A 72,089-nucleotide genomic window follows, 5' to 3' on the forward strand; every position below is an offset into this window, starting at 1 on the left:
TTTTTCCAAACATCATTTAAAGAAGTTAGAATAAAATCTACAAAACCACGAAGAGGAATACATTAACTTTAACTGTCCATGGCATAGTTTTTCTCCAATCTTGAACTAATTTATATGAGATCATTGTTATCAAGGATTGCTGGCTCTTAGATTATATGCGAAACAATGCGGACTATCGTGAAACCGCATCGCACCTATTTCAATGGGCCTTGTGTTTCTGTACCGAATCGATGGAGACACTGTTTACGTGCAGAAACGAACTGAGCGGAACGTTCGTTAAGTGCAACTATCTGTCACCAGCGGTTTAACCCAGCAGCTACAAGGTAGCAAAGTCAGCTAGCAGGAGGAATGATCGTTGCAGTCAATACCACATTTGAAATTTAGATTGCTACTCATCGTATCTGGAATGATTTTCACCCTCACGACGTCGGGGAAGGTCATCGTTTCTATGCGTAAGATCGCCTCAGATTCACTGAAACTCATCGTGGGCTCAGCTTCCGGGGCAAAATACCTTGCGTGCTACGTGCCTCACCGTAAGAACGCATGTATACCGGTGTGGTCGGCTCCACGCAATAGCAGAAGCTGCAGTTGAACAGCGGGAATTCTCCGCTGGCGGACGGCGCTGCTGGGACTGATTTATTCACTTGCTTCGTGCAGCGCGACCAAAGGGCCATATCCTAGGAAGAGCGCTCTCGTTGGTTGACTCTTGTGTCGGGATGAGCCTTAGATTGAATTATGGTCGACACCCAGGTTGTTGCTCGTGCCAAGCAGCCTTTTGTAGTACGCCGATAGTCGAGTAGCGACTTCGGGATTTAGCCCAAAGCCCATCTTATGCAGGGTGGTGCATGCGTCATTAGCATTCTGGGCGACACGCACGATTAAGGCGGCTTACTTACCTGCCGTGCACAAATGATAACATGTTATCTCACTCGTTCCACGCATTACCCCCAACCATCGACGATCAACCGCCTCCTTTGGGAAATCTGCGAAGTTTTTGCGATTCTTTGGGTCACGCGTGCACATTCCATCTTGTTTCGCCTGAGCTGAGGAATGATCAGAATTTGTTAAACAAATCTCGCTGAAATTAGATTTTCTTAAAGTTTTCAATTCATCCCTTTTGTTTCCCCTTTTTTCTGTTACGTTACCGTTGAAAAAAACTGATGGCTTTGGGCGTATCATTTGCGTCGTTGGTTTCAGTTTAAAACAGTTGGATTATTGAAGGGAATAAAGCAGCCCGTAGACGTCACATATTAATCTGTGCAGATCTTTGACGTCTTCAGATTTCCTTTGTTCTCTCGTACCCATCGTCTGTCAAACATCCCTCCAGATATCCCGAATATCTCGAGGGATGTTGCAAAGAGCTAAGGAAAAGCTGTAGACGTCAAACATTTGTACAGATTAATGTAACGTATACGGCTTGCTTAAAAGGAAAAATTGATCGATTTGTCGGAGATTTAAGCACTTTTTTTAGTTTATACCGGTAAGTTCCTTACCAACAACCCACTAATGAATGAGTGCACAATACCAGTACCAGAATGCTAGTATCATATAGGTTAGCGGGAAACTATAGGGTGATAAAGCTACTCATATCTTATAATGTACATATGTGTATCATCGTTCCGTCACTTATTAAAATAATCCATCGAGTACTTCATGAAACAGCACATGATTTAAGTTAATCAGTGTCCTTCGGCTTTTTATCAGAAAGGCCGTTTTCGCGAAAGCATTATTTTGCATGCAGAAAAAATCATACTATTAATGGTCATGAATTAATATCCGATCTTCCCAATGTGCAGCAAAGTTGACGGTAATATCGGAATCGTTATTCCCGATGCGAAATGAAAGCGCTCTTGATTAAACTCATGAATGTTGCATCCGTCTATACGCTCATTGCGCATCCTTTCCGCCGCCACACACAGCCGGGTCTTTCGGAAGGTGTGGTTTCCTTAAATTGGGTAATAAATTTGATAAATTTATCCCACCTTGCAGGGAGTGTGTTACTTGCGGCCTTAAAGTGTCCTGGCTAATGAAACGAATGGCTTTGATTGAGGAGGAATTTCGGGCATCGAAGTGCTCTTCCGTTGTGCGCAGCAAAAGGGAACAGAAGCCGTAAAAGAGGGAATCGAAACGAGACTCAGACCGTTTGCAGTTGGATCGATGGTTTTAACGACTGGACAAAACTGTAGCAAATCGATTAAACTGTAGGTAAATTTTTCCGGCATGCATTCAATTAAGAAGCTCATTGCAGTTTTATTACTGTATTCTGAAATTAAACACATTGAATAGCCATCGTAAAAGCCGATTATGTAAATATATTTTAAAATGTTTCTTTTTCCAAGATTTCTCTGGCCGAACATTCCTACACAATGCCCTGGAATGCACTTCTGCCGGCCAGGGTACATTTGCGAACAGGACATGAGCTTCAGAATGCACAGCCGCAAAGTGTGCACACGTTCGACGGTTGGTGCGAGAGAGACTTGCAGCAGCAAATAACGTTGTCATTTTGCGTAAAATAATTTAAACTTCAAATTTCTCCTCGCTGGCATCATCTGCTTTTGGGATTGCGAAAATTGAGCCCAAGTAGGGGAAAAAAGCCATACGACCCCTTCATTATCATTATCGCTGCCTGTATCTGCTCATCACATGATCGGCTGTAACGTGAGCAGGAGGAGAAATTAATTATACGTGAAATAATATCCCCTGTCCTGTGCGTGTGTTATTTTGTTAACTTAAAGCGGTAACTCCGCATCCCGAGCCTATAGCCCGTGGCACTGTGTCAGGAAATGATCGTATAGCTTGTAATCAGGGTTCGGTCGCGAGGCGGCGTCCGCACCCGATGCACGCAAACCAGCAGTGTACCAGTTTTTATTTGCATAAAAAATCAATTTGTATGTTTACTGTGTAAACAATGGTGGCGGCACTTATCGATACTTCAACAGATCGCCGAAAAAGAGCAGGTCGCGTCTGCGTGGAACTGCTTTCCATGTGGTGCCTTAGCTTCTCCTAAATCTTTAGACTGTTTCACATTACTAGAAGCTAATAAAAACAAGCCTTTCTTTTTCATTAATATCAACATTTTAAGTTTCAATCTAATATTTGATCATTCATGATCATATCGCATTCAAAACACGTTTGGAACCAATCGGAATCCGTTGAATGCAGAAATTGTATTAAATAGAAGGTACTATGATAAAAACAAATGATGTATCATTCTCAAAAGTTTTAGTATGATTTTGAAAATAATTTTTTTCTGTATTTTTTTTGTTTTAACTGCTTCATACTGATTGAACGTGTTAATTCTCGTCACCTACTTATTTTTAATAAGTCAGCGAAACCTGTTTGCGATTCAAAGACGTTGCAATAATGCCGTTCAAGGATTGGCACTGATACATTATGGGAGGAAACGAAAGAAGAGCCGACGTAAAACTCGTCAGCAGCCAAGGTATAATTAATTTCCAGCCACGGAACGATTCTTTGGTCGCAAACCTGGACAGAACTAAATTATTTCAGGTTGTTGATCATTTATTTGATCAAACAACATGGTACATGGCTTTTGGGATTTTGAGAAACATGGACAGGCTGCGAAGTGGTTGCCGATCTGGGCGAAAAAGGTAGCCAAGTCAAAAACCTGTATCAAGCCGATTTCTGTAGTCAGCGTTTCAACAGTTTCGACACGGTTTCGGAATGCAGTCCGACGAGTGCATCAATTTATCATCATCTTCAGGGTGCGCAGAAGCGATTTCGACCATATCAATATGCGATCTGCATTGAGATCACGCAAACAGTTCCGCAGGAGCTGGTTTTCTGGAACATCTTCGAAAAGCATTCGGTGGCCTGCAAATAAATGGCACGAAAACAAAAGGAAGAGCTCGCTATGACCCAACTTCTTCTCGTAAAGCCACTTCGAAGCTGCAAACGGCTAGAGAAACAAACGCATCGAACCTCATCAAGATGATTTCAATTACGTGATTAAATTGATAAAAAATGATTTTCCACTTATGCTACTGGCACCTCCGTTGGCATCATGTTGATTGGTCCCGTTTCAACGTAGCCCGCGCCGCGGCAATTTCGTAATGTGTGTCTCCGTACACTCAGGCTCGATGGAGAAACCTGACGATTGATTGGTTCGGTGGAAGATCGATTCGATCGATCGACCACTCGTCCGATCGCGGATCATTGCTCGATTTTTTGTCTTGCCGTAAAAAGAACAACCAGTGCCCGCCAGTCCACTCCTCGCGGGAGTCCACGAAGACCCAGCCAGGAGACAAAAATAAAATAAAAAAAAACCCGCCCGCCACGAAAGGAAAGCCGATCAATTGCGATGACGAAGTGCGGCTCGCAACGTAGCGTCGGAAACGAATCAGTCCTGGATAGCAAATGGTCAGAAAACTACTCGGCACGGTGCACACTTTCGATTGATGGAGACAAATTGCTCCAAATTAATAACCACCTTATTATGCGGCAAAATCGACATGTCAGTCCTTGCGGGGCCGCTGGGAGGAACGCGCAAGTTTGAGGGAAACACTGCTTGCATCGGCTGCAACTAAACTGCATAAAGAAAAACGGCTCGGAGCAACATGGGACCGAAAAGAGCAGTGCCGCTTATTTACACCCAAAGGTGGCATTTTGGGCACTTCGTTTTCTCCTGCCACGATAAAATGGCTTGGTTTTTCATTATGGATAGCAACAATACTGTGACAGTTTCCCAAATGAGTAGAATATTATCTTATCACTTCATTTTTTTCACATAAATTAATATGCTTCGGACTAAAATCATACTAAAATTATACTCGTTGCACTTGCACGGGAATAAACAAAGTAATTGTCGTTATGTTGCGATTTAATCCTCCAAGAACCAAAAACATTATTAGTTTTTAGTTCATTAAAGCTATTCATATGTATTTTTGTACAATTTTGCATATCATATGTGTACATCGATCGTATGTACTGAGGAGGAGGACTTGAATCCACGACGTTATCTTTGGCCCCACTAAACTTTTTAATTTATTTATTGTTGTTATTAATACTTCTTGAAAGAAAGAAAAACTTATTCATTTGCAATAATTAGAAACAAAACGCACTAGCCATTTTTTCAGTGAGCTGTGATCAAATCCATTTTTACTTTTTAGCAATACCATTATTTTCAATCAAAATATCCATGTCAAAACCAGACTTGTTTTTTTAATATATATTTAAACTGACAAAATTTTGACAATGTTGTGCTACCGACACCAAAAAAATTAGACCTGACCGGAAAGATTGTCCCGAATGAACGGTGATAGAAATGAAGCAAAAATTTATGATTATTTTATTCCATCTCTGATGATCGCGTAGTATAAATGTTGATAAATATTAAAACAAATTTCAAGCGCGGCTGGTCACCTTTTTCAAGGCCCAGGCGGTTTTGTGATTTTGCTCCACTTTAAACAAATTGACTAAAGTATCGATTTGATTAGACCTAACCACAACCAGGAAAATCGGGCTTCGACGGTCAAAATTCGATCACCATCGATAGCGATAGGAGAGTCTGTCGCGGGAGGCCAAAAGCGCGCAGTCGGTTAAGAGCATTTCGAAATTAGTATTCATGACACCAGAAACGAACACCGGCAAACTAAACAGCTAAAGTTGAGCGGAGCCCACCAAAGCCGCTGTCCGTCGGTGAGTCTTCTTTTTTCTACCCAGAGAGCCACACTTTGCCCCTTTCCGGAGGGCACGACCAGGATTTCCTTGCACTTGCGCATTTTATGAATTCTTCTTCGACTCGCGCGCTCCGATCGGGGAAAGGTAATGTTCCATTTCTTATGGCGGCCGCTCATTAATTATTCATCGGCATCTCCAGAACCGTCGTCTCCTAAGACACATTTTTCATGCTTTTCTTTTCTTGCCGCCCTTGACACTGTCTTGTCAGTGTCATAGAGGAGAGCAAAATTCCTACTCGCTAAAGGACGGACGAACTCTGTCCAACTTCGCGCGGATGGGCATTCTTGGCACCAAGAGCGCTCGATCTGGGCCCGGTTCGACACCTTCATTCATCGTGCATTCTTGCCCGCCGAGCAGTGTTTGAAATATGAACCACAAAAGTCTCATAAATTAAAATACTTTGCGCCCATTTTGAAGTAAAACGAATCAGGCCGAGTTTGTGGTGCTGCGAAGGGAATGTACGCGCTTGAGCGCTGTCACAGTCGCATTCGTACTCCGCGAAAAGAGCGGTAAAATAAACAAAATAATTGTTTCAAACATTCCTCGGCAGAAGACGTTTAACTGCTTCATATTCGACACCCGAACGTCTGCTGAACGCTCGAGATTCGATTGTCAAAAATCTTGCTCCTTTCCACGGTAACCTGACGGCGATAGAAATGAAACGAGCTTGAGGAGGAACATATTTCGAACAATATCATCTAACGATCGCACCTTGAGGAATTGTTGCGTCCCAACGACACTTTGCGCATACTGATGTCTTGTTCTATTTCATTGTGTCAACTTGAAAGGTTGGGTAATTTTTTGCGTTTTTTTGTGTAAGGTATTTTTAAAATTGGATAAAAATGGATCTTTAAAATGTTGGATCTTTAAAATTTGGTTTGTCAGTTTTGTTTATTTTGTTGTCATTGTAATGCCTGGGTTTCTTAAAAGACCCGTTTTTGCTTGATTTTTTTGTTCGCTATTACTCGTAGTTCACATCCCAAAGGAAACATTATGGATATAAAATTAAACTCACATACAGAGTTGCTGGGTAAGGTACATCAGCAAAAACACTCATTTAATAAGAAATGAAATGAAATCAGCGAACGGAGTGCTGATCGCTAGTGCCGTACTTATTAATTGCAGTTGTTTGTACTAAACCGACAGCGATGGGAAGTTATCGCACCACAAACATGGGCAGGGTGTCATTATACTGACAATCTGCACTTCCGTCGTCCATACGGCAAACCACTGCCGCAAGGCACAATCGTTCACCAAGCTGTTCGTTAGCACAAACGCGCTAGGACAAATCAGAAGTTTACTCTTTGTAGCTATTCTACGCCATGGCGTGTCAATCGGGTAGATACCAATATACTTTATTGGCGTAGTGAACCTTTCGCTCCCGTTAGGTCCAAGATGAACAGACAAATCCCCATAACAATGTGAACGATTAAAAAAAGTTAGCCCTTAATGAAATTAATAATTGAGGAACGTTTTTAGTTAAGGTTAAAAACAGTGGTCATTAAATGCTTTATGGCATTATGTAGCCATACTAGTACTCCCCGCAGCTTTCTGTTAACTATCAGACCAGTGTTTCATAATTAGTTTTACGCAATTGAATAAGATTGTTTATTGTACAAAACATTGCCACGTAGTAACTTCAAAACAGCTAATGTAAGATTTGAGCGATTCTTCTTCTTTATTCTTCTTATTAAATGGCATTATATACCACTAGTACGTAGTGGAACAGCTCCAAGGAGAGTTAATGGTACCTAATGATAGATCTGTGGTGAGCCGTCCGTAATACCGGGAAAACTAGCGATTCGTGCGGTCACTTCCACATCTTAGAGTGTGTTTTACGCTTACGTGACCGTTTCACCTTGAGCAATCCTCATTGAACAAATTCAGAGCAATCAAAACAGGAGATAAATTTCAAAAAGGATAACGAGTTGGTATAACTCTAAAAGTAGAAACTATAGCAAAACTGTTGCTGCCGTTTCAAATTAACAAACGCAGATAGATTCCATGTTACGCAGGGAAAGCAAAAGCTGCCGAAATCGAAGTTATTTCCTGACAACTTTTTTAGGGAAAAAAACAAAGAGAGATTTCACTGGGCGTCTTAAGCATCTGTGCATGATCTTATGGTAACTGTCAGCAGTAGATCAGTAGAATGAGGAAGTATGGTATAGCCAAGTGTAAAAGTGCTTTAACATAATCTTAAAATATTCAGGAAAACTTTCAAATACATTCATACGATGATTCCAAACTTTTTCAGGATTGCGGAATAAATAGGCCAAACTATTGCATTAGCTAACAAAGGAAAGCGTATGTTTTGCATATCAACAAAAACAGTATCTTCTGTTTCGATTGCAGAAAGATTGTCAATCAGACGACACTAGGCAAACAGCGTTAAGAAGCTACCATTACTTCATGTGAGCCGACGGCCAGTATGGTACACATAAGAGTAGTATTTTCCTTCCTGTGACGCATATTTTAGCCTGAAGGGATTCAGACAAGGGTGTACCAGTGATATTTATCGCTGTTTTGCGCGCCCGGCTTTAGGAATGTAGGCATAGTCCAATCTTCAGCAGGTGATAAATCAGATAAATTCCATTCCGATGCTGGGCATTCAAATGACCATCACCAAGGTGTCACGGTAGACAGAATGGGATATAGAGTGTGGGTCGCATTCTGCATTTGGACAGACTTTCCTACCAGGGACATCAAAAATCATGCTGGCGTTGATAGACACATAGATCAATGAAAATTTATGCAAACCTAAACAATGAAGTCAACAATAAAACTGCCTTCCATATACAACTTGGCTTTGTTCCAATATCCGAATGCTGGAATCTACAGTGGTTTACTCGGCAAAACATATGCACGAGTGAATTACATTACCTCGTTTCTTTTGCAACTAATACCTTACGTATTGTAATTGTACTTATATAATTTTGAATTTATTCTTTTTTTACTTATTTTGTTAACCTGTAATGCTCTTCGGTCTTGCATAGTTGTACAAATCCCATGTTTATTTCGTACTACACTACGTATACTATACAGTGTATTACACACTGTATATCTGAATTATGCGACCGGTGGTTCCCCTGCGTAACTTTCAACACATATATACTGGTGCAAGAGTTTGCACGATCCTGCGACTTGCTGTTGTCTTTACGACTCAGCCAGCCATCAATCGGACGTATCGGAAAATGGATCTATAGAGCCCGCACAAGAGATAAATCTGCAGTGCAAGAATTTGCATTCATATGTACTCTATTTTAATGTTAAATGGGAAATGGTCACCTCCCGATTAATGACCCTCCATCGGAATGTTTCGCATGCGTACCGCCACATGGTGCGATGACAGCGACTTGCAACCTGGGCAGATCACCAGCAAGATGCAGATCTTCGATCGGTTCCATGAAGACGGAAATTCAATCCCCAAACGCATTCAAATCGATCATCGCTTCGCTTCCCAACCCGACTATCCCGCTTAAGGGGTGGCTATCTTGTCGCTTCAATCTTTTGCTTACCTCACTGTCTCTTTTTCCCGCACTTCTCCCTACTTCCCTCGGCATGGTGAGTGAAATCGATCGACAAAGAAATATGGATACTTTGTCATATTTACGATTTTTCGGATACCTGCACACCGTATCGGAAAGCACCAAGGTTTGGAAATGTATCGCAATGCATTTGCATCGCACCCATTGGCGATGACGTGAACTGCATTGATGTGGAGGGACGGGCGTGTTTCGGGAATGCCTCGAATTTGGTCAACCTACCTAGCCTCCCCTTAAGCCTATCGATTTCGAGATGCTGGATCCGGTCGGTTTCAAGTGTGAACGAGATAGGGCACGGTATTGGAGGGTCAGGACATAAATAAAACCAAGACCTTTTTTCATCATCCTACTGCTGCCCTGCAAGGCAAACAGAGGATGATAAAATGATCCATTTAAATTAATTGAAAACATTTAATCAAGTGTATTAACGAGTTCATTACTTTTAATTGCCCGTGGAATGGGGTAACGCTGGTGAAAATAGAGTATCATGGGAGCTTTCCCGGCCAACCTCTTGGTGAAATGACAATGATAAACGAAAATGTGTATTTTACATCCTGTAGGCGTTGACTGTGAAGATACTTTTAAGATAAATACATATGATTAACGATCGTGGCAAAAGAAGTTTGTTTATATAGTTCGGTGTAGCTTACGTGAACCACAAAATAATGTCACTTTACTGGATAAGAAATAATGTATGATAGATATGATTTTGAACATTTTTTGAAATTTATTTAGATAATGTGCAAAGTGTATCATTCTATTGAAGTTTAGATATAAAACTCATAAAGGAGCGTAATTCATATACGATAAAGGTCTTCGTAAAAATCCATGGTCATATGGCGTCATTTTGCATTATTTTGTGCGAGCCGTATTTGGTTTGCTAAGCCTTAGACTTAGACTCTAAGTGCATGGTTGTCTATATTTTTGTTTACCCATATTTCAATGGTTATGCTTTGCTTCTTGCATATTCTACATTGACAAAAGACTAAATTTTTCCATTTCAGTTTTTTATATATAGTTTTTAAAACAGCTCATTTCAGCTTTATCTAAACTGTTGCTTTATATTAATTTAAACCGCGATCAGAAATGCTACTAAATAGTTACCAAGTAAATGATAAATGGAGCATTTCAGAACAATTTTTATAATGTTAATATAAGCAATTGACAAAGTATGTCAGTTTGAAAACATCCACTAAAAGTATTACAACAGCGCTGGTTTCATTCGGTGGTCAACCAATAATTCTCAAATACATTCACAAAAAACGAGAAAATTTGAGAAAAAACACCTCCATCATTCTCATCCTTGAGGGTCGATGAATACATATTACTCCATTTGCCATCGGAACCGAAAACGACCAGCAGCAATCAAGCGGTTGAATTATCCCACAAATCGTCATGTGGCCCGTGCAGGAGGTTCGTCTTCATGAGTTCGCGCACAGTGGGTGTCTGATGATGGCTATTTGAATCCGAAAATCACCCCAGTTCCAGCCAACCAGCTCCAACGGATCAGTTGAAATTCAGAGAAACCATTCGTCGCTCCCGCTCCTCCTGATCTTGGTTCCCGTCAACCGAAAGATGTACATCTGAGGTTTCTTTGAGAAAGCTACCTTTGACTCACGCGAAAGACGGACACAATAAATTGTCATTTTGTCGTGCATTCATTCCAGCATTAAAAAAACTCGTCTTCCCAGTGTTATGGCGCTTCACCCCAGACGCTTTTTAAGGAAACTCGATATAAGTAGAACACCTGTAGTAAATTGATGGGGGACATCTTCAGCCTGCACAGCAAAGGCGTGGAATCGCTTCGACCGGTGTGCAGTGCAGTATGAAAGAGATCGATTGTTTTCGAAGGATTTACTTTACGCAATCAATTAACCTGAGGTCCGATCATGGTATCCACATGTTTCACCAGGCCACCCGTAGGAGGCCTAACAACGCAACAACGCAGGATACAGTCCCTTTCCGAAACCGGTCAAAAAACGTTAATATAATTATTTTCTCAGTGTGGCTCCCTTTAACATACAAACGGTATTCAAGGCATAAAAGAAAAGAAAATACATTTTACACATTCAAACAAACAAATTTATTATTTCACTACAAATGCATTTATGTTATAAATAGTTCTTACTTCATAAATGAAAACACAATTTCACTAATCAGCTCACTTCTATGTACATCGTGTTCTTAGATTGTATGGAAGAGAGTATACTTCCGAGAAAGCGAATTAATTTGATTGGAACAAGAAAAAATAGTGTTCCTCCTTTCTAAATAGAATGCACTGGATAATGATGCCTATGGAAATGTGGATTGCATAGCTAAAATTACAATAAAAGATCATCTGCTTTCCAATACTATTGTAGCGTGAATTCTAAAACGGCGATAAATAAGTGATGAAAATAAGATTACGATAACAGCTAATGAGAAATTTGTACACATTCATCTGGCACCGAACCCTTTACAAATCCGCAGGCAGCAGTACACTTGGAGTGAACTTCGACTTCTGGCATCAAATAACGGGATTTTTCAAGAAATATATGGTACGTCACTGGTTTACTCAACGTTCGTTGAAGTACAAACTGGCAAAATTGTCCCTTACTGGCCGCATGCCTAGCCACTGGCTGATTGCTTTAGAATCGATAATTTTTTCTCTCCTTATCTTAATGAGACTTGTGCGTGACGAAATGGATACAACTTCTTTTGCGACGATCACATTTCTACTTTGACTTCGCATAATTTTAGAGTTTGCGAGGAATTCTTGCGGTACGCCAAAGTAATGATTTGCAGCCAACGCTTGCACGCCAAAATACGAATGTCATCTAGCGTAGAGGATCACCCCGAGAGGGCTCTGCTTCGCACGAACGTGGATAGATCCAGAGGAACTGGTTTGGGCGCCAGCGAACTCGACGGTGACAGTTTCCCGGTGGGATCACCCGGATCGACCAGCAGTGGCGATTTAGTGTCTATTCGCAGCGGCGACTCCGAGGACGCCGATCGCGACGATGACTTAGACTTCATGGAAAGGTCGATGGGTTCACTTTGCTCGTCGCGATTGCTATGGCTGGAGGAAAGTATCGCCAGCGGTACAGGCGGCAACGAGAACCCCACTGAGAAGAAGGGAGAGCCGTCGGGCCGCAGGTGGACTCCGGGGAGGTAGGGGGACATTCGCTCAAGAAGGAAGGGACGGTAAGTGTCACCGAGCGATTGGAGTGCTGACGACGCCGGGGGCGTACGGGAAATTTTTGGCGGCAACTTCGACAGGCTGATCTCCGATTTTCCCAGTCCATTCAGGTCCGGGCTGGCATCGAGCAGATGGTCCTTAAAGACGGGCCCGACTCCTCCAATGCTCTCGGCACCGCCTCCTACTCCTCTTCCTCCTCCACCTCCTCCTCCACCTCCTTCACCTCCTCCTCCTCCTCCTCCTCCACCAACACCTTCATCTGGATCTGCGGACGAAGCGCCGGAGTCGCTGGGAGTGCTGGCTCGCTTTAGACCTTTTTTCATTGTTTTGCAGCTGTTATTGTTGTTGTTGTTTATGACGCTGTTATTGTTGTTGTTGTTGTTGTTGTTGTTGCAAAGGTTCGACAGGAAGCTGTTCGACATAAATCCGTTGGAGATCGACAAGCCCGGCGAGCTGGTACTATTATCACTGTTTTCAGTGCCGTTGGTGCTGTTGCTCGTCGCAACGGTGATGCTATTGTTGGTAGCATTGTTGTTGCTCGTAAGATTGTTATTGTTGTTGTTACCGGCGCTCTTCTGCTGTTGTTGTTGCTGCTGCTGTTGCTGTTGCTGCTCTTGTAGCAGGCAGTGAATTTTGAACCAGTTCGATCGTCGACCGTACCGCGATCCACTCTTCGACATTCCAACCACGAGACATTTGCGCAGCCGGCACGCCTTGCAGGCGGTTCGGTTTTTCTTGTTGATGATACACTCGCCGTTGTTTTTGCATTCCGATATCGATGACAAATTGTTGTACGTGCGGCCGAAGAACGACTGGAAGAAGAAACACCAAAGAAATAATGTTAACAAAGTCAGCGTCAGATGAGGGGCAGAGCTGCACATAAAAATGTATGATTATGCGCCATCGGAGTGGCACATGTAAATTTGAGTTTATAGAGCGGTTAATTTACTTTTCCAATCTATATCACCCATTCTCTACATATAATTGAAAACACATAATATTCCATATGTAAATTTCGATTTCAATTTCGAATTCCTATATGAGTAATATGCTTAAGAAAGTGTTTTTGTCGAAAATTATTGTCAATCATTAGGTTATAAGTCTCATACAAAGATGTCTGCCAGGGAAACACCGTGTTGGCCGTATAAACATTGTATCGTCCGTCAAGTTCTGACAAAATCATTAAGTGTTTTTCCACGAAGCATTAATCTTATCTGAACTATTTTATCTCGCTATCCCGCTTCGGTGCAATAGACAAGCGGGTCGTATAGCTTTCAACCGACGCTCGGCAGGTCAGCCGGTCAGTTCGATGCGGGTTTGAGGCACAACTAGCAATCCCGGCTCGCGATGGTTCTCAAGGATTCGTCCTTGCGACGTCCACCGGCAGCATGATAAATCTCCCGGTTGCATTAATCTATCGACTAGATGCACAATCACTTGCGCATTCCACATCGCGATGGTGCACTCTCATCCGCTTATTGAGTGCCACCGAACGGATCGTGCCAATCATCGCCCTGGGGGAGCAGTCACGATCTCCTTGGGAGAGGAAAACAAAAACGGTTTACTGACCACTTCATCAATGTCTTATCAACACTCTGACTACCGGACACGGTACGATCGAAGTAGTCGTTTAGTAAGCATACCACTTGCCCAATATTTTCCCGCCGTTAACTGTCAGGAACCTTCGACCACCTCGTCTCCTCCCAAGTCCCGTATATCAATCGGTTTCGATGTACAATTCGTTTGGTATTGGTGGCATCTCTAATGATCACCTTGGTGAGTCATCTGACTAGCCACTAGTTTTTTCCCTAATTTTACTTCTATTTTGCAGCTTTAAAGTTGGATCCTACCGGGCAATGCGATGTAACCGGTAGGCCGGAGATGATAATTAAGTCCCTGTTTCACCCACACATTGATGTAAATTATTAAAGGGAAGTTTAAAGTAGTATCGAGGCATGTATCACTTCTTTTGTTTGTATGTTGAAATTTAGAAACTGATAAACGTAAATTATTTGAACATAGAATAAACGAAATGTTTTTACTCAAATAAAGAAACTTTACTGTCCTTGAATAAATTGGTTCAGTTCTATTGTTAACTTAACCTTTATTTTTTAATAGAATAAATAACAGTAAAACGGACAGACAAGAGGTACAATATTAGTTCTCTTGGAAGCTACTACACTCTAGCTGAACTAAACGGGCATCTCGACGGCAAGCGATTGACATCGTTAAGATCATCCACATCTTCAGTGAGCAACACAAACGGCTGCAAATGCCCACTTACGGAACTGCAACTTAAATCGACCAAGGCTGTTTGCGTTCACTTCCAGTGTATCGTCATCGAGACACGAGAGGCTGCGATCGTAAATATCAACTAATGATCGCGCTAAAGCCTTAGAATCCGCCTTAGCTCGTATCCGCGCGAACGCGTCCCTTTCACGGTTACGGGGTCTTGTCCGTTTGAAAGTGTAGCAGCGACTCCGGATCAGCTTACGTAGGGGATTCGATAAAGTGTGTTGAACGCTGCCATCAGAATCACAGGTGCCGATGGTGATCATAATGATGCCGATGGGAGTTTGTGTGCTAATCGAGCAACGCTGCTTCCTCTAGCTGCGAGGGCAAATGTAATCCGCAAATCTATCCGTAAATCTGGCTCGCAAAATCACGCTCACTGGCTGCGACGAACCTGGGCTGGGATATAATCTCGTGGCGACCGGTTGATCTTCTCCCACCACCTGCCTGGTAGGCAATATCAAGGACGCGTGGAATTAAATACATTTCAATTCATCTAGAACTCACGGTGGCATTGAAGTGAAGCGCGGTACAGGTTCGTGGCACAGTAAGTGAGTGGTCCTGTGCGGTCTCTACGTCACCATCCGCGTTGCAGATGTGCAGTTGCAGATGCTGCACATTCGAATGGTTCCTGAGGCAAGAGCTACAACAGGGCAAATTCGATTTGCAGGTAGAGCTGTGCCAGGTGCTGAGCACCCGGTCTCTGATTTTGGCGCATCCAGTACCTTCGTTTCAATCCCTGCCGCAATGCCATCCAAACAGAAGATGTAGGCTTCGAGCCATTCTGGCGCTTTGCAGAGGGCATCAATAGCTACATCATCATCCGAATACTTGAGAAGGTGAAGTGTCAAAGATTATGAAGATACAATGCTTCACGAAAGATCAAACAAATAAAACACGATCGCGTATGTGCGCTGTAGATGCTGCTTATGGAAATCTGATGTAGTACTTCTCCGCCGTACCCGGGTACCCGAACCGAGAGTGATTCGAACGGGTATGAGTATCTCGACATCCGTTGGGTATCCATCGCTCGAGAAGATGACGCAAGGATGCCCTGGCCATCAGCCGTTCCGTTTCTGGTGGGAAGCACCTACAGTCGCGTGCTACCAGTACCTAAATTGAGCTCACCTTCAGGCCAGGATACATCGCTTAGTTGCCACTGCTTCACTGGACTGCTTCATTTTACGACTTGGCTCCTCTGTGCGATCCGTTTGCATTCCATCACGAATCATAAATCTAGCAAATTGGCCATAAAACACAACCAACGGAGCGGTTGGTTCCTACTTCTTCGTCGTCTTCATGTGTCGGATTTGGCGGAACACAAGTAATGCCTCCCTGCCAGCTCGCTGGCTCCGGTCAACCAGGCAGGAAGAGAACAGTACCAGGAAAAGTTTGGACACTCCGATTTGATTGCCCTAGCGCTGTTGGGGTGTTTTCGAAGCGTGAGAAATTTTGGGAAACACGTCAACCGCTCGATCGCCCGGGGCATAGAAAAGTCTCTTCCCGTCGGTCAAGTGAGGTAGGCCAAATAGGAAAAAAAAAAATACTGCTCTTCGCGACCGGGGAGGCCGAAAACTGATTGAAACATCAGCTTATTATCATCAGTGTCAGCCACTGGTCGTCGAGCCGTACCGTGGCTTTGACTTTTTGGGCGTCGAGCCAAGAGGAACTCGTCAGCTCTCTTGGGTGACAGTTAGACACTTCGACAGCAACACGATTTCCAACTGCTGCTTGACCACTCGATGATGCCTCAGGATGCGTGCGTCCTGCCTCGTCTCTCCCCCAGCAAAGGAATCCGTGGCACTTGGGAGAAGCTGTTTATTTGTATTTTTGCACCTGCGTACAAACATTTTCAAAGGTAGCGTTGTTCGTACCAGCGGGGAACTGAAGATGCTATCCGGAGGAATGCTCTACCAGCTCTTTTTGTGTGTCCATAGGTTGTGTTTCTCTCTCTTTTTACCCATCAAGTCTGGTATGGCTAGCTGGTATCGTCGCACACCATCGGTAGCGCGGTTAGTGAAAGACGACAGGTCGTATGAAATGACTGGTTTTTTGTGTGAAACAGCTCATTTTCCGATCACAATCAAAGATGATGCGGTCAATGCTGCTTCAATCGATTCCATGGGCAGATTTTGTGGATTTTTCAACAATTCTACATGTTGTTGACTGATGGGCAGGTGGAGGTACAGCACTCGAAAAATTTTGCAGAAAGTGAATGTACCGAAAATGGATTGACCGCTCATCGCTGTCAAGCAAAAACCTTCAACGATTTCGGAATAGTGAACGCAAAATAACCAACGCGTCAGCGTTACTTTCACAGCAATGTAAAGAATCAATAAGGTCCCAAGTTACTAGCACAATTCAAGCAGGTCTCAGGGAAGAATCAGTCTATTTGTTATGCTCATTTTTGAAATTTTCAAAACACTTCTTATTATTTTCTTTTAGTTAGAAATTCTCTATCTTCGATCATAGCTTTTATTAAACCTTTACTGTACGGTTCTGAATATTTAGACCAATCAATCAAAGTCACATTCTTGGATGCGATTTGAACTGATGACCCTACTTTTCAGTTCATTTTGGTTTTTAAGATCAAATCGAAGGCTATAAGATCCATTAAATTAATATATTTTTTTGCTTTTATTTTTTTAATGGTATAATGAATCCGTATCGGAATTCATCCAATCATATCATTTTGGTGTGCTGTCAATCCAATTCTACTGGATGTAAACGAACATCAGGTGGAATATAAACAAATTTCACAGGGTGCGTTGCTGTTTGTTCGTAAACTCGAATAAAGAAAGCAAAGAATGATTTAACAAGGTGGCTAGAAACGGAGGAACTGGGGTTCACAAGAGGTCCGAGAGATCTGCAACATTGATATCCCGCGAACATACTACACATGCTCACCGCCAAATAAGCGATTTCATAGATTAATTTACTCGTGTACACGGACAAAAATAGGTCAATGAGGAAAGATTTACCTAAAAACGATATATTATAATCAGAGTGAATACACAAGAACTTAATAAATATTCACTACTTAAAGGTGTTGATATGGAAGAAAGGTAATGACCGGCATCTTTTAAATCATGTATAGAGGAAGTGAAATACGAAACCGAGCCTTTTTTCGCCCATTTATTATCTGGCACATATCGGCCCAAGATTTTCGGGGGAACAGATTAATTGAAATCCGCATCGAATTGAAGCGTTCCGCTCTGATGAGCACATAAAAGACATCTGGCAACGGCCATGTGCCGAACAAATCGGTTTACCAAATGATAGCATGAGTTGATTTTGAAAAGTTACAGGCAAAGTTGGCGCAGGTGAAGAAAAGAAAATACTATCACAATCTCATTCAAGCTGGAAGAAATCATTCGATAGCGTGTCCTAAAGTCTTCTTTTTATGGCATTTAATCGAATTTCACGCTACATTAACGGCATGGTGCAGGTATCAAAAATCAACTATTTGGTCTTCAGGCCGCGGCGTGCCATTTGCCTAGCCGTGTTTTGGCTTCGTCTATCCTCCGGAACATGGATAATGATCTCGTTCGACAGGTTACTCTAGCGATGCGATAGACCACACCTCGCGTCCCTCAGAGCAATGAAGCGCTGAATGAAAGTGACTGATTCAGAAGATCACCCCAGGCCAAATAAACTAGGCATCAATATTTTCAACAATAAAATGCCTGAACGAATGAAAGTGGTGGTGACAGGTAGAGGAATTCGACCACCAACTGTTCAAAACGACGCTGGTACACGTCCAGTTGACTAGTCTTAGTCGAAGGACCGCGCGTTTGATTGGACTGTTAATATTGACCACGGTTTTCACGACTCCCCGAAGGGTCGGTCAAAGCTGGCCATTATAACACCGCGATGCAACTAACTTTTGCCGCCCGGGGTACTGCGGCTAATGACTAACCTGTGTCGAGTCAGGCTACACGTGCAGATTACCTTGAGAATTGCACATGTTCAGCTCACAGAAGCCGTTTAACAGGAGCTGCAAGGTTTACAACCTCCCGCAAGGGTTTTTAGAATAGAAATGTTACCATAAAGTGGAAACTTTCTTTCGCATCAGGAAAGTTGGTCTTCATGTAAGAAGTTTTCCATTATCGCGTATTGAGGCCTAAATTTTGTCCAAAGCAGTGTAAGTAGACGTAGCTCATGAAGTTAAAAACTTGGAAATTAGGAAATCGAAATGAAAGAACATTTCGCTATTTTATGGTATTCTCTATAACAAGTGACTAAATAATAAAATCTAATTAGTGACATATTAGATTGATCAGCTTTTTTACTCTTGTGTTTTATGTTACACAATAAAGGCAACAGGACGTAAGCGCCCTTAGGCATTTTGAAGATTTTTGTGTTAAAAATTGTTTAATTGTAATAGATAGAAGTATTTGTCTTCTTTTTTCATGTTCAATGCTCTTTTATTAGATAGTAAATGGGAGGCATAAGTGGATACACAGTTTTGGCAAAATTTGGAACTCACGTCGTCAGAGCCTCATTTCAGTGCTGAATCATCAAGTTCGAACCGGTATAGGTGCTACTTAACTATCCTGGTAGCATACTTTGTTCGTTTTTTACATCGTATCATGAACATGATTTCGTTTTTAAAAGTCTCAACCAAGCAGCAGAAAAAACAGCAAACTAAATCCAGCGATGTCAAAGCCGTTCCGTAACAATGTTTGCCATAAAACCCGCTTTAAGTGTGTTGTTTGTGACAGTTTAAGCCAATTCAATTCCCAACGTTCGCGTTCCGTTGAATCGGCGGCAGGGGACACGGATCGAAGTTGATGCATTCGATTAGCGTAATTGGTGCAATTTGCTACAAACTGTGAATCAAACATAATGCCACACGGTGAACGATGCATCGCTGGAACTCGTATCCTTCCCCGATAACGAACAGGTTTTGCATTGCAAGATATCGAAACGGACGTTCGCCAAACGTCCCCATGAGGCGCACGATGATGATGACGATTGCACTTCCATGGCGCGGAAGACCCGACTCGAATTGCAGGTGATTCGGGCTTATTTTCGTTTCCCGATGCCCAATCGGTGGGAAAACAGATCTCGCCGAAGATAAAATTCGCACTTGTGCACCATGCCCCGAGGAAGGGAGGGGGGACCTACTCCTCGCCTTTACCAGCATTGAGATCACTGTGGTCGTGGTCGACCCGAAGAGTCGCCAAGCAACGAATGAATACGGACAGGGCTCGCGAAACTGGGAAGTGCGACACAGAAGCATTAGCATGAGGCAGCACAATTAAGCAGCATGATTTTGGTTTTCCGGCGTTCTCCCCTGCCAACTCTTTCCTCCCTTGCCTACCATGTTGCACAGTGCAGATCTCATTTAGTCGTGGAGCATCTCCCTCCCGGCGGACTCCGGGCGGCCCATTTCGGTGAATGAGAATCGGTTTTTAAGAGTGCTCTCAATTGGATCGTAAAAATTTCAATTTCAGCATCCGTCTGCCATGGGGATCCATTCGGGCGCGATGTCTTTGCCGATTCTCCCTCTTTGACTTGACTTTTTTTTACTTTTGGGCGATCGTCTTTTGAATCGGATTGGTACTGCGCGCGGACCCTCATCACACCGCGTGCTCTCTTGATCCCGAACTTAAATTTATTCAACGAACGCAAACTTCTTTGTCCACCGAAGGGTCTCAGTCAACGTTGGTTTCCTTGGTTCACGTGTATTTTTTTTATACAGCTGTAGTGTTTTCTGTTATTTCAAACGTATCCGTTCACCCGCTTCGGATCCGTTGGAACGGCCATTCCGAGTGATGATGCGGTGGGCACTAATTTTCGATAATCTTTAAGCTTAATGGTGGCTCGTAAAATTTAAAATGCCACACAGGCGATAAGCGAAGGTCAGCTTGAGCGTCCCGATAAGTGAAGCGTCCGGCGGTCGATGCCAAGATTGTAAAATGGGTGAAAGGAAAAGGGCTACCTTCCTTTCTCGTTCCGGCGGTGCTGGCAGGAACGAGGTTAACCGTCGGGTGGTGTAAAGTAAAATCAGGTGAAAAGCAATACTAGCATGGAGATAATTGCAACAGTTTTAAATAGAGCAAATATTTTTAAATTTTGGCTCTCAATACAATTTTTCCTACAAAATCAATTTGAAAACATTACATTCATTGTTTGCTCTAAGGCGTCGTCTTTTAATTATTATAGTAGAGTAGAATTGTTTGTGTAAAGTCAAATCAATTAAATCATTAAATTGCCGTTCCTTTCGAAACCTGAGACCCTGAGAACCAAGCACAGCTTCGGACATCAAGTAGGCCGATCCGTAGCAGTGGCCCCGGTTAGCCCCAGCTTAACGCGACCTGGTGATCGACCGTATGTCAGCCCGGTTGCACTCCTTGCAAAATCCGGTACTGTCACAGGGCGGTGAATCCCATAAAGCGCATAAGGCTTGTTAACTAGACTATTAATTTAAAAGCGAAATCGTATATCGTTAAGGAGTAGCAGAGAAGGAAAGTTAAACGAAAAAAGTTAAAACATTCGCCCGTGACCAGAGCAGCGGCGCATCTTCGGACGTTCTGCACCGGTGCACCGGTCCTGTAGACGATTACGAACAATTATCTTTCTGTCTAGTGTTGTGTAGTGAGCAGATGAGCTACCTGAGCCGCTCTGCTCACCTCACTGAGCAGAGAGCTACCTCTCTGAAACAAAAACTGAGGTGGCTCACCAACTGAGCTTGCTCACCTACTGAGGTGGCTCACCTACTGAGGTGGCTCACCTACTGAGGTGGCTCACCTACTGAGGTGGCTCACCTACTGGTGGCTCATCAAACTCAGTTGTGCGGTGGCTCAGTAAACTCAGTTGTGCTGGTGGCTCAGCAAACTCAATTGTGCGGTGGCTCATCAAACTCAATTGTACTGGTGGCTCTTCAAACTCATTTGTACCGGTGGCTCAGTAAACACAGTATGTTTTATGTCCATGAACCGACAGTTGAGTAACATTGTAAAACTGATAAGCCTGCAAACGGCCTGCAAAAAATAACGGGTCCAATAGACCCGTGCACAATCACACATACGCGCATGCAATCCGTGCAAGTGCGACAAAGAGAATAAAAGCAAAAGAAAGAACATAACCCAAACGCGCCGCGATATCCGCACCTCGCTCAGAGCAAACAGCCTGCAAAAACGAAGGACGAGACAAGAAGTAGGGCACGAAGGGGAAAATCGTACCCTTCCACTTTGCCTAAGACCGTATGTCGCTATCTCTTTCACTGGCGGACCGACACCGGTGGACCGACGCCGGCGGACTGACACCGGCGGACCGACACTGGCGGACCGACACTGGCGGACCGACACCGGTGGACCGACACCGGCGGACTGACACTGGCGGACCGACACCGGTGGACCGACACTGGCGGACCGACACGACTCATAGATTTGTCAGTCCCAAGGGACCGACGTGACGTGAACGAAAACTTCACCCAACGGAAACGGTCAGTCCCCAGGGACTGACATGGCGGTTAACGTGTTACCAACCGCATTAAACGAACATGTTTGACCATCTAACTTATCAGTTTTACAATGTTACTCAACTGTCGGTTCATGGACATAAAACATACTGTGTTTACTGAGCCACCGGTACAAATGAGTTTGAAGAGCCACCAGTACAATTGAGTTTGCTGAGCCACCAGCACAACTGAGTTTACTGAGCCACCGCACAACTGAGTTTGATGAGCCACCAGCACAACTGAGTTTACTGAGCCACCGCACAACTGAGTTTGATGAGCCACCAGTAGGTGAGCCACCTCAGTAGGTGAGCCACCTCAGTAGGTGAGCCACCTCAGTAGGTGAGCCACCTCAGTAGGTGAGCAAGCTCAGTTGGTGAGCCACCTCAGTAGGTGAGCCACCTCAGTAGGTGAGCAAGCTCAGTTGGTGAGCCACCTCAGCAGGTGAGCCACCTCAGTAACAACAGCTCAGCTCAGTAGCAAGCTGAGCAGCTGAGCTAGGTGGCTCGCTCTGCTCATCTAATTGAGCGAGCAGGCTCTGCTCTGCTCAATGAAAAGAGCTACTTGACACAACACTATTTCTGTCAACAGGCACGAATAAGAGAGCTCGCGGACGAAGTCAACCTGCCTCGCAAATAGTGCGCATCTTCCACGAGGACACATTCGAGTGAACTTGGCGAAAGGCCATTGTAAAATAGGCCGAACGTCGGATGAGTATGGTAGAAAAAAGAAGCGGTACCTTACCGACGCCGTCCCACGGAAGACGATTCGATCATACAGTGTACCACAGTGCGACCTGTATCGGGCGCTCTATGCGCGCGATGCGAACAGCAAAGCAGATCAATTAAATTAAGAGTTTCTTTTATTGCCCTTCGACTGCAGTCAGGTCTGCGTGAAGTTAGTTCGCAGACGCACCGAACAGGAAGGTTACATGTGCAATAAAACTGGTATAATCGATAAAATTAAAAACAGTACCGCAACGTTGTGCCTCATAGGTTCCGATCGCTCCGGCGAGAGGAACCTACGCGCTCCTAGGGGATGGAACAAACGATCGTTAGTTGCTGGTGAACGATTTTTAGTGCAGCTACCCTACCTGTTCACAGGCCGTCGTGTGGACGCATTTCCCGTTGGCTTCGGTCAACTAAGTTACTCTTATTTGCGAGTACACAACTCCTGCAGCGAGGACTCCCTGCACTGGTTACACTTCTGCACAAGCGCACCCAGACCTGACCACCATTGATTGGTTTTATTTGTCCCAGTGATCATGCATAAAATCCCAAAGGTAAGTACACATTTTACGGCACAATAAAAAATTATTTATAAACATCCATTCCCTACCGCTGATTAGCTGGCGGGCGGTTCTGTCCCAAAACTAGATAACTGGCTCTAACTAGCCCCACCATGGAGGCGAGTGACCGGCCTAGGAAAAGTGTAAATGTGTGCTTCAAAACACATTGTAATACCGTTCGACGCATATAAGGTATGGATGGAACCTGACCGATCCTCGCTTCAGCACTGAATTGACCGAAGCAGGCGTGATTTATGGCCTGTCACGGACACGAACACGGTCCAGAGCCTTACAGGTATGGCTTCATCTCGCTGGGGGCTGCAATCCCGCTTTCTGTTCGCACCCGGACAAAGAAGTTCGCGCAAAGGTTAATTGACCCAGCGTCTCCAAGGCGCTGACACTTGTTGTGCAAATGCTCACTAACGCACCTCCCGATGCATCCGTATTTGTTGGTAATTTTTGTAACGATTGCAGCTGCAACGTTTCTCCAACAACCTCGGTACATTCAAGTATCTATGTGTGTGTATATAAAAACCGAAATGGCATCATGTAATTTACGAGTTGGTAAACAAAGGTTATTAAGCAACTTTTTATATCTTTTGCACTTTCTAAATCAACTTATTCAACAAATTAACTCGATGTGTACACGTTCCCAACGCATTTATTTTTAATGGTTGGGAAATAAATGGTTAAGCAGAGTTAGCATTTTTATAAAACTTTTTTCGCCCAAATAATATGCTCCGGAAATAAAGGGTTAAGGGCTGTTTCTCAAAGAATTTACACCAAACACAAAGCATTTCCCAGTATCAATCTATTTTTCTACAAAAAAGTACTGGAAGTATGGAACATAGCATCAATATCTTATGTCGACGAAGAGATTCAAAAGCACACTGAGCAACATCCGTACGACTGAACTACGTCGCAGAGCCTATCTCTGACACGATCTTTAATCGGTAAACTACGCTTAGCCGTTGGGTTTGGCCGTAAGTGATGATACACCTATGGCCAGGGATCCATGTGTTGTGATCCACTTTCATCCTATCGCGCCCCGATATCAGCTATCAATTTGTTTAAACAAGAGTGCGAACAACTTCTTTGCCGATTGATTTACGCCGCAGGGCCGGGCGGCAGCTGTGCACAATTTATCCTCGTTAAGTGCACCAGATAACACCACCAGATCTCGCAGGACGTCGAGTAGCTTGACACTAGACCAAGAGAGTGCTACGCTGCAGGTGGGAAGCTGAAGTCGTTCCATTAGCATTTCTCAGCGGTACTCCACACAACGGCGACGCGCCTTTTCCTGCGATCGTTCAGCCGACGATTATGCTTTGGTACTGTCTTCTCGTGCTCCGGCACGCAAACATCTGTGGCAGTAGCTTTAGCATAGCTGATGACCAGGGTGCCTAGGAAATCCGTGTGCGTTGTAGCATACATTATGTACCTGTTGCAGATTACAACTGAACGATAGTGTTAAAAGATATTAATTTATTATTCAATTAACTGTTTCGCCGCCAACGATCGTGAGCCCACAGACCCACGTTAGTTCCCGTTTGTCAGCGTGTGTGCTTTGAAATTGCTTCGCTCCATAGAATTGCTCGAACAACCGTCGAATGCGAATGACTTTCAGTTTCATCTGAAGTATGAGGTGGGGTCGCACCGTAACTGTTCTACGTAGAATTTGTTGATACAACACAAACACCACCTTAAACACAGCTGGTACAAATACTGGATAGTATGAGTTCAATTGTAGACAATCAATGTACTAGTTTTAAATAATTCTTTTTATTGGTGTATATAGCAAGTATTTTTAAAGTTTGGCGCTATTATTTATATCGTTTATTCTACTTATATAAAATAATTTTATCATATTTGCGCAATTATTTCAACTGAAAGAGCTAACTCGTTACTCGTCAAATTGTAATGGTTTTCTAAGGTTCTCTTGAATGGCACATTAGGAATAACTGAACATTGCACTGCAATAATAAAAAAACTAAAATTCACCAAGCCCTCTTGAGTCCGTAATATATGCCTGTTTTTTGTGGAACCTCAATGAAAATTGGTTGCTTATTTGGTCGCTTAGATTTTGCTTTAATTGCAGTTTGTATTAACTTTTACTTTTGCAAAATACTTACAGTTATATGTATATAGCGCGATTTCTAAAAATGGTTTATGAAATGTTCGTGACTACAATGTATTCGCATCGTTTCTTTTCAACTAGATCTTCGTTACGCATCGTTAATCTGAAACAATTATAATTAGCTACCTCACGAGGTTACCTATGTTTGTATTGGCAATCCCCAGTTGCCGTTTGCACTTTAGGGGTTCAGTTGTCCGGAGCGGCATGCTAATGCCCGGTGACTCAAACCCACGGAAACGGTTGCCATAACTTTCGTTGCAATAGCTCCCAAACGTTTGCACAAGTATCTAACCTTCACTATGTGCGTAAACCAGTTCCAATGAGTACCGGCGTTGGATTGGCAAGTGCCATGAAGAGTCATATACTTTTACTCTTACTACAAGCACACTCATCACAAATAGAGCCGGCGAAGCTGTTTGAAACCCACCGGGATGCGTATTCCTAGGCTCATCGCACCGTGCACACTCGTGCACCTCCACATGCACAGCGCGATGATTAATGAGATTTGGTCTTCGTCTAATTTAATTTGTAGCTTCGTGCCGATCGCCAATCCTCCTCTTTTGCACCTCCCAGTTCGATGAAAAGTGCTCACTGCTCAATTGATGCACACGGGTGGAAGAAATTTGAAGATTGTATTAACCTAAATTTTGATAAATTACAGATGCTTTTATTTTTCATCTAAAAACTGAAGCAAATGCAATTTCAATCGCACTCGGCTGGCTGGCATATACCGTCCCACGGAGCCAACACATAAGAGAGCGTTTTCCTTTCGGGTTAGACCATTTCAAGGGCTTTGGAAAGCGATGCTCTTGCCCCAGGAAGCTCGAGCTACAGCAGACAGCCCCATGGCGAGGGCTTAATAAAGCTCTGGCGGGCATGGAATTTGGTGCGCAGTCGATGAGGAAAGCTAAAAAGTCGGTAGCTATTGCTTCCAGCGCGATCATTCATCCAACCGGATTGGATCATCACAGGTAGCTCATGTTGCGACACTTTCCTGCAGCGCCTACAGCCACCGAAAATCAAACATAATCGTGTTCCAAACTCATTTTTGATGCCTAGAGTACATACTTACTAAATGGAACGCTTTTTACACACACACATGTACACACACACACATACACACATACGCAAACACATATTGGAGCCCGTCAAATGTAGCTAAATCAGCGTGGTAACTGTGGAACAATGCCGGGTGGTGGTGAGTTGGTCAATTTTACACGCAGAACACGCAGTAGAAACTGCAATCAAAAGTGAAATTAACGTTAACCTCATCAATAATGATCATTACTCTAATTTTACCCATTATTCAACAATTACCGATACGATTCGGTTGAGCTGGGCCGAGAGCGAAACTGGCGCTCTCTCCAGGCATAAGACGGGTTTATTGGTGCATCCGGTGGCGTCCAAATTGTATCAGTTTGAATTGTTCCAATCCCCCGGCCAGTGTTCGACGCCGCGCAGTGCGTGCAGCTGTAGCAGCAGTGGCATGAAATTGGTGATCCAGAATATTTTTGCGAACCGAAGCCGGATCCCGCTGCAAAGCTGTTTTTCGACCGGCCTGTAGACGGGAAGCGCGCGTCTCGTGAAATTTAAATACCGTCGACAACGGAGGCAATTTTCTATTTCTCGGATATACTGTTACGGTTCATTTTCCCATAAACCTAGCTATTCCGTTTACAATATTTCCTGGTGTATGCAAGTTACGGTAGCATTGTTTATCTGTTCTGCTCGAGTCTGCTTTCTATAATTTTCACCCAACCTGCATTATTAAACAACTGTTAGTTATAATCATTATTTGTCAGTTGCTATTCATTTGAAGAAAATACCATCAAACTCAAAGATGAAAACCAACGTGTAGTAAAGCGATAGGAATGCGCTACTTTTTAAACATTAGTAACAAAGGATTTTGACAAATTTACCATCAAAAGTCTTCAAAATTACCATTTATTTCAATTAGTAAAAATTAGTGTCCTTGAGTTTTTTTACTTTAACAATTAAGTTTACGCGGTAATCACACCTCAAAAGTTACTTGATTATTTATGTTGACGGCGTTCTAATTTGAAATAAATGAAATCCATCAAGAAGGATCCGTTTGGCTATCAAAACTGCAAAACGTGTTTAATGAAACTGTTTAAATAGACCTTCGGAAACAATGGGGACGGATGTTGTGTAACGTTGAATGCGATTTATTTCTCGGCAACCCTCGGAGCTGCCCCAGCTTTAAGCAATGTCATAAAAACATACTAACCTTTTCAAATCAGAACACTTGCATCGAACGACCGACGTCGCCGCGAAGATCACCATCATCATCGCAAGCATACCAGATCGGTAAATCAGCTCAAGAGCAAGGTTCTCACGTCAATTTGCGATCGAATTGAAGTACTAAATCGACACAACAACCGATCGTCAGCGACGGAAATAGACAAGGTAGTCGGATGGGAGGAAAGACGAGCTACCAACGCGGCAAGCAGACGTACGGTTTGACTTCGGTACGCCGTGATTTGACTTCGGTACACCCTCTGTCCCTCACCTTATTCCGACCGAAAGACAACCCGTATATACATGCAGTGATCGACCAAACAAGATCACGAAAGCCACTCATTTCCTCTTCAGCGTTTCAAGAGCCTTTGACTCAATTCTCCACCTGCGCTATAGCGATGCCCTCTATAGCCGAGGCTTCAAGTGGAGAGCGCCTAACGAATGGTCGATCCAACGCGCGATCGCACGAAAGATCACCAGATTCGACATGGTAGTCGCAGTTGTGGGACTTTAATCGCGCATCAAACTTCATTCAAAACGAGATCGATCGATCAGTGAGCAATCATAGGGAGATCGACGGTGTGTTGCCTAGATTGGTACACGGTTTCTCCATGGATCCACTCACGGACATCACCATCGTCATCGTCCTCACCGTAATCACAATCATCATCAAAATCAACTACACCTTTGTCATCGTCTCAAGGTTTGAACGAACCGCTTCCAGTCAATTACTTCCTGGTTTTGGTTGAAATCAAACATTTGTCAACATCTTGTCGAGTTATCTAGAGTGACATTTACCTCTAATTGTCTGAGTAGTGTGAAATTTCTAATCCCTTTGTTGAGTTAAGACATATCTTTCCTCTCTGCTACCTCATTTAAATTGATTAGCAATCGGCTAGATATTTATCTAACAATCAGTTTTGTCTTCTTTTTGAAATATAGAAATATGTTCAATCAATCAATCAATGATTACTTTACTTTGAAATACTATTTCTAATCGATGACTGTTTACTAGTTCAAATAAAAGAAAAGATGTTGTGGATTTTATAGGCCTGTCGTACTCTAGTTTTTTATTCGATGTTTATGTTTTTCGTGTTTTCGAATACACTCAATAAAATGGAATCTCCCAACGATTTAGTTTTGTATACTTACAACTAGGAAAAAAGAACGTAGGGCTCCAAATACCTTCAAACCACTGCTGTTAGTTCAATTACTCAACCAGATCCAACAAGTATCCATCCCGGAATGCATGTAGCGACATTGTATGACAATTAGCCGAAAAGCAAGGATAGACCACTTATGCAGAACTCTTCGTGGATTGTTAGCTATTATCCCCACGTTTCTTCTCTCACTTCTATCATTGTAACGGTGTATTTGGTTGATCATTAATCTCAAAGTCGAACGGAAAACGATAATTATGACTGTAAGCCAAAGCAAACATCATCTTCACAGCTCAAAATGAACTGCCGGCAAAAGAAGTACCTCAAGCCAATGCGGTAGCCTTCCGATTAGTTAATTTGATGATCTACCGCTTTGTGTACCAACGGTGGGGAAACTATAGGTGCTCGTCAATCACTCCTCAAAAAAGAAAAAAAAATGCACAGCCTGCAATGCTACCGTTGTTCATTTGCTGTAACGATCCCCGTCAAGGTCCGGATAGTCAAACGGTTCATGTCTAATTAGGAGCACTCGGTGAGCTTCAAACTTTTGATGTGCATTCCTGGGGTCCTCAAACAAAGTAATGTTTTGGATAAAATCGTTTGTGATTCTTGATTTTGTAGATGTTTTACTTAATTTTTGCACACCTTTAATTAGAACATATGAACCCGTAGGAATTAGTACAAGTAAGCTTGTTCATCTACTTTCTATTTTGTACCAAGTCAGCTTATTGTAGGATATATGTCCGGGCCCATCCCAACCGATCAATCGGTAGGGCCGCTCCATTTAATGACCAGCCTGTTCACACAAATTTGGTCAATACTATAAAAAAAAACCGGCGGGTCAGTATGCTGCGTCACGCCACCATTGCGGAAACTTAAGTACGCCCCGCTACCGCCCGAGGAGCAAACCGGCTTACCGCGACCCGTTTTTGCCATCCACCGGCTCGACGGTCCACTCCTCTGGCACGGTGAACTTCTTGCACGGTCGTCTTCCCGTCGTCGACAGCCGCGTGGTCAAAGAGTAATTTGTTCGACCATAAATTGGATCAAAAACATCATCAATCAAACAGTTTCGGGGCAGTAACGCGGTTTCACAGCGAGTTCACACTAGTGCCTATGCAAATCGGTGCCACACAGGGACGCCAATTTCGGAGGTCTCTTGCTGGTGTGTATAATTTTACGAGTCCACCAATCGTCGCTTCGTTCGGATGCCGCAGCTATATTGGTCAAATCACGGTGTTTTTTGTGTTGTTCCTTCGGCAATACTGACCACCTCGGTGCAGAAGGTGACCGTTGGTGTTTACCTTGAGACGATACTTTGGTTCCTTGAAGGTTACGCTGGACGTGTGTGCACGGTCAGCTTGTGCCGCAACTCTTAAAACTCCTCAAGCGGCGCTGCTTAAAAAATTAGGGAAGCGCCACAAGTGGTGTTCGATCGGCTAAATCAGATCGGACATATCACCACCACCTGTGTCCGAATTGCTGTCTAATTGAGCAATTACGCTACTGTCTGGATAATGAAGGGTTCGACGCTGTCAGCAACCGGAATGGCGGAAGCCATTGGGTACTAACTGAAGCTGTTCTTAATGCAACAAGAACTCTCCTGATCTCTCAAATTCAATTGCTACACTTTGAGTGGGGTAAGCAACACACGTTTGTTTATATCCGCATAGAGCGTACATTTTGATGGTCACCTCCTTATTGTGCTGATGTGAATGCTGAGGTTTATCGATTTATCGATTCATGGGGATATCGCAACGTAGCTGACTTTCAAGGGGAAGTTAAAAATGGTAGACGCCTAACGACGCACCTACAAAATACTGCCTTAAACTTTTCGTGTGTAGAAGATGGCTTCAAGATTCCGAGAGTATGAAGTCCTGCATGTAATATTATAACTGCACAAAAAAAACAGTAAAATTTAATTAAACACTTTCATGACTCAGTACTGACTGCATGATGCATAAATGAAGCCATTTCATTGAATGCCGTGCTTGATCTTGGCCACGATCAGGGTGAACAAAATGAACCGCTGTGAACCGAACTATTTGCGCGACCTGAAGACAAAGGTGGAGCATGAAGAGCAGAAACGGAAATCATACTTACCGTCGCATTTCAACGTCCAGCGTCACACGGTAACCACCGTTCCAAAATATCACGGAAAGCTACGGCAACCGGACACAGGATGGGCCTACGATGGATCCAAATGGCGATTGGAACATACCGGCCTCACAGTATCGCGGGCTGGCACACTAGACCCGTAACCAGCATCACGTGAAAGTCTTCCATAACTATAAAATTATTTCACCTTCGGTGCGGCTCACACGGCCAGGGGCCCTAGCGGCCGGAACGAGGTCTCTCTAATGATTGTTCATAAAAAGTGATGGCATTATTATTATTAAACTGGCACGTTTCGGGAAGCAGTGGATGTTGACCCACGGTGGACCAACTTCTTCAGTTTTTGGGCTTGCCTGCTACCTCTTGTCGACTTTCTTGCAGAGCCACAGGATACCCCGTGTTGATATGGTGTCGATATGAAGGCTCTCTTTAAAAGTTTATTAAATTATCGAAAGGCGGGTGCATTGGACAAAGCGTTGCCATTTGCCGTTACTTGTACCTATATTTGTCGCCATGCACCGTGCGCTATAATTTGGTAACATATTGATCGAAATATTGTTTGGTTTACTCGACACTGTTTGTTAAGAGCACTGGCTTTTTCGCATCTTACCGGTGAGGTGCTGTTTGCTTCTTTCTTGTTTAAGGTTATCTGTGGCGATCGATTCCTTTTTGTGGTAATGTTTCCTGTCACATCTGTCGGTATATAGTGTGCTAGTGGAAACTCGATCATTTCCACCTCTTGTTGTCGAGACAGTCACCTAAAAAAACAAAAACATATCACCACGACCCGGTTTTCGATTCTCACCATTGCTTTTGCTCAAAATCATCTTTATGCTGATTATCGGGAGCAGCCATGACCTGAGTGTTCCAACTACCTGATCGCACCCGACGATGATGACGACGATGATCGACCTGCGCCAGGCCTCGAGCGTCTCGCCAATCACCACCCATATCCCCAGTCGGTCGGGACGCTCTGGAAGGTGCGTCACAGAAAGGTGAAAAGGGTGGCACCTCCGGGAGGAAGTGCTGGATGGATACCCCAAATAGTGGACCCACCATTTAGTGGCAAAGGTTTCGCAGCGAAGGTGCTCGAACCCGACGAACCGTGCCATAAAAAGGTTATAAATCCTTATAAAGTTATATTTTCGAGTAAACATAAAAATTTATAACTTTATTACGAGATTTGCGCTTCGGTCGCGGCCTTTCCGTGGTTTGCCAACATCCCTGCTTGCACACTCCCCTGAAACGTTCTGCGAGGCGTTCCGGTCGCTGCGCAATTTTTCCGCGCGCGATTTCAGATGCAATTCACGCGATCGCCCGATTCGCCCAGCAGAGAGGGTTTAAAGAAAATTTGGATCTTGACGAGACATATTTGGGAATGCAGTTTTATTTCGGGAGTTTTGTTTTGTTAACTTTTTTATACCGACGCGCAGGGCCTGTTTTTACGACGCCCCATACACGTGATTGAACCAATTTCGGGGATTGATTATACGTGGTGCAGCTTGAACCATGCCTCGCTCATCATACCAGGACGATAGTACAGGCCGATGTTTATCGGATTTTATCGCCCTCCTCGCCAGCTGATTGATGTTGCCGGTGGTGTTAAGAAGGAAAGTGAAGAACTAAGGAATGGTTTCGAAACGGTCGATAATTGCCCACCGACTAAGATTAAGGTGATTGTAATTTTGATTTGGTTCATCGTTTACCAAAACGCCCCTTACAAAAGTTGTGCAGCGGAATGGTAGCGGTGTAGCCGTAGCTAAGTAAACATGAAAGGTTTTTTCAATGTTCGAAAATCATGCATCAACAGGTGCATCGGAAAGAATTTTTTTCCACAAAGTTTGTATAATAACGCGAAGACGTATATGTTGCTTGTAGGAAAAAGTTTGATGAAAAATGCCCACATTACATTTCTTTGCAATAAATAATAAAAGGAATTGTTGATTTTTTTTTTAATAATTACCTTGCATCCTTCACAGGTAAAAGCTCCAAAATGAAAACCTGCCGCTGGTTCCCCGCATACTTTACATTGTTGATTCATCTATGGGAAACAAAAATAAAATAAATTTGAGTTGTTGATTTCATAAGTATTTCCAATCAGTATTGAAGACAATATATTGCGGGCAAATATAAAACTACGCATTGGATGTAGCAAATTGCAAGCTACTAAAGGTGTTTTGGATAACTTATGATAAATACATTGCCTATTGATTTCATTACTTATAGCATAACACATCAACATCCATAGTTAGACGGCTCAAACCTGAACGATAGGAAATGATGTTTCCTAAAGAAATTTAGAGTCACTGTACGAAATTTGTAAAAGATTGTTCAGAGATGGATCTACAAAACAAATGGCTAGCAATAAACAATTTTCAGTCGGAACACACATTTTGTGCTTGTTATTGGTGTTTCTTCTATTTAAAAGTATAAATTTAAGGGTTTTCATTGCATCCTACATAATGCTTCTGTTACAAGTCGAGGTTTTGCGAGTATCTATAAAAATTAATTTTTCTCCGAAGCTCATCAGTCACGGAATTATTAAAATTCAGTTAACCTAATCTTCTCACTTTGTTTCTCGAGCATAGGATAGGGAGGCTGACAATAACTAATGATCGCGTTTATCTTCATTTACGAAAGTCGTTTTCTTTGTTTTGAATAACTAAGGAGTGGTTTTTGTGTTGCTTACCCTGAACTAGATCTTTGATTTTAAGCACACTTTTAGTCAAGTGTTATCTGCCCCTGATGTGATAGAAATAGTTTTTATGAAGTTTTTATTGTATTGTTTAACTCAGTCTGTAAAACTTTATACATAAGAATGATATTCATAAAATACACAAATTGGGGATGAAAAATATTTTTTGAAAAATATCACTTTTCAGATTCTGCCGTCTTTAAAGCGAACAGAAAATCACGATTGTAACCCTTTCTCATTCCACGATATGCTTTCCTCAATCTGTCACAGGAACGAGAACGATCAGTGTCTTTCACGCGTCCTCAAAAGAATAATAATTATTCCACACTTCGGTCGGAATAATAGTAGAGCCCGTCAGCGTGAGCACAAGCGCAGCTCGCCTGTCAACTATTTGCGACATTGCGCGCAAAATCATTACAACCTCATTACCATTCATGAGAGCACGCGGTTGTAACCAGTGATGCGCATTTGTCAGCATTCGTCGGTACATTCGAGCATTCGCCATTGCACTACCATTGATTGGAATGCGACTGCATGACAGTTTTTTCTTCGTTAGTTTGCTATCTGTGCGCAGTCGAAGAGAGCTGGAAACTCTCCTGGGGGGCATCATTTCCGTGTATTTTTTTGCCGCTTTGTAACAAATTAGATTATTGTCGGTACGCAGGCAGCTCGCCGTCAGTCAAAAGCCCGCCGACGAAGCTGGCTCCAGTGCGCTATTGCCTATGGATGAGTTACGTTCCAACATTCACTTCCAGATCATTTTTTGTATACCAGTGTGTGTGATGGAATAAACATAAAATGCTTATTTGCTTTAGCATAAACAATTGTATTTTCAAAACGGTTTTTGAAACGATTTATTTATAAAACATATAACTTTTCAATACTTTTCGCATATGATTGAAAAATTCTGCCAATCAACCGATGATGGTTTTCTTTGAAGAATTAAAGCACCAAAGACTTTTGATTGTATTTCCGTGTTTGTACTCTTTTAGAACAGAATGAACGTTTAGGTAAAGCTAATAAACCAACCTGTTTTGTATTTTTGAACCTTAAAGTATTGAACATAAAGTTCAGATTTGAAAAGGGTTTATTTCATGCTTTCAGTGTTAGAAGAAATCGAATTAAGGGTCACACTAAGCCGAAGGACAGCAAAAGGTCTGTCAATGGTCCATAAACAACGCATGCGTAATCACGATGGCAAGCGGCAGCCTTCATTGTAAGCACGTACTGCCTTGTACCATGAAATGAGCGGCAAGTGTACCCCGTTAGGATCACTGGGGCTTCGAATTTGCTCTTGTTTTACCCTCGATCATCTTGGCGACGATCTGTTAGCACTTTTATAATGCAATTTATGGGAGCCTGCACCGCCGTGTGTGCGGCACAATAGCTTGCACTTGGCTACGATCGGTGCCGTAGGCCACGCAGGAGAGACGAAAGTCGGGCAGCACTTCGCAGTCTAGTCTTGTTTTATTCAGCTCTACTTGCAAGGGCCCGCTTCCACACCAGGCGAGCGATCGCACACGGTTTGATAAACTCTCCTTACACGATCGTAAAGCAATTTGTATTGAAGACTCCATAAAAGGTCCGACAGAGGAAATGGTAACTGACCGCCGTCGTGGCCCTGCTGCGTAACGATATTCCTATGCTCGGGCTGGCTGCTCGTGTTAACCGACAGCCTCACCGGTGGCCAATTTTACTCGCGATCGAACTGTCATTCGACTTCAAGACGGATGCACTGGAGATCTCGCTCAAGGAACGCACTTTGCTACTTCGCTGGTAAGCATTTGGCTGATGGCTGGCATATCAATTTTTGTTTTTCCTTCCTGTTTCGAAAGGAACGTCTGAGATATTTGTCACCGTTAGTTCCTCTCACTTGGCGTCAGCTAATTTCCTGCCATTCCAAGCACCAAACAACCGCAAGTGATCCAACGCATGGTTGATCGCTGTGAAAATAACTCCATTTAAAGTTCAGTGAGCTTTACAGTGGGTGTGAAAAGTCATGGGTCATATGTTTTGGGCATATAATGGATTAAATTTTAATTTGATCAATTTACTCATATGAAACATATTTGTTAAGAAATAGTACGTATCCATGGAGAATACAACATTAAATGATAATAACCTAAAATAACTTTAATAAACATATAAGATTGTGGTGTCCGACATTGCTTTCATTTTTAAGCGGGGAGCTCAGTTTTTGTTTTCGTGGTGTGTTCTGTTTTCACCGGTATCGAACTGGTGGAATTCGTTGAAACGACAGCAACGAATTGATCACGCCTTGCTGCGACCTATTAGAAAAACTGGTTTCAGTTCCTTCCATAATCAAACGATCGGTGATGGCCGATTTTCGAGGCAGAAAATCTCGCCACAGATATCGCGCGGTGAAAACCGTAACATAAGCCACTATGGACAGCTATAATAAAAGATATCATAGTCTATTTTTAAACTTATGCCTGCGAAGAGATGTACACGAATTTGAATATTGTAAGATTCCAAAAGAGTGTAGCAAAATCAACACATTTTTATTCAAACGACAATAAAAGGAAGTTTTAGCTTCAGTTTTTCAACTTCAAAGTCTATGAATTTTATATAAATGTTACAAACTTCATTACTTCATTGCTTACTGGTGATATATACACAACGCATTCTCTGAAAAATATTAACAACTAAGTGCAATCGCAATTGCGCTTGAAAAATAACCTAGGGCAGTACACGAAGTGAAAAATCATGCAACACCCGAGAGCAACAGAAATCAATCGAGATCGTGTTAAAATTTTCTCAACTACACATGTCACACGTTGTTGTTTCACCGTCCCTTCATGACATCCTCCTGCTCATTTGCATTTAGCTTCGATTCGTCGGTGCAATTTCTTCCGACGCAACACGGTGTCCTAGCATCATGATCGATCAATTTCGCCGCAATCTGCTTGGGCAATTACGTTTGGCCAGAGAAGTCGAATCCGGTCGCGTTTATTCGATCGACACCGGCACTAAATTTGCATACAATTACGATGTAAATGAAGAAATATGATGTTCGTTTAAAATTCAATAATTTGCACTCGCCGCAATGTGACCTCGTTCACGCATGCATCTTCGAAATTTGTCAAACCGGTACGCAACACCGTGGCGGATCCTGGCCCCGAAGTCAATCGAGTGCACGGACAAAGCGCAAGCGAAAAACGATGACCCAAGACAAGCGGTGCTCTGGATGATGGTGCCAATTTGTTCCAATCAGCGACGACATTCAGAGTGGTAAATAAATTGTATCAAATTTAGCCGGTACCATCGCGGTGGGTTCGCTGTTATAGATATTTAATGATACGATTATTATTCATTCCGCAGGACGTTCGCTTGCTGGTTGCCAGTCCACCTGGGCCATCCAAAGGCCCTGCTATGAGCCGCACACTGATGCACTGGAAGGATTTTGGCCGTTTATGAGCATTTAACACCCCTTGAGGTTCAGAGGTGCAGAAAAACAGAAACGAAAGCAAAACGAAGGCCACCAACCCGTTCCCACCGAAACTAGTTGAACGGGTACGCTCTGGCCAATCCCGGCCGAACGGGGCTGATCGAAGAAGTTGTAAATCTAATTTAAACCGATGGAAATCTCCCGTGTCTGTGGCAGGCTTGACTTTAACCATGTCTTTATAATTAATTAGTCCGTCAACGATGCCATTCCCTGGTGCCTGTTACAGCGAGCCCCGCAGCAATAAACGACTAAAGCTGTCAGTCATTCGGCCCTCCGCATGGCCGGACGAATCGATACCCAAACTGAGGGTACACAGTAGCTGTCAACACTAACCCGTGAGAAATCAATTAGCCGGCCATGGTGCGAGAGCGTAAAGGAAATGACAAAATAACAAATCATCGTTGAGCGCTGAAGTTCGCCATGTTATGAACCGTGGCTGGAAATGTGATACGTTTAATGGCAGTCTAGTTTTCGTAAATTAAGTGAGGGTCAGTAAAATCTGATTAAAGCTACATCTCACAGCCTGATATTCGCGAAACTGAATGAAGCACAAAAAATAATTATAACCAAAATACCCATCTTCAATGGCTCAACGATTTTTTTCGCAAAACCAAAGACTTGGCCATAAGCAACGAACCTGGAAGAAAAGAGACACTTCACACACTTTCACAGCTTACCGCTGTTAATCAATATCGAATGGACTGTGAATACAAACTAAATTCGTGTAAAGCTATTTATCTTTGGTTTGCGTTATTTATGTTTTGTTTCCTAAATTAACATTTATAGACAAATAACAAAGTTAAAACACGATATTTTAGAATACTTGAATTAAAAAAAAAAAAACAGAATCCACGACTCCGGTTGAGGTGTGTGTTCAGGCCATGTGCACCCCTCATTTATATGCTTTTACTAATAAAATTAACTTTCGCTGGCGAGAGCGGGGTTTTCTCGTATGTCACAATCATACTTACAATATAATTAAACTAATTATTTAACTGAAATGAGTGCTTACATAAAATTTGGTGTTCATGCAAGGAATTATTTTCTTAATATATGTTGCCATTATATATGTTATTCTTTGTAACACCATTTTTTGTATAATTCCAGCTGAATAGAATACGATCTGAATATTAACTGAATAGAATTACTATTTATAATTAAAATTTAATTAAACATATTGTGTTGTTGTTTATGAATATAAATGAAATAAAATTAAATAAAATAAAATAAAAGTTACACTTATTTAAGATATCGTTAAAGACCAACCAACCAAATTTCATTCAAACTAACTGTAAAAGCTCTCTTTAAAAATAAAAATGAATAATGATCAAGTACCTCAATATTCAAGATCCAATTACACTACCACGTTGGAAATCAACGTATCAGACGCATCTCTTCTTACACTTTCCAAACCATCGTGCAAACAATAACAAATTGAAATTCTATTGATTTTGAATTGGCAGCAAAACATGGGCGTCGATCGCGCATGACCATTCCGATGAACCAGAAGTGCGAATACAAGGGGCAAAGATGTAAAAGAATGATGAATAAATTTTAAATTTAAGTGGAGCAAAACTCCACCACGAACCGGTTTCGGGAATCGAGAAGCTCTGTCTTGAAAAGCCTTAGCCGTCGGAGTATACCGTGCGGTGACAACGACCAACGGATTCGATTCAACCTGACCCGAAGTTCCGAACGATGCCGCCAAAATCGGCAGGTTCTCTTTTTGCGGGAGCTTGATAAATGACTTTATTAAAAAATTTAACATTTTCTCCAAACTGAATTATTTCTTCGCAGCGGCTGAAATCAGGTAGCACAATTCGTCCTCGTTAAGCTTCCCTACACGTGTCACGCTGAAACCGAGCTACTTTCCACATTCCTTGGAGGAATATATTTGTGAAGCAAAACGAAATCAAGAATATCAAAAATATTCAAGTTATTCGTAACGATGCGTTAATATCTGCATAAGCAGTTGGAAATGTAAGAATAAACAACAGACTTGTTGTTTACGAAAAACGAAGAAATGCATATCGAGTGGCGGCAGATTGAAGCTGAGCCAAAGATATATGTTCACTTACATTTCGTACGTATTTATGATTACACCTGAGCAGTATTTTTGTTCAATTTCAAAGGCTCCAAAAGTCGCTGCCCCCTTGTTTCCCCGTAAAGGGCGAAGGCGTACAGGTCATTCAACGATTGTGCTGGTGGCATGCGTGATGTAGAAACAAATCCTTTCTTGCCTTTTCAACACGCGCGAAGACAAATTATTTCCGATTGAGACACCGGTCGTCGAATTTTGGAGGTGAGCGACTATCTCGGACTCGTAAATTGGCTTAATTTGTATTTCGAGCGCATGAAGACATAATTTATTTTATCTGTAGGTGGAGTTAATCCCATCAAACAGGATTGACCATTCCACAGAGACTTTAACATGAATATTTTTTTAATAGCTGTCCAAGGTATTCTAAGTAAGATACAAACATTAAAGTAGTTAATATTTACAAAAAGAGATTAATTTTTTGTATCAACCATTAAAGTAACTAAATTTGAACTGCCACCTGATCTATTATATTTTCATGCAAAAGCCCCAAAGTTGTTCTACTAACGCGATTGGGTTCAGTCGATCAGATCAATAAAGAAAAATTGGAGAATAAAGAAGGCTTTCGAGAAGCTGGTTAACACAACGCCATTAATAAATGTCCAAGTACTAATGGTAAGTCTTGAGGGTACCGATTTGCACCTCGATTATTGGTGCTGTCAGTTAGGCAGCCGCTAATCCCAGCGACTCTGACCGTGCGAGGATACACCATCGTACCAAAATCGTAAATCCATCGACGTGGACTCACGCGCCCGTAACTACCGCCATGGACGTTGTAATCTTCGTACCGGATTAAGCCCAATCACTTATTAGGAGCTCGCTGCCTCAATTCGGTGAGAAAACGCTGTGAACAACGTTGGCCCCCAGCCAGGTTTGCACTGGTTGCACGAGGACCGATCATAAGTCAAGGGGCACAGCAGATCTCATGCGAGGTACTTCATCGTGTCGGATGGTACTTAGCGGGCCCACATCTTCACGGCTGATTTGTGAAACACACGCGCACCAGAGCAATCACCCCGAATGCTGTGTATCGCAATTCAATTTTGTACATCTTACCATTAGCGGCGAGAAAACAAACAATACCGAGTTCAATGCTATTCCTTGCTGCACGAATGCCACGAGATCGTGTGGACGATTTAACCGAAATCAATGTTCAACCTGTCGGTGGGGAAAAGTGTTACGCTTGATTATGTTATCCTGCAGTCAATCTCAATCACATAATCACAATTAGAAGCCGCTCATCGCTGTGCAAAAGTAGACGGCATTCCGGAGACCAAAGATGATGATGCCGAAATGTTATTTTGCAACCATCTCAAAGGAAACACAAGAGGAAAGAGGGTTCGAATTGATAGAATACCGGTAGTGTACCCACAAAGAAAATGGTCACGATCACCCTCTGGAAAATAACAAATTCTCCGTTGAAGGATGTCCAATAATATGATTTTCAGACTGCTCGATCGATCATGCTCGATTAATAGTCATTCACTTAACAAGAGTCATTGCATTTTTATTCTACGCACAAAGAAGGTGATAATCAAAACAAAAATGTGAGCTTATTGCATCACAAGTGCACAAGAAAACTAATTTTACTAATATCCACTTAACCCACCAGGTACATTTAAATCAAGTTTTCCGTGTACTCATTCGCCACGAACTACCCAAAACTGCGCTGAAAAGCAATTTTCTGATTGAAATCTTTGCTCCCGGCACATCATCAAGAGTCCCTGCGCCATTTTTTGCCAGGCTCCCAGGATAAATTTACAGCAGATGCGAAGGATCCCTCATAACAAATAATTAAAACAATATTACAACGTTGGCCAACGTTCCGTCTCATGCTACCTCTTCAGAAGCCCACACTGCCAGCGACAAGGTTGACGAGTTAGGGACCATCCTGGGGATGTTTCCCGAGACCTACGCTGCCCACCCGTCCTCTTGAGAGGCTTGGTAGCAATTCCTCCCGTTTGTCCAGCTCGTCACTGAGTCAGTAGGTTGAAAACATTAATTGGTTAACGCCCTGGGTTTCTTGGCATCCACAACCAGTTTTTTTTTGTTGACCAAACCGGCCCTCCATCAACGAGCGGGTGGTGCGCGAACGAGGACGATGCGAATCGATGGAGGCAACAAGATTTGTTCTGCTTCTTAAGATGATTCGTTTTCTTCGGAACCAGCACCCTGCTCGGTCATTCGCTTCTGTGTGTGTTTTTATTCTGCATTACGAAGGGATTTTTTTTATTTATTGTTTGCCTGTTTCACTTTTCGTGCCTAAAGCCACCCTTTTACTCTCCTTTGGAGAAGTGCTAGAAGAACAACGCTTTGACTAAAACTGAAAAATACATTAACAGAAACGTATTGTCAACCACATTGCCAAACACCTGATTTGTTATGCTAGCATACAACTGTTGTTTGTTATAAAACGTTTATAAAGAAATTGACCAAAACCGAACGGATAAGGTTAGTTGCGTATCGTAGTTTTATAAAAATTAATAATCAAAGAAGGAATAATAAAGCTTCCTATAACTCCTCCAGGTTGTTGCGGTCAAAACACACAACACGCACGAGCTTTCTCGACGTCGCTGATGAAATGACCCAGATTAATCGTAACTTATGTAAGGACGTGCTCCTTTCCAACCGGAGGTTCCCAGATTTCTCCAGCTTTTCTTGCCCGATTGCTGTTTTTGTTTTTTTGGCAACAACCGGCCACAACCAGGCCGCTGCTGATCATCTTCCGCCCTTGGCGAGGAGAGCACTTTAATTTCACCGCATGTAGATTCGGGTGCCCGAAAAGATGCCTCGACGAACGGGAAAAAGATGCCGTTCCGACCAGCGGTAGCGTGGTCAGCGACCAAATTAAGTAGGGTCACTACTCGAGATGCCCAACTGTCAAGTGAAGATTGAGCCATGTGAGTACTCCATCAAGATGCAGCAGCACGTTGGTGAGCCCAAACGTCGAAGCGGATCCAGGTGAGCAGTTCCGCGTCGTGGCCAGCCGTGCCATTCCGCATTTCCCCAAGTGCTACGCACGGGGTGGACATGACCGATGAGAGTATGATAAAATTATTTAAATTACGCTGGTCCGACCAATTTTTCTGACTTTGTGGATTCCGGTGGGTGTTTGGTACGAAAGAGCCTGGCCGTAGCCAAACAAGAAAAAATGCTGTAGGAGAACTTCAAAGTGCGTTGATGTAGAGGTGACAAGTTGTTCGGTATTTTTTCGGAATGAGAACACTCAGCTGAAACAAGTTATGAAAAAAACATCTCTGAAAAGGCCATACCTTCTTCCCTGCAAAGGAGGCTATTTATCTTGATTTTGTTGGCGTCTTCAAATACGGCTGCGCGTCAGAAGTGGAAAATTAGTTATTTATCTTTTCACATTTTACGCCCCGGTCTAAGATTGATCTAACTCTTTTGTTAGCCCCGCCACGAACGTTGGACACGTGCGCCGCATAATTTACATGCGGTTTTAAGGGAATGATCGACATTTCATTCCTCCGTATGACGTGCGTTGGAGACGATACCAGCACGCTACCCTTCCGTAAAATCACGATTGAAAAAATTAAAAGTTAACCCAATCGAAATGACACGAACCAAACATCCTCCGCACACCGACTGATCGAGTTTACCAAGAAAAGGAAACCACCGATGGCGTGAATGTGTAACGGTCATTTAAAATCATTTACAGCCATCAACCAGGTCTACTTTGGATTTGATGCGGTTTAATTCGACGCGATGATGGGCAGTTTTTCATTTTTCATTGTATCGCGCCCGAGAATTGCCGGAGGTGGCCTGAGGGCATTTTTCGGCGAACTTTCGGAACCCTGAGCAGCCGTACCCTTTGCGGCTGTACCGGCGGCAACGGATATTTGTACCGCCCGAATATTCGGACTATTAAATTTCATAATGAACAGCTAAATCGATGCGCCGAAAGCGCAACCAATGAGCCTTGCGATGATAAATGATTTTCTGTGTCATGTTTGACTGTCTGACCATGGTGCGAGTTTTGATATTCAATATTTTCTTCCGATTCCGCCACAATTGTCGATCGGTATATTTCTGCTAGCACATTGTAAGTAGTGAAACCAATGCATTTTAAGCAAAACCTTTCATGCAACCTGTCGCCATCTCACTTTTTACAAGATGAGGGGAGGGTGGTAGAGTCAGCGATAATATCATGACGTCAGATCTTATCTGTTGTATTAAAAAAATTGAAAATATATACAATTTCCGCAGAGTACACCTTTCAGCTAGTAAAGAAACTACTTTAACTTAAAATATTGAAAAAACCATCAAACTTTATCAAAACGCTGCAACTTTTGCGTCAATTTTAGTTTCAAGATGAAAGATATAAAAAACCAAATATGTTAACGAAATGAATGAAAATTACATTGCAGTGGGTAACCTAAGAAAACACAATTCTTTTTTAAGTTTTAAGATAACAGAATTCCTTGTTTTAAATCTGTTGATCTATGAAACAACTTTTTTTGTCCATTTTTTTATTGTTTAGTTCATCGCAATTACAACATTTCGTTAAATATATGAAACCAAGTTACATGCGTTCACTAAGAAGCACATAACAATTGGATATTTGCTTAGCCTTAAGCCTTCACCCATATCTGGTTTCAACCTGTGTGATATCTTGTTGCCTGAAATGACCTCAAATTAACTTTATTTAACCGTTGCCTTCGCGGCACACACTTGCTGGCCACCCCGAAAACACAAATCATTCGCCATCTCCACCCCAACAGCGACGATGGCGGCGGGCAATGAGAAAACGAACGAAAACAAAAAATAAAACACCCCACTTGTTTGCCGGTGCCAGACCTGTGCTTGATCCGGATCCCGGTGGGACACGGCAGGAAAGTGCATTTCGAAGCTCAAACTTTTTATTGGCACGCTAAAAATGACACATTCCAGCCATGAAACGCAGCATTCACGCAAATGTTTGGAGCATCTTTGGAGGGCGTAAATGGGCACTGTTTTATAGCGCCTTGCAGCCGTCCCAGCTGGTCGGTGACGGTCGGTTTTGGAGTCAGCGAGTTGACAGCTATAAATCCGTCCGCTTGACGACGACGTCGACGACGGCCATAAAAGTGTACTTCTTCGACGCAGAGCGTTTGGTCCCCAGAACAGGTTGGCAAATGGGTTGGGATTATCCGTTTAGCATTAATGGAGTCCGACCCGACCATAAGCGAGTCAGTCGGTCAGACGTTGGTGCGCCCAACCGATCAGGGTACAGGGCATGTTTTGGCAGTGGGTTCAGCATCCGTCGCTTATTGCAGGTGTGCCTCTGCATGCTGTCCGTGCTGATGCACTTTCAATCTGGCGAAGATGCAAACTTGCGTAACCATTACAGGTACTAAGGTCACCGTTGACTCTGGAGTGCTCTCGAATGGAATCTTTGAAAAAAGCGTGTAAAATCGTCGTAAAGTGTAAAAATCAAGCTACCCCCAACTCATGCGGTTTGCTCTCTCTGTGAAAGAGTGTCGATGTGACGTTGTGTGACGTGGGGTGCCTCGTCCCGACACATGTCGCTCGGGCCATCCCGGAAAAACTCTCCAGATAGCGAAGTGACCGACTTGGGTCTACAATGCAAATGGAACTAATTGACCGCACCGCCACTGCCCAGCGTAGCCATCCTTTGTGTGAATGTGCGCAAAGTGTGCGGCCATAAAGAGAGGTGAGTACACTCCTCACGCAAGCACCGGCAGACCATAGTTCCCGCATACAAAGATCGTCCGGTGGCTTCTTTAATTGCCGCATTGTGTTAATTGAAGTTTGTGGTCGCCGGTGCCGAGGAAGCCGCACTTCCAGCAAGGCCGGAATTGGCAGCTGGACTACGCGGCACGCCGTACTTGGAGTCGCCGTCAGATCGCGCCCCCAGATCGGTGGTAAAAGGCGACTCGATAGGAATTTGTCGCCGCCATCAGGCAAGAGAGCGGGATAGGCTCCAACCCAGACCCCGGTTACCGCGGCACGGTCGGCTAGTGGTCGGCTGGATCGGTAGCCCGCAACGCTCAAACAGAACGCACCACTCAAAGCCCCACGAAAGCGTAGGGAAAACATAGAAAATGCATTTCGAGCCCATTTCTATGAATGGACATTCGTACGTCTGGACTGGACGTTGCTGCGGGCTTAGATTTTAATTGTCTTGCGTGTCGCCTGTGCACATAAGTGTCATAATTGCGCCGCAGCGCGGCGAGTGCATCGCCTTTTGTTGTCGACCGACGACATACCGCACGCTCTCGCACTTTAATGCATTTCGTATGCAAATGTTTCAACATAGATGTCAATAAATCATGCGGGCTCCGACGCATCTCCGGAATCGATGCGTTGGCATGCTGCAGGCGTGCCGTGCGAAAGCAAATCTTACCTTGAAAAGCGTTCCTCCCAGACAACACATGAACGAGGCTCAATTTGTTGAAATCGTTACGCGTACAACCTGGAAAATGTACCATTGATATTTTTTAATAAAGAGATTTTAAGAGTATGTTGAGATCATACAAATAGTATATTTATTGTTTTTACGAACGCGAGTAAATAATTTGGAAACAATGACCAGAGCTTTTCTGTCTGTTAATTTCAAAAGTATTTTCCAGTTTTTTTTTTGTGTAAGAGATTATTATTGACTATTGATTTTGTACTTCATTAATAATATCCTAGGCTATATTTTCAATGCAGCCACCTCACTCTTATTCATTTAGAACTATCTCATTGTTGAGCATACTAATTATAATTGCATTATACCCTGCGGTAAAAAAATAACAAAGTACAGAGAACAGGACCGAAAGCATGTGCCATCGTTCAAAACAACTATCGAAAATCCTTTTTGTTTTCACATCCCACTTCCATATCTGTCATTTCAGCTACCTTCAGATTGAAAAAAATCCGCTGCATTCAGCTCATTTACAGATGTCACCATTACGCCATAATGCATCGTATATAGTTTATTATTCTCACCAAACAACCCAATACGATGCGCGTCTTGTATTGAAACTGCATGCCGCACCGAGTAGCTTCTTCATTAAAATATGCGAGCATCTGAGCGCTAGCATTAAACAACCACATCTGGCACGTTCCCTGCACATTGCTTCCAACGCACATATACTTGTTACCCCTATCCTTCTCCAGTCACCCCTACAAACAGGTAGTCCGAAACCTTTCCAAACCCCCTACTTTTGCCACGGATAATCCAGGTTGAAAAAAAATCCGTTTAAATATTTATCCATCGTCACGATTACGCGATGCTTGACGCGATGGCTTTTTGCGCTTAACAGCATCTAACCTTCATCCATCACTCGGAGTCAATCGTAGCGACAAGCAGATCCCAATGTACACCTAATGATGTCATAAAAAAGGAACAACACTTCCGTGTGTGAAACTTGTTGTTTGTGTGTGGCACGTTCTGGCACGGCTATCCTTGGATAAACCTTAGACGGTCATCTTCTTGAGATTCATCGCTTTCATCAATTTGCTGTGCTTCATTATTTTTTCCCCCGATCTGTTTCTTTTTGTGGTATCCAACCCTTCGAAAATAGGCTTTTTGTTTGCTCCGGTTTCACTTTCAACACCAACGTGGGCATGGGATGAAACGTCTCGACTCGCAGTGCCATAGTTTACCCCTTGTGCAGGGGTTAAACTGATGTTTAGAATAAAGATCGTTTTATGCTAATGTTTACCTTCCTGACGGTCCTTCAACGACATCTAAGAGAATGTAACCGAAACTCCTTATTCGTTGGCCACGTTATGAATAGATGTGTTGCTTACCCAATTTGGTCGAGGGTTTCGTTCCTGACTTCGCAGGTAGCGAATGAGAATTACCGGCAACGAAAGGATTTCTATTATTGCTGCTAAACGGTTTCACCTAAGCATATCTTGTCCAAAGAAAAAAAAAAACACATCGAGAGCAGGATACCGTACTTGAACATAGTAATAAATCACTCAAAATAATTCGATATACTTCCAGATATTAAGCAACGCCACATATTGCGTTTATCGTACCCTTGGTACCGGGAAAGCGGCACATATTTTTCCCACAGATTTCCACATCCTCTTGCAGACAACGACACAAAGCGGTCTCTTCGGGAGTCGGGACGGCGATGGTGTCCCGTTTTCCCTCCAATGCGCAGCGATGGACGAGCGTGTAATGTTTGATCTGTAATTAATTCATTTCAACCTAAACATCGACAACTCTATAACATCGATCGCCGCGAATCGCTGATCTGTCATCCGACTCCGGGCCTTTGCGGGGGACGGAACGGTGGTGTCGTCGACGGCGTGATGAGATGCAGTTCCCAGCATGAATATTCCATCGGGCCGGGAGATAATAAAAGTAATTTCAATCGTTTCACCGTTGAATGCAATTTGATTGGTTTACTTTTCGAGAGATGATGAATGGATGATTTATCTATTGATGTGTCGTCCTTGCGCTGGGTTCGTCCGGTACGGGCTAGTGGTGGGGCCGGTGGGGGAAATGCGTCTAGGTTCGGTTGGTTTGCTCGCCAAAGTGCAGATGGTCGGTTCGCGGAATGACCAGCATGTATCAGCCAGTGATGCCACCGTGGACAAGTGATTTATTTCAATTTCGAAGCGCTACGCTTCGCTAGGCAGACCATTTCGATTTTTTTTCGTTTTGTTGTATTTGTTGCCATCGATGGTAAATATGCCCGAGCACATGCCTGGACCCAACTTGCAGATCTCGCGGCACTAACACACACAAAAAAAAAGAGATTAATGGCCACTGCGATGGCCGGTGCAATCGATGTCATTTATAGCAGGAGACATTTCAATAGTCACAGTTCGATCGATTCCAACGGTGATAGGTCGTGCGTGGAAAGTGCACTTGGCAGATAGTAGCCGCATTAGCCGCGCTAGTCCCATAGGCATGGGAGATAAAACCCGAAAGCAAAGGAAAGAGCAGCAGCAAAAACAACATCCGTACAACATCCATATCGATGAGTTCGTGGTTTAAAATGGACATCCGATACCACACACGTCTGCATCAGAAGTTCATCTGCCGGGTAGGCTATTCTTTGGGAAGTAGGTCTCGCTGATAGACTATCTTTGTGTCAGATCATGAAACACCGGATTTGGTACACGATCCTATCCGACGCTCGATGCAACGTAGGCATTAGATGCATGGAATTAATACGGGGCAAAACCTTAACAGTACACTCTTAATACAGGCACCTCCATTTTGACGCACGCCTCAGAATTATGCTGCTGTGTTTGTCACGCAAACACTCATTTGGCAAAGAATGGTTTTCTCCTTAAGATCGGTAGGATTGCCACTGCTTCCAGCAGGTTGCCGAATAGGATCAACTGATTACAGGCCATCACCGAGGTATTACATGGAATTTTACGCACCTTGAGCACCAGCTTACCAAACAACGGACCCGCGTATCGATTACGGTTTACGTAGGCCGCCATCGGAGACTGCAACTTACTTAAATTAATCGTCACGCGTATCCACGGAACAAATCGGAAAGCTTTTAACTTCCCAACGGTGAGGAGCACGATGTGGAAATGCAGAGAAGTAAACCGAAGAAAACAAAACAACAAACTGACGGAATGGCGGGCACACTTTGCCGGTTCGGTCCATTTCCGATTGCCCGATCCGCCGCCGGCGCGATCCCATAAACTGCACATTTTAAGACTTATTTTGGTCCGCGTCTCTTGAAGGGACGCCTGAACGGCTCTGCTGGTGACTTCATTTCTCGTGCGAGAAGGATTCGAAGCTGCGCGGACCGATCGTCAGTAATGCGGATACTGATGAGATCGACCACCCAAGAACTAATTGAGCCTTGTCACTCCCTCCACAGCCCTCTTTAGCTTCATCCCACCCTGACCACACCTTGGTTGAGGTAATTTTAATAATTTTAAATCGACAGGCAACGGCCGGGCTTTTAGAGTACGCTTGTATAATAACATGCTCTGGTGGTGATGGTTTTTTGTTCTTCATTTATTTCGGTTGATTTTGTTCGGTTTGTTTAAGAGAAAGCGATTTCAAACCGAAGAGAATCACCCTGTATTGCCGTTGCTGCACAGTTTCCTCAAAATCTAGCCAAATTAATTGCTAATGACAAATTAAATGTATATATTTTAAATTTAAACAATGTATATATGTTTACCAAACCAAAATACAAACCAGCTTTGTTGTAAGGAACAATTGTTTATTCAAACGTTTGCAATTTCCTAAATTCTTAATCTTAAACTTTCCATAAACATGCAATAAATATGAAAACCTTCTGTTTCATTCTTTTCTTACAAAACTGATAAAAGAGTAAATGAGTTTTTGTTCACCACTTATGAAAGGTTATTAATTGAAGATGTTCTGCTCGAAAAACATCTTTCGAAGGTTCAACTTATTGCATGTATGAGCCGAAATTTAGTTTTAAACTTTTTTACATATGAACAGGAACTGATCGAAACACTTGCATAATTAAATAAAAGCATCGTTAATCTAAGCTATTGATGGTATCGACATACTTTGGCAACTCATTTATTTAGGTTCGAAATGGTGTGCGACCATTGGTTGTGAAAAATTGCACACCATTTCCCGCAATCACAACCAACGTTTAATCAAAGATGAGTGTACACTCGTTGGTACGAAATAACCAGTTCGGTTGTGTGTCGACCATTTAAAAATAATGCCTCCGATTTGATAAATCTTTCCACTCATAAGCGACAGGTTTTCCAATTCATGTAATGAATTTTTCCTCATCATCTGCAAAAGAGCCCTGGTTGCACCTCACGTTTGCGCACGATACAGGTTATCCAGTGTCGCTGAACGCGGTGCCAAGGATGGCCTTTGTTGGCAAACATACCCAGCGCCGTTTCGGTCCAGAAACCTCCCAAAAACCCTGCGTTTAACCGCCCACTGTGCCGAAATCGGTATAAATCGGAATCAACATGCGATATCGCTTGTAGGGTAATTTAAAAACAATTTGCTGATTTTTATGTTCATAATTAATTAATTTCAATTTTTCCTGACACGACACTCGGCCGAAATTGGAAGAAATTTTACGATCGTATCCATGCCTCGGCCTTCGCGCACTCACCGCTACGGGATTCGACGATGATCTTCCCCTTTCCGCGGGGTAAACTCGAACTGGTTCAGCTGTGTATATCATCTGGTTTTCGGACCACACTAGGGGTCAGGGCGTGTGGGGAAATGTCTGTTAAATAATGATCAACTTTCGTGACAGGGCCACGAGATGAGTATTTTGGAAAATGCGCTAAGATGTGCAAAGATCAGAGTGCGCGAGGAAGAAGCTTTGCCCAAACATGGTCACTTGCGAAAAAACAAAAAAGAGTGCCCCACGTTTCGAAACCAAGGCTCACCCCAAACAGTTCACTTCCGGCTATCTGCGGCTTGTTATCGAAGATGCACCATCGTTGTGCAGGGGTCATCACGTTGAACCGGTTCGGTACAGCGGTCCCCGTCGATTAAGGGTGTGTTCGAATATTTGGAGATCTTCTGCCCGGATTTGGCCTGGTAGACGAGGGAAGAAGCGCCCCATGATCGGCGAAGGATGCTTCAAAAGAAAGTGCGTCCTGGTGGAAGGGAAAAGTCCAGTAAGGTGGAGAAAAGACGAGAAAGAGGAAAGAGCAAGAGGGCGTGTGTGTGAAGAGAGCACCAAATGATGATACCACGCCACACCACAACCCAAACTTGTGCAGCATTATGGAGCACATTCATTAATCACTACCAGAAGAGGCTTTGATTACAGTACGCTTTCGCAGCATCCCCTTGCTAGCGAGGACACAACAAGCCATCGGAGGACTTATTTGTACCCATCTATCCGGCTTGCCCTGATTCAGCTTCCGATCCTTAAAGGCCTTCACTTCCAAGGAACAACTGCAGCAAAAAGCGCATCGGGGAAACCCTCTTACAACCATGGAATCCTTTTGTATGTGAGGACTTCATTCCACTGCAGCGGTTGTGCACACCAATCAGGTTAAAAAGATGAAGAAAACTTTTTACAGAAGACACATACGTGACGTCATTTTTCATTTGAAAGCGTTCCATAAATCAAGCTTATAATTAAATATCTATCTTCCGCGTTCGACGAGTGTATACCCCCAAAAACGATCGAAGCGCCCTGGCCGACAAGCTCGACTCCGATGCCGAAATCAGATGCCCCAATTGAAGCCCTTGCCAGCCAACGAATTTCTCCAACCGCGTGCTTTAAACGACTGGAACATCGAAGACCAACCATTTCACCCTCACGGTGTTTCAAGGGACGAGTCGCGCTGGAATTCGTTTAATCAGATTTGGTAAATTTCGTATGCAAAGTACGATTCATGGATGCTGCAGAAAGGATGAGTTCTGTCAGAGATCCCGAGGAGTCGGTTCGTGAGGTAGCCGATTCGGTAGTTTCCTTTTTTAGTTCAGTTGTTTCTTTATGTTATGCGACGAGTATGACGAACTAAATAGAACGTCTCGCAACGAAAACAGGAAAAAGGAAGTCCCGAAAAGACCAAAAAAAGAGAAGCCAGAATTCCATAAATGTGTCAAGATGATCATTTTTCGAATATGTCATCTGAAGAATCATTTGTCAAAGTCAAGGATTTTGGTACTGCTTCGCCAAACCGTAAAATCATATCCTCAGTCCATTGAACGAGCTCCGAAGCGTCATCCTTAGACCGCCGGTAGTGGCTTGGCGATACACCGGTATAAACGGTAAACTCGGCCTGTCACAAACGTGTCACCTTTCGAAGCCTCCAGCTTGCAAAGCCGTACCAAGACAAGTTTTGCTACGCCTCAGCTGCTCATTTTGTGCGGAGTATAGTGAGACAGCGTGCAAAATTGCCCCGGGAAAGTCGGTAGACCGACTAGCACCTATCCCAGGACTCTCGCGAGCTAGGATTCAATTACGTTTACGGCATTAAATGGCCAACTAATCGCATCAATTACCTAGTCAACACCTTCGCCCGCTCCATAAATAAGTTCCGAGCACGCAGACTCATTGCGGACAAGTTCAAATCTGTAAGCGCAATCACAAACAACACTGGCAAGAAACACCGTATTTATGTATGTTGGAGGCAGTACGCATTTTGGCTAGCAGAACTAATATTCAATAATTTATTAGCTCTTGATATCTTTTTCATGTTCAATTTCTAATAAAAATTATGTCTTTTCATATTTCCTATGCTGTTCGTCATGTTTGCAGCAGTTTGGGAATATTTTTACAATCGATGCATTGAAAGTTTACATCAAAAAATTAGGTCAAGAAAGTACTATGGTTGTTAAATTAATTTTCATTCATGTTTTATTGGTATCATACATTGATTGAAGCAAATTAATCTCATCCCGTTTAATTTATGTTACTTTTAAACTACCATGCTTTCAAGTCTCACTAGCCTTTGGATTAACTTTTGGATCATAATGCTGGCTCTTTCTCCAAAGCCAGAAATATACTAATTAATAAGCTAAAATACGTCGCCTTGCAACACCCAATTTGTTTATCACATGTAAATATAGTCGTATTATAACCGTCAGAGGTTAATTCTCAAACGAAGTCACGGAAGTGAGGTCTATGAGAAACTGGTTCGTTTCTGTTTTCTTCTGATTGAATGTAATAACCAATGAAAATAAAAATACTGTGTAACTCAAGAATCTAATTTCGAAATTTAAGATTTGACAAGATGAATGGATACCTCCCAGGATAACTATCGCATTCGATTTACATAATGATCGTTCAAAATGAGCTCGTTAAACATGCAGTTTACTACACTAACCGACCCCTGCATGAGTCGGAGCTGGGTGGCTTGATCAATTTTGCGTCTCTGCTTTGTTCGTACATGTTTTGTTTATTTATGTGCCTGCGTTTTTCTCTCTTTCGAATAAGATCGTTTTCTCACCCTCTTTTGTCCATTATGTTTCGTAGGAAGCTACTAATCTTGATTTCCTCTCAATTATGAACCGTCACCATCCACTTTCTCGCTCTCCTATCAAATGTTGCATTTCCGATGCTCTGTGATTTAAAGCTCGTTTTGATCGTAGATTCGTATCTCAAGAAGTGCTGTGATTCGGCGTAAGATTGTATCGGTAACCGTTAATTTAAGAATATATTGTTTCTGGTTCGAATTTCAGTCATGGAATGTAGATCACATGATTTAATTTAATTAAGAGCAAAGCATTGGCACTTCAAGGTGTCCGAAAAAAGTTTCACGCCTAAAAACTGATTCAATTTCCTCAGTTTGATTAAATATCAAAAACACGTTTAGCTTTTGCATCTTTTAATATATTGAAGCGTTTGAAAACCACTGTTAAGTAATTTTTTTTAATATGGTCATACTTTCTTAAGGAAAATATGTTATCCCATGTTACGACATATAGGGTAAATGATCCCATAGCGATCTATGAGACCAATGTCTATGTCATTATCTTGGACATTGATTTATGAACAATATTATCGTTCTGTTTAAAATATACTTCAAAAAAAAATTACAATCGAATTATATTCTGTATTTTCCAAGTTCTCTAAATGACTGTATTTTTATATGAACCATACCACCATTATAATAATAATGTTTCGAACATAATAAGTCTAAATACGTAAAATATTGTGTTCTTGATAGTTATAAATCACATCATAATGTTAGTCACATGACTAAGTACGCCACTTCCATTATCCTAAAGTTACAACAAATTACAAACTTTACGTACAAACGTATAAAATTCGTTTATTCGAGGATGCAGTCTTCATGCATATTGTAATATACCTTTTTTAAACCTTCAATATTTGTCCAAACTTGAATTTTCAGTCCTTTGTGCTACGCAGTTGTCCAATCCGTTGTCCCTACAGCACGCAAGTCTTGCATATTCATCAACTACCGATTGTTCCGCCAGTGATGGAAAGCAATTTACAATTTTCGGTCCCTGCATACTTGCCACACCCAAAACTGCATTTTTCCTGCTAGTTGTTAACCCATGATCCCGTAACGGATGGTACCGAGCACATAATTTCGCAATATATTTCGGATGCTCAAAATATCTCAATCAACATTTCATACGAATTCAAGCGACTCGTTTACGGAAACCAGTCGGTCTCGACCTGTATTTCGATTTCATTATCCATAACATTTTATCCGCAACTGACAAAGGGATTGTCAAACCAAAAATGTAACTAAATTGCACATACTTATTGGGGGAACGATTACCAGCACATCACTTTGCAGATTTTACCACACACTTGTCACTGACCGTTGTTACATTCTTATTGATACATCTCTTGTATAAAAGTTAAATTTGATTATTTTGCGGTTACCAAAATTTTACCATGGTTTCTCAACAAAATATTATACAAACTAACAAATGTATATAGCGAAAGTAGGGTCTATTTTTATCAAAGTAAATATTCCTTTACAGTATTTCCGAAAGACTTTGTTCTAATTTTTCAAAATTCGATAGCCTTGCCAAAAACAAGTTTAACTTTAAAATGAGTAGCTGCGTGGAAAAAAAATCGTTGCAACTCAATAGTAGCATGTTGGCCTGCAATTCAACATCCCAGTTCGAACGAGAGAGAAATAACGCAACAATCTTCATCGTGCAAAGCTTGGTTATTAAAATTTGAACGCACACAAAAACAAGCAAGGCATCTCTGCAAAAATTTTTTTCAAAAGAAATATTTGGTAATGCATGGCCGGACAAGGAGGTACGCAGTACTACAATTTCCCTTGCAGTATCCCTCTCATCCGGATCCTCTGCTCCAGTGACCATTTCACCCTGTCAATCGGTCGTCCTATTGTGTTGCCATTTCCTATTGTTCGATTTCTTTTTCGTACTTTACGGAGACGGTCGAGACAGTGAAGAGGGTGGACCTTCGATGATCGGTGTGTGGGTCTCGTCGTGCATGCGTAAATGATCGATACAGTTTTATGTGTGTAGCAGGTGCTGCAGACAGGGTACGAAAGGGTACAGAAAACGACACTGGACGAGTCTCACAACATCTCAAAAGGAAACTCAATCACAATCGCAAGGAATGAATGGCCGGGTAGCAGTAATAAGCAGATAATAATAATAAAAAAATCCGAAGCGGTAAGCACCCACGGCAGCTAACCTGACCATCGCCCCAGCCAAGATTTCAACGAGTGGGTCAACAAAAAACTCGAGCTGAACACAAAACAACGCAAAGCCAGCAAGAAGGAGCGAACTCCGTCTTTAGTGATGGACTCGACGATGAAGGTGTTGACGGCCTATCTACTCCCGGTTGCCACCGGTATCCTCTCGATTGTGCCCGTCCTGAACCAGCGTTCGTCGTGGACCTCTGAGAGCACCTCCACTTACGGAGGACGATCGGATTCGGCTTGACGAAAAACATCACGAACTCGTTCAACTGCACTACCACCAACGTGGTGAGTCATTCTCAATATAGGGCCGTAGGCCGGCAAACATTTCGATGAAAGGCAAAGACCCCAATGCTCAAAAAAAAAAACGAGCCACGAAACCCAAGCTCAACGGTTTTGAACCACTTCAAGTGGCCAGGAACCGCGATGGGAGTGTTATTGTTGCCTTTTCCCGAGGAAATGGAAAAGAGAAAGATCTAGTCGAAACGGACAAAAAATAGAGCAAAACGCTAAGCAAATATTGATCCACGAAATTGATACCAATCGCCTATTATTAAGATGTCATAACAGCCGACGCTCTCAGCTCGTTAGTGCCTGACGGAAGGCGAAAGCGCTGGCGCTCCAAATCGAATCGACGCGAAGTGCGCCGCCTGAAGTGGACGCCAAGTATGAATTTCGGTAATCCATACACAATTTGCACCTGGTTACCGGGCGGCCCTCTCACGCCTCAAACGGTGGGGGCGCTCATATGTACGCCCGTCTAATTATAGCCCGTTGCTCCAGTTCGCGCCAACGCTACGGGACTACGTCTGGCACGATGGTATTGATGTCAAAAACCTGTGAGATTATGATCGCCCTGGACGATCGCTCGAACACGCGGCATTACGTCGCCTGTCTCATTACGGTCCGCACATATCAGCCGCAAGCGATCGGATGCTGTGGTGATGAGAAAGTCATCTCCCGAACCTTTTATTAGAAACTGGAATCATACGTCTCGCAGTTGCCGGAATGTAGAGCAGTTGTTTTGGGAGAAGACAAATCGCCAAAAGTGAAAACGGAAGAAAAACACTTTCCAGAGCTTCTTCAGGATTCCGTAGGTATCGTTTTCGTGGATGGATCGGTAACGGTAACATTTTAATGTAGTCGAACAGCTGCGGATATGCTTTGTGATGATTACAAGATAAAAATATTGTACTAAATTTTTAAAAGAACTCCATGCTATCGGTGTGAATGTTGTCAGCGGAATGAATCATAGGAACGGAACAAATTATTCACACACACAGATACAACGCCACATCCTTTGCTGCCGTTTAACGGCAATGTGACTTTACTGTCAAAACTATCAAAGAGCAAGTATGCCTCTGAAAGTGGAGGGATGACCCAACACAGGAGGATGCAATCTAGCTCGCAAAATCGAAGAAGAAGAAGCCGTTTAACGGTAGCTTTGTTATGACACTGTTTTGCTACTGATCCGCAATAAACAGACTACTCACCGGGACGTTAGAAAATATGGCACATTGAGCTACGGTAGCAAATTCCCTCTCGCTCCGTCACCTTTTCGGCACTGATGGCTTATACACCTTATGTAGCTTCTCTTTCCCGGGGCAGACCTCAACTGGAAGCGATTGTGTAGGATATTGTTTCTGGAGTGATTTGGCCGCGCTGTTAGGTCCCGCAGGCCTAATCTACAGCCTTCGTGATCTTGTTGCGATGCCAGCCCAAACAAATATATTTGAATAACATCGCAGCATCGTCGATCTTCCCACTGCCCGATACGGCAACGGGAGGTTTCCCGCGCCTTGATCGCAACAGCTACACGGCAAGAACATACTTTTCACCGCTACCGTCTGCTACCGGCTGTGGCCGATGCTCGAGCGATGTCATCGCTGGAACACGATCGAATTCCGCTCGTCACATGGTGCACCGATCTGGAGGAGAACCCTGCGGTCGAATCGCTAGCCCGTATGCCAGTGACGCAGCGGTAGCCTTGTAATCCGATGATCGAGGATATGTTTGGTGAGCAAATTATCATAAACAGAAGTCATGTTCTGCTTCTTGAATGAAAACATTTCTCCGTACGGCGACGTTGGTTTTCACCCAACGTAAGATTCTTCGTTGCCTCGCATGCCTTGAACCGTTCACGGCACAAGAACGTCCGCAGCCGTGTTGCTTCCCCGAGGTGAATCAGCCCATCGTAACCTTGTCCCAGAAGCAATCGTGCGAGCGACGGTTCACGTACGGCGCCAGCATCTTGGGGGCGTTTTAATTCGTGCCCGCCAGGAACGGAAGAATATGATAATGTAGCACACAGAATTGGCACTTTGACTGGCGAAGAGGATCGTACAGCAAGCGCTCAGGCTCAGGCTCCGGCTCACATGGGCACGGTTGAAAGAAAGCCTGCTCCTGTTTAAAATAGCTTGGCAACACGGATCATTGAGGTCCCGCTCAATGTCGCAGACTCGGGAGCGTCGTGAGCAAATAAAACGTAAAATAATGCCACTAATAATTCCCAATGAATTGCTAAACAACCGATGCCACTGGAGCAGCGTCAGCCCGGTACGGCACCAGACGGACCCGAACGGTTGATCGACAATACGGTGCAGATATCGTTCGATATATCGACCGGTCTGAGAAGGACTCTGGGTGATTGCTGCAGCGGGGCTGCTAGGCCCCGTTGTTGACCCCGTCACATCGCAGTCGGAACAATGTGTTACATTGGGAAAACGACATTGCACGCATTTGCATACTACAAGTGTCAGTTGAGAGCGATGCAATAAATAATTTAAATATTTATCACCTTGTGCCGCGCGGTATGAAAATCCTTCCCGGGTCAATGAAATGACATGGGAAAGAGCTAAAGTTCTGAACCGGTTTGATTTCCGTTTTGGATGTTAACTAAAAATGTACGAACCTTTGTTATAATTCTCGAGAAGGATATTTCGGAAGTTTTACAATTTTTCTAAATTTCATGAAGGATTTCACTAAAGGTTATTTTAAACTTCAACGAAGCTGACATCGAAAATATATCATGAAAGCATCTAATAAACGTCTCCATACAACTAATTTTTTTCATAGATGGAATGTATGCGCGATGATAATAAAAGCCAATCGAAATTTACATGGACATGGACGAGCATCAAGACGGTCACCGATCGCTAAAACTTGTAATAAATATGATTTTTATTATTGAATAATCTGTAAATTATGTGGTAAGTGGCCTAAATAAAGTCACCATCCCTTTAACATAGTCATTAGCGCTGTTGGTGGAGATGAAATTTTCCTTTTTGTAATCATTCAATAACCTATTCAGCTACTTTATGAATATCTGGTAGATTGCATCAACTTGTTTCCAAGATCGCTGTGAACTTTAGCATGCTTTCTTACTCCAATTGTTTACAATAGAATTCCTTCAAATTTGTTTTGCTGAATTATCCTTAAAGAAATGCTAATTTATTGTGTCATACCAAATATACATTGTGATATTAAATCAATTTGGTACATCAAACAGCAACAGCAAAACTGAATTTGTTTGGTGAGAAAAATAAGCACACGATGACTGGTAGCTACATTCTACCGACCATCAAATTGACACTAACACGCTCACCGTTCCGTGTCGTAACAGCATTATCACGAGCAAACATTGGGCGGGGCTTGCGATTGTAGCCGCGTCGAGCAAACGATTACACATTTTCCCCCTACCGATTTGTTGCCATTAGAAAAAAAAACTATAGCAAACACCCGGACGGTAACAACCGATATCGTCGCCTTGTCACTCGTTCGCTAGTTTGTAGCATGCTAGGTTATCAAATTAACCCTCACCGTGTAGCTCGTCCTCCTTTCTGCTCGTTACCAACCCCGTTGCGGGGTAGCGAAAACAAACCCGAGAAAATAGATTTGTCGACACTCACTTCCCGCGAGCTGGCGAGCTTAGAAGATAAAGGGATGCACTTTCTGCTCTACTGTGGCCTTTCGCTTTTCTCTAATGCCAGCACGCATTATCGACGCCGGTCTCGGCGATACCAGCTCCGGCATGGTGTGGAAGGAAGTTCCCATTCCAAGGCCCTCCATCATCTGGCCAATCTAAACGATGGCCTCTCGCTTCTCCGCCTGGAACCGCCTTTTACGCTTGTCGATATTTATGATCATGATGTCGTCTGCCCCTATCGATGCGATAAATCTCTACGTTTTCTTTCCCCTGTTCGCTATCCAGCATCCAACATCCAGCAGCCAGCCGGCAGCTCGCGTTTCCCAAAGTGTAAACAGTCACACAAAACCGCCACGAACCGTTGATGGGGAAGGGTGAAGAGGAGGGTGGGAAGGGGAGGGGGCCTACACACAAAGTTGAGCGGGCTGCACTGTACCGGTGCAGTGCAATGCAGTTCGGCTGCAAGCAGACCCTGCGGACCCGGAATCCGTCTCACGACATTTTGATCTCATTCGAGCGCGCATTGTGCGAGATGATCGCGCAGGAATTTGACTTTTGAAAGTGAACTGCAACCAGCCCCGGCATCCCCAGCGAGCAGCGCGTCGTTTCCACAGCGGCAGGTGATCAAGAGATCAAGATAATGGTTTCCCATTTACTTAGGCCGCCGGTGATCTTAGGAATGCCGTGGATTCGGTTGGGATGCTCATTTCACCTTGGGGAGAGATGTTTCCGTTCCCTTGCTAGATGAGCTCGGTTGGTGTTTGAAGATTTTGCATCCCTAGGAGTCTAGAAAGTTTTTCGTTCCTTGTAAACATGTATTTTCAGCTTCTTGATACCTCTATGCAATGCAACGACCAGATAAACGAAGGGTTGTGTTTAAAGTTCCCTTCAATCTTTAAAGTTAATGCATAGTAAAGACTAATCTAGTTCTACTCAAAAAACTGTTTCTTTTTTATCTAAATATAACGTCTATGTCCTTTGGTATATTATCATTCTTTCTTGTTACCGTTAAATCTTCAAACATCATTTTTGTTCAGATACGATTCATTTAATTATCACTTTCACACACGTAACTGACTCTGTTTGTGAACATGTACTGCGTTAAGCTATTCATTATCGTCTTATTGCCTGACTTTCCGTTAGTCATCAACATTGTGACAGACGATGCCTACCAACATCTGGGAGCCCGAAACCGCTCCTTATGAACACAGTAACTCCACTCCAGCTCCAATTCTACCTTCGAAACTAAAGCAACCAGGAATGTAGGTGAGAACGATGCAACACTGCCCACTCCAGAGTACGTTCACACGCCCCAGAGTCAATGTTGATAAAGCATATTATCAACTAATTACGAATCGTCCGCCCACCTGGAGCACAGCGGAAATACCGGTTTACCTTGTGTCGATCGATTTCCGTCCAAACTGAAGCAATAACTGATTCAGTCCGGTACCGCGCCGTGACCGAATGTGATCGATACGGATCCGGCGGCCGACGATGGCTCACCCTCTGAGGTCTCGAAGAATATCGCATGCTAACATCAAAAATAAACACACCCATAAAACTGTACGCCTGCCACGAAATAACTTCCCAGAACGACTTGCCCACAAGCGACCGCTGGAGCGGATTCAGCGCACCAGACGGGAATTATTTCTTTTGCAGCACAAAAACAGCCAGAGATAGAAAAAAAGCAAAACAAAACCTTTCACAAATGGTCCCGACTCATCGCAGGTCCATTTTTTCGCAATGTAATTAACATAAGCATAAAAATCCTTCACGTTTCTTACAACAGTCTGCCCAAAACTGAACCAACTTCGAAACTAAAGCTCACTAGGCACGCATGGTACGCTCTTCCTGTCTCCAGTGTTGATGACACTGAGCTTCATAAAGTGGACTGTCTGTGCCGCGACATATCGTCGTCGGAGGTCTGGCAAGTGTCGTGTCACTTTCGAGCTCTTCCTCCAAGTGCTAACTACGGTGATGTTCCGTGCAACACACTCCCTCTAGTCGGTAGGTTTCAGTGTTCGTTAGTGTGATTTTTTGCTAAGCCCTATACTGTCACAAGTCCGACAAAAAGTGTTGAGCAATTTTTTGCTTGACTTACCCTTTTTAATGGATTCTCAAAACTGCGATATGTTGCCTTGAATAGCGCTGTTGGAGCAAATTGATGCGCAATGACTGCACGTGTGAAATATGTGGAGATACTTGACAGATCTTTCAAACGGTCAACAGCGCAACGGTGGACATTTAAACTTGTTGGAAGGCTTTGCGAGCACATATGTTTAGTACAAAATAAGTTTATTCTACAAGACTTATCATACTCGCACTACTTTCATCTACATTTGAGCACAATCATTCACTTAGCCTTCAAATATTGATTCACATAATCCATAATATAAACAAACAAATACCGTTTAAATATTTTTTAAATCCGCCTCATTGTACAGCATGAGGTTCGTCACTTGACGGACACTGCAATCACTTTTTGAACGTGTGTTCCAGCTTACTTGGTTATTGATTTCAAGCTGTGATGAAAAACGTGATTGGTTTCATTTGTTACGACACGCGTTCCTCACAAACACTCGTACGCACGACAAAATAAAATAATTCGTTAAATACATTTTCACACACAACAGTTAACTAAACCTTTTCAATTATTTCCAGTGTGTGTCTGAAGCTTGATTTTACACGGGAAGTGTTATATGAATCTGAGACATCACTTAGCATTCAGTTGCATTCACATTCCCATAGAAGATTGAAAACGGAACCGATCAAGATGTTTGACACTTTGGGAATGAACTGTATGAATTTAGCTGACGTGATGATGATCTTCTTCCACAAAGCACTTGCAACAATCACACAAGCGAGGTTACGTCCACTACACAGCACTGAAGGACAATCAGCAGTCGCTCGTCAGAGTACGGCCAGTCAAACGTAACCGGTGGTCTCTTGCTTGAAGGGTGTACAGTCCGCGGAACGACGTCAACCGAATGATTGCACGCGCACGAATGCGATACTGCGACCCAGCACAGCAATCCCCGTGGGAGACGATCGAATTCGAGTGATCGGAGCGACGATCGGTTCCGGTGAATCACCAATAACGAGCATCAAGCGACCAGGCGGGACTTCTCCGGCTCGCGAAGGCTTCGCGAACGTCTTCAAAAGCGCGAACCGCACCACGCGCGCGCCTAAGTAGCAACAGGTCGTCAAAGTTGTAACCGGGGTTCCCGTGAACCGGCGACCGATCGCTGATCAGCCCCACCAGCAGAACCGGAATGGAAGACGAACGAATTACCGGCCAGTGGACGTAGCAGCAGCGCAACCGGCACAACCAACGGCCCACAGCAGACCAGCAGCGGCACAGCGGATAAGATGTGTAACGGAGAAGAGTCAAATCACGACTGGGGGAATCATATAAGTAAAATCAAGGTAAACCCATATTATTATTTTCCCTGATGTTTTGCTGCCCGCGTCGCTCACCGTCACTCGGCGTCGATGCCGTCGTTGCCGTTACCGTTGCCGTCGCCCTCGCCGGAGGCCATCTCGTCCGCGAGGGCAGTTCAGCGTCGCATCGCACGCTACGGTTTCAAATAGGAAGTCGCGCATTGGGCTTGCGCCTGATGAGCGACTCGACTTCGGAGCTCTCCAGTTCAGCGTTCGAGCCACCCCACAAATGTGTGAATGCGCTGCAGCATCTTCTGTCCCTTGCTGCCAGTCTAAACATAAGAGATCATCTTCTGAGCTCCGCCAAATGAGTTACAGCATCCGCGATTTTGGTGAGCTTTAAGGAGTCGTGAGTACCGCTCTACTCGTCCGATGGCGCATCTTCATTCTGGTCGATTTAACATCCGTCAGTTTCGTTTCTGTCGTTACATCGTGATGATGTTTTCGGTGTCCGTTGGGCTATTTCTTGTGTTTAACTTATGAGAAAGTATGACCTCCACAGTCCAACTGATACACAATGTGTTTTATTTTAATCGATTTGATCAATTTTTCAACTTTGTATTCCAAATAATGAAAACGATATTGTCATAAAACGTTTTCCAGAAAGGCGTTTCAAATGTAATAACACACACTAAGCTGGTTAACTACAAAATTTATAGCACCATAAATTCATTTTTCATTCATTAAACACATGAACACCGCATATTCAAGATAATGAAGATCTATGTTCGTTACAAAGTTAAAAGGTTTTTTATATGTCAATCATATATATCAATCAGATGGAAAAATCATGATGTTTTCTGGGATCCGTTTTTTTTCATTTTAATATTTGTAAGGATATAAGTTCTGTTTTGCATTTTTGGCTTCAATAAAGAAAGATATTGTAAAAATTAGACAACCACAGCAACCTTCAACCTAGCGCGAAAATGAAATACTAAACGCACTCATCACCTTTTCTGTGTTCAAATTTCTAACAATTCTGTGAAATTGCCTAGAACTGACCCAGTGTACGTCTCATTCTCTTCTCTTTAACTCTTTATCGATGTACGAATAATAAAACCTCTCTTGACTTGTAAATATTCTAAACATGAATCATTTTGACTATGATTTTGGATTTTAAAAAAATGATACAAAAGCCATAATTTGCAATTAATTATTGCTTTGCTCGATTCGTGTGATGATTTGCTTATCCAGCTTGTTAGTATAGCGAGGATAATGCCGAAACCATCTAATGATGATACAAAATCTGTTATATTTGTATTGTCATAATCCTAATTTATTCCCTTGAAACATTTTTAATTTGACTGATAAATTATTATCAATCGCTTTAAGCGTTTTGGCCCATGGTCCAAACAACCATGCATCAAATGTCTTGCCTTAATATGCTTGAGTGAATTATTACGAGAAGAGTGTATTCAAATCTGGAGCCGATTGAATGATAACCGTTCGGGGAGCTATCTTCTCCATGCGTCAATGAACGGGGCGGCTGAAATTGAGGTGACATCCCTCCGCCATTCAGCTCCATTCATGCTGCACGGTGCAAGAAAGTGAGCCATTCGAATGTATTTATTTCCATAAAGATTTGTCCTTTCCTTTCACCGTACAGGCTGGCAAAAATGCAAGTAAACCTCAAAATGGATACGCCGACTACTAGCGTTTGGCGCATCTGCCAATGCGTCTTCCGTGTAGGCCTTGGTCGGCCGGTCCACGGGTTCATTTTCGACGCCGCAGAAACGGCTTTTCCCTCGTGTTTGCCCGCAGGTAGCCATACGAATTCCCACTTTCGGCTGCCACTCCGAGGCATCATGATTGTGCGCAGGAAGCAGCCACTAGTGGGCTTTCGGAATGACCGTCAGCGCTGGACGCCCCGGCGGCGTGTTCAACTAATCCGTGCGCATCCCAGTTGCGAAAACGATCGTGGTGTTAGATCGGGCCGGACAACAGCCATGCGCCAACATGGCGGTCTGGCAAGTTGTCGCCATTCGTGCAATGATGCACTATGCGCTATGCCAACATTTCAACCACCGACCACGACCCCGAGCCTCAGACGAAGAGCTTCACCATCGAACACCTGCCAGGCGATTTCTCGATAGCGCTGTACCATGTTTTTTTTTCCGGCCCCGTCGAGCCCGAGCGCCAGGAACGATGCTTCGTGGATCCCTTTCACGTGCGGCCAACGAAAGCCAACGGTCCGTTCCTTACCGTTCCCGGCCCTAGGTGCCGTCTCATTTTTGTGGGTCAAATTGACTTTCGACTTGGCGCGATTAGTTATTGAATGGTGATTATGTTTGCCCTGCGTCCACTGCGTCCAGTTGACGATGAGCTGGCGGCTGTTTGGCAGGCCATGTGTGAGCATGTGTGTGTGTGTGCCAGCTCCTGGAAAGGCTTCTGCTTTTCTCTCCCGAACGGGAGAGATATGGCTCCTCGGGCAAGCCCGCCAGTCACAAACGCGACGTCCAGGGCGCTGTTCGGGAGGCAAGCGACGAGAAACCAGAGACACGCTCATGAACGATCGCCAGTCGAGATGCACAAGAAGAAAGTGCGTTTATCAGCCCGGACGCGATAGGCACGTTTATCGACATTCGCCACCTTGCCAAACAGGACGTAATGATTTAACGCAATCACGAAATCGTGATTCTGCACACGACTGCGTCCTTCAATTATTCAGGTAAATATTTCAAATATTTCGCCATGTGCCATACACGCGCATGGCACAAAGGTGCCACTGGCTAAGGAACACGCTGCTGGGGCCTCATTTACTGGCGTGTGAGAAACACGGCCCTCAGTCGAATGAAGGTCAGCAAGCAAACCTAGGAAAGTCTGATTTGCTTGCGGCAAGGAACATCTTTCCCACAGCAGTGGAGATTTTCAATTAGAAATATGACAAAACACACCACATAGGCGGAAGCGCGCTTCAACAAAGCCAATGCCGAAAGGTAAAACGACTAATAAAATATCAATTATTTCGCTATGCTTTGCTCACCCCTGGGGTCATGCAGGATGGTCATCTCTTCACCCACCTTTTATAGCACTAAAAAGCGACCACCAGAAATCGAAATAAAACTCGCGAGATAAAACGCCACCACGTGTGCCGAAAAAGTAGTCCATTTCCGGTGGCCGGCTTCTCTACGTTTTATTATTATGTACTGCGCGCCGGTTGCGTTTTCGACGATGAACGATGAGTTTCATTACCTGGCTGGAAGCATTAAAATTTCGTCGTCAAACCCTCCGCTGAGGAAGCCTGAAGCGTGAGCCAGGGTGCAAACGTTCAAAGAAGTTTGAACTTCTTCTTTGTTCACCCCGACATCATAGTGATTACTGTACGCAGTCTTTTCTGTAGGATAGCGTCAAGGGCTTACAGTTTATACATTTAATTTGTTAAATTCGTTAAAACAATCATTAAAAAAACAAACCAAAAATATCATTCCGATGGGTGATTCATCTTAATATGTCGTTTGTGTTCGCTTTATATGAACTGTGACTTCAATTATACCTTAATATTACTTTTAAAAATGAAATTTTGATTTTAACAGTATTTGAAATATGACTAATTCAAAGAACTTTCCGGAGCAGGGTGATGGAGAAACGGAGAAAAAACAAAAAAAAAACATGGTCACTTTTATGATCGAGAAATTATTCACATCAACCACAGTTACTGCTGAACGTCCCTTTCTATACCAATCGACTTGCAATGACTCAGTTAGACTTAACGTATTGACACAAAAAGGAACCTCTACGTGTGGTATGTGACGGCGGAGAACAATGCCTGATGTGATCTGCGAACTGAAACCGTAAACTTCAATTAGTCGTTGAAGAGCACCGAAAAGGGAGGTTCATCTTCCGTACAAGTATCCATCACGTTCGGTGAACCGGACGCAACCTAGATCGTCCCGTGATTCCCAGTGGCGTGGGTGACAAGATGATCCGCGAAATCGTCCGACGACCAAAGCGACGGCGTTGGAATGGAATTTGACAAGTTTGTGTCAGGATATGTTTGCACTCTTCTTCTTTGCCTTTATCTCTTTCGTACCAACATTGGGTTGTTTATGTCTTTTTGCCCTCAGACCACTCAGACGTTCGTGAAGAACGTGCCGCTTTACAAAAACCAGTTTGTACTCTTCGGCGTCCGATTTCGGGGTCCGTCGCTCGCTACGGTTGGCCGAGGACATAAACATAACGGTGCAAGAAAAACAATTAGTTTGCACGGGGATGATCCAGCTCTTCTGCGGATTGGAGTAAGGATCGCGAAATAGGGCCATATCGACACGTCCCTTTTTGGAGTTTTGCTCTGAGCCAGAGTGTAACATTTTGCATGCCAAAGAGATATAATGCACTGCCGCACTCGGTCCCTCGGGCCGTATCCAACGGGATGGAGCGAAACCAGTCCAAAAAACTCTCTTCGCTAACACGTCCATTCAAACGTTGCCTAAGGTTATAGTGGTCCCGTGAAACCACGTTTCGTACAGAATTCACAAGGTGAATAAAAAAGTAGTCTCCAAAAGCGCTCCTGCTATCACGAGCTGTCTGACGATCGCCCATAAACCCGAACCTTCGCCAAAATCGTGCCGGGGGTGCCTGACGAAAACAAACAAACAAATCCACGAACGCCGAATGCAAAAGAAAATCTGCGATCCGCGTCGGGAAAAAAATATGTATTCCAATTAATTTTGCAATATACGCAACACGATAAACTCGGAATCGTATTTATGGTCAGTCCGTGGCAGTAAGTAACCCTCGAGGAATCGCGCACTAAGGAGCGGCCAGCGAAACCGCGCTTTGTTTTGGGTAATGGGTCAATTCGGTTACAGCTGTTTTTGCTGACTCTCCGTAGCACCTTCGGCCAGTGGTAAAAAGTTTCTACTGTCCGACGCAAATGACACAATTTGTATAATATAATGCTGGTATCAAAGAAGTGTCTATGGATATGCGATACACATTTGGTAACGCTTTACTCGCTAACGAAGGATTTTTTTCTCGTTTATTATTTTCACAATTTACGTTATTGCGATGAAGGGGTACAGTAAGTAATATTTTGTATTAATCAGTTATGTGCCTTTGACGGTTGCATTTGGTGTAAAGAAGAATTTATTAAGAAAAATTGGAAAAAGTTCAAAATAAAATGTATAAAAAACGGAAATCACCTGAATTTCAAAATGAGTTTTGTAGTAAGTAATCAAACCGTATGTCTTCTTCTTCTTGGCGTAACGACCTCTTTCTTGGTCATGCCTGCCCGTTAAGGGCTTAAGAGACTTGTTTCCCTGTTGTACTTGGATAGTCAGTCCTCTCGTACAGGGGAGGGTCCGGTCTCGGTTGGGATTCGAACCCACTCCGTCGAGGTAGTGAGCCCCGGTGCTCATGGGCCGATTTTCTAACCGGCGCTACCGCTCGGCTGTCGCGGACCCCCTACCCGTATGTACCAACTCAAATTTAAACACACATCAACGATCAAGGGTAGAACTTGATTGTTTGCAACACGTAAAGTTCTTACTGCAACACGTTATAATTAGTTATCATAAACCTATTATGTGATACTTATTTACACAGCTACGTCACGGTTAAAGCTTTTCCAAAGTTTCCTTCAATCAATCTGTGATTTTACTTACATCAAATAAACTGTGTGTTTTACCAATTTGGTAATGCTTTAGCAATAAATGTAAAATATAGTTAACGAAAAGTCAAATAGTAGCTCACCGATACATTTTGTACGTTTGGTGGTTTTTGATAGTTTAAATTAACTTCAATAAGTAATGTTGCGTGAGTTCTAGGAGTCCTAAAAGCTAGCTTCCTGCGAATCATTATGATTTAGTTTTTAAGCCTTCGATTCAACACTTCAAAATTTTCTTTCCTGAAAATGTCAAAAACACAACGGAAAAATCGCAACCACCAAAACCGCTATTGTTCTTTTGACCATCTACAGTCTAGCAAAACCATGCTTGCCAAAAAAAAATGGAACCCGAAGATCACCCGTCCGGTTGACGACCATCGGCCAGGGCAAGCCATCGTAGGCCGCGAACTTCATCAAAACGATATAAAACTCTGACCCATCCCTCGGAGGCAAACAAAAGTACTTCGCTGCAAAGTTTGTGTAAATATTTACAAATATTCGAACACACCGCCAGTACGGTTGGTATTGTGCGCAAAGGACGCAAATGGTTCGACCATTTGTTCCATTTCTTTTTGTTTTGTTCTTCGTTTAGAGTGCTGGCAATGACTTTTGAGTCCAACTCCTAAACCATCCCTATCTTTTCGCCTCCGAGCTAACACGGAGGTTGAGTAGCATGACAATTTTTCATTACCGAGCCGAGCATAATTTATGATCCCGAGGTGTCAGTTGGTTGAAAGAAACCCGAAAAGCTTGTCGCGCTGCAAAGGGGCAACAAACGGAGCATGAGCAAAAGAACCCCTGGCAAGCCGACAAAAAAGGAGGACTGTTGAGCCTATACACACACTTACACAACAATAGTCACCGTTGTCGCCAAATGGAAACGATGCGCCTAGGTCTACCTTCGTCACCGTGCATTGATTATGAATTTCTAACAATGTTTTGATGTGTATTCTCGTTTTTCAGTTTGGTGTGTCTTTTGTGCGCTCAGCCGAACATTTTCCAGGACGATCATCAGGAAGGACCTCTACCTTCGAAGAGGTTCCTTCGGATAGCTGAATGTTGTCGACCCCTGTGACAAAAGGGAAAAGTAGAACAAATCGTTGTCACGTATCTTTCAAACCAACAATACCAACAACGGCAGGGTATTGTCGGTTGGTCTAGCACGATCGACTTTTATGAGGTTAATAAATTTTCACATGCCCATCGATGATGCCTCCGCTTGCTGCTAAGAGACATCTTGTGGGCTTGCGTAACAGACTACGCGGTCAGTTGTTCTGACCGACGCTAAAGGAGTATCCCAAATCTTTTTTTTTAAACGGCACCCGCTCGAAAACCTGGCTCTGGCGGGTCCTTCATTCCGACTTCCAAGCAATCCGACCAAACAGAGTGAGGCCATTTGTCGCTAGAGTCCGTACAAAGTATTGCGTACACACCGAAATCGCCCCAATCTGGCTCTGGCAAGCTCTTGAGGGCCGTCGCTCTCGAGGAATACGTGTGTTTGATCAAATATTTGCGAAACATTAAAATAGTTTCCATCGGAAACCAGCTCGAACGGGCCACGAACCTATCTATCCCTTGGGTCTGCTTTGTTGCCCCCTTTGACTTTGCGGCTCCGTCCAATAATGGGCCTTGGCACTTGAGACGTCAATATTAGTCGAGCAATCGTAGCACACGCGAAGTAATTGCCGGCGCTGCGTTCCGAATGAAGCCACCGCCGTGCGTTGCTACGATCGATCCAGATTATTCCAAGCCCAAAAGGAATGCTTGTAACCTATAGTATTAGGGGGTTTTAATTGGTCATTACTTCAACGGGCACGCTCTATGAATGCGTCATTATGAATGTGAAAGCCAAAGCAGATTGCTCAGTTGAATGAATTTTATGTATGTTCACTTGGTGCGTTAGTTTGTTTGGTATTGTTCATACAAGAAGGGAATCGAAAAAAAACTTTGTCGGAATAAAATTGCTCTCAAACGGTATATTTGAAAAAAGTGAGGATTATTCAAAATCATATACGATACAAATTCTGTGTTTATGTACTTTCATTGTGTAAGGCATATTGAGCACTTTGAAATGTGGAAGTTATATTATAAATATTTTGCAAAAAAAAATGTTTCATTTTGAATCCTTAATTGACATTTGAACAAACTTGGTGTGAATGATAAACTCCATAGGTAAGTATCGTGTCCTTGAACATGCTCACATTTTTCTCAACCATTCTTCAAGCTGATGCCTTTGGCGAACTTTCCTTAAGATGTTATATCATGAATCCAAGCTCCAACACGCTTCCTCCGATCGGAATCAATCCTCCTCAATTCGTGCATGGACAAGCAACAAAACAACATACGACTGATGAACGTAAAAAATGTTTAAAATTATTTTTTCCAAATTTATGGTCCATCGGAACAATTTACATTTTGAGCGGTACATTGTTGAGCACATTGCGTCGCATTACGAAGCAGCATAATTACATCAATTTTTACCTGCTCCAGCACCATCAACACCAATGTCCTTCGATGTGGCTCGTGATAAGCTTTCGTTTTGTCGGAATATCGATTTTAATGATCGCCCGACGAACAATCGTGGTGAACTGTAAATAACTTTACGTTTTATTTGGAACATAAATTCTTGCTCTCCACCTCTCGGAACCAACTACGGGAAACCTCGGCGGGTCAGACGGTATTCCCAGCGAACGAAGAATCCACCTGAACTAGCGTTAAGGACGCGGTAAAAATTCTGTCCAAACCGGCGCAAACTTGAGGACAATCAGATTTCGTTCCCTTCCGGCCCCAAATTATCGCTTGTTGCGAAAGTTTCGAACGGAACTTGTAGAATTTGTTGGAGTAAGTGCAGATATGTGTAAGCGCACCGGGTGGATGTAAATTCGAATCGAGATGCATCAAATCTTAATTTAATGCTCCGCACGACAGCGTAACACAAGCTCATTGGCGTCCACCAACTACGGGATTCTCTGCGCACCAAACTTCGCCTTGTTCGTAAGACCTAAATTCACTGCTAGTGGCGGGAGACGGCACTACAGACGTTACCCACAGCCAGTAACGCAAATTATGATCGCGAATTTACATTTTTATATTGAACCAAAACACGAATCACATATCAGCTTTAAGAGCTGATAAAAGTAAATATATCCATCGTTGTTGATCATTCCAGGGCGGCCCTCGAAAAAGAAAAAATCTCGTGTCCTGATTTCATGGCGCGAGCACACGTTGGCTTCGAAACGAAGATGATACCTCAGACATGATGTTGGAAGAGGTATTAAATTTGGGTGAGTTATTTGAAGAGCAAGCTGCAAATGACTTTCGGCATGCGACTTACGTTCGGAAAGCAGGCCACAACCCCTTTAACACTTTTATTTATCGTTACTGGCTATACGACGCTTGTCGACGCTTTTTGTGCAGTATTGTAAGACTGCAACAGAACAAAAATTTGAAGAAGTCCGTTTTTTTCTAATTTAGTTGTTTTTTTCATTTTGATAACTCCAACAAAAGTATATAAAATAATTCCAATTTTTGCATGAAGACTCCTGTGTTGCAGTAACAAACGCGAAAAACGAGAATCAACAATAGAAAATTTTTCGCGGCACTATCATTTAACCACAATTAGATAAGTCAGACAACTATAAGCAGAATACAA

General features: G+C 43.2%; 1 protein-coding gene across 1 annotated transcript; it reads right to left on the reverse strand.

The window, feature by feature from the left end:
- Positions 1-12,071: 12,071 nt before the first annotated feature.
- On the reverse strand, positions 12,072-33,177 carry LOC131287962 (protein embryonic gonad). Its single transcript, XM_058317057.1, has 2 exons — positions 33,100-33,177; positions 12,072-13,232 (listed from the first exon to the last, which is right to left on the reverse strand). Exons 1-2 carry the CDS (start codon positions 33,175-33,177, stop codon positions 12,072-12,074), a joined length of 1,239 nt encoding a protein of 412 aa, XP_058173040.1.
- Between the last annotated feature and the right edge of the window lie 38,912 nt (positions 33,178-72,089).

The sequence above is a fragment of the Anopheles ziemanni genome, chromosome 3, assembly GCF_943734765.1.
Source record: "Anopheles ziemanni chromosome 3, idAnoZiCoDA_A2_x.2, whole genome shotgun sequence".
Taxonomy (NCBI): domain Eukaryota; kingdom Metazoa; phylum Arthropoda; class Insecta; order Diptera; family Culicidae; genus Anopheles; species Anopheles ziemanni.

Bases quoted from the DNA above. Each gene is read 5' to 3' on its own strand.
- LOC131287962 (XM_058317057.1), bottom strand. From the start codon at position 33,177: ATGAATCAACAATGTAAAGTATGCGGGGAACCAGCGGCAGGTTTTCAT. The intron at 13,233-33,099 runs GTAATTATTAAA...TTCTTCTTCCAG, and splicing joins TTACCTGTGAAGGATGCAAG to TCGTTCTTCGGCCGCACGTA.